Raw genomic sequence first — 72089 nt, forward strand, 5'->3', positions numbered from 1 at the left:
CTCCAATCCCCTCACAAAGCTCAGCCCCACCAGAAGCCAGCAGAGTCTCTCCTCTCCACATGCCATGCTCACAGGGGAAGGAGGGAGCAAAGAGCTTAACAGCTCAGTGCAACACTGCTCCCTCATCCCCCCTCTCCTACTGTGAGAAAAATGGACAGGGCAGCATTTCTGCTCCTCCTTCTCCCCTTGTAGCATCTGGCCCAGGAAGGGACAGACGGGGGTGAAAAGTCCCTGGAGCTTACCCCTCATAGCATGGCAGGAGGAGCGGGGACCTGGCTGCAGTCCACCCAAGCATGGGAGAGAGTGAAGAACCCCAGGAGGAGTAGAGCACACTGGTGGAGGCTGAACGGGAGGGATGAGGCTGAATCGATGGAGGCTTGGACTGATGGGGGGACTGAACTGATAAAGGGACTGGGGACAAGATTAATTGCTAGCCAGGGGGTGGCTAGATGTGGCGGTGAGAGCTCCTGACCAGGAGGTCCACATCACCTTACTTAATACATTTGGGATTGTGGGCAAGACTAATTGTCGCATACAGACTCAGAATGGGCTGGGGCAGTTCAGTAGCCAAAAGGCATACTGAAAAAACAAAACATAATCTTTTTTAAACATCTCATGATTTTTTGGGCCAATCTCAAGATTTTTTTGGAGTCTGAATCATGATTTTGGAGTTTGAATCACTGAGGTCGGCGATGCTGATAACCATACACAGAGTTCATAATATCAAATAGCATTCATAAGCTGTACATAGATTGCCATATCATCACCGGTGCCTACTCAGACAAAACTCCTATTGACTTCAATGGAAGTTATGTTGAAGGACTATAGGATTTGTTTCCAAGTTAAGGTGGCACCAAGGAAATACAAATCTCCTACAGGGCTCTATGAGGCTGCTAATCAATTGTGATGTGGACACCTTTCCATTAGGAACCTTCCATGGAACTACTTTCAGAATAATGTACTAGTCAACGTGAGTAAGGGTGACAGAATCTGACCCTAAATAATTAAATAAACTATGTAATAAATAACCCCTAGGAACAAAAATGCAACATTTCACTGTGCACTGATATATTTCATTCAGGGCAGAACCTGAGGGCTGCAGACTTTCCAGATTTAATTTAAGAACACGAGCCAGTAAATCACCATTGCAAAACACACTGTTTGTTCTACTTTCCCATGTGACAATCTTGAACACATTTGTTATTTTAATCAAATTGGCAGAGATAAAATGGGGTATAAAAGACAGAGTGCAGTAACTAGTGCTGTGGCTCACACTACTTCATCCAGCTGTTATAAAATGCAGGCCAGTCCTATTCTCCTTTTGGTTGGCTTAGCCTGTGTCTGCCCAGTCTTTGGCGAAAGAGAAATCCGTGCTAATGGCACTTTTTCAAACAGAAAGTATTACAGCTCAATAAACGTCACTAATGGAGGACCTTGGGGCGCTTGGACATGGATTGATATGTGCCCAGAACATTTCTATGCTACGGGATATAGTGTAAAGGTAACTGAACCTGATTACTTTATCCATACCCTCGTCAGAGCTATAGGTTCTTATCCTGTTAATGATCTTACTGTATTTCTGTATATTTTAGGTGGAGGAGTATCGAGGAGCTAGTGATGACACTGCACTAAATGGGATCCGTTTATTTTGCATACAAATCAACAGTACGAATAGTGCTGTCTATACTGTTGAATCTGATTCTGGAAAGTAAGTTTAATGTTTTGTTTGATCTATAGTAAACCAGAAGATGAGGAACCTGAGAACTTGTAGCACTGTCAACCACAGTGCAGCCTGTTAGTGCCTCCAGGTTGCTCTTTTTAAGTTTTTGTGCTGGGAATATAATTGTTTACTACTACCGAGGAAGCGGCCGCGTTATGGTCTATGTTACACCAGGGTAGCCCAATGAATTTGGCTCAAGGTATTAATTATGCATGATTTGCAAAATTCAGAGAGAAAAGGCTACAATTTAAATAGCAGACATTGACTGTGTTGTGTCTGAATTTCCTACCTTTTCCCCCAGGCACGCTTTGATGGTCTTTAAAGTTAAAACTGACACCTCATCCTCACTTGAATATTTGGCCTTTACAATTTTCTTAACTTGTGTTATAGGGACACAGTCAATCTGGAATCTAGTTACTTTAAAAATAACAACTTTAAAGTAATTCCCAGGTACTTTACCTGCTCCTGAGGCCAAAATGTTGGCAATCACATTTCCCTGTTTTTATATATATTTTTTCTTTCCCCACCTTGCTGTGTAAAAAGTTCTGCCCAAGCAGCAGAAACTAAGTAACTAAGCCCTGACACTGCAATCAGATCTACTAGCGTAGACCCTTCCACCCCAATGGGGCACTGCATAAGTGGAGGGGTTCAGCTAATAGATCTGATTGCAGGATCAGGACCTGGCTGACTACAGAGGGGAAACAGTGAAAGTGACTATACACCAAGTTCTGCCAAATGCACAACGAAAAGAAACAGAAAAAAAAAAAAAGAGAAATATTTCCCCTTCATTTTTCAGTTATAATAGTCTTTGGCATTACTTGTAATGGTAATAGGGAAATGTTCAGACAGAAATGTGATTATTTTAAAGTTGATGATGTCCCCTTAAGGGCCCAGTTATCAGTTTCAACTTTGAATGCCTCACCCTCTATCAGTTGTATCAATGTATTTATGTAATATAAAGAGTGTTTTTTAAATGTAATTTGTGTATGAAAGGATCTGTGGGTCACTGATATATATGGCTCAGTCATTTAGTTGAGTTTATATTATCTGATTTTAGGAACTGCCATATTAGATCAGACTCAAGTCCACTTAGTGCAGTATCCTCTCCCCTACAGTGGCCAGCCCTAGATGCTTCAGAAGACATGCAATGATCTTCCAGTAGGCAGATGGGAGAATGCACCCTGCATAGGTCTAATCCTGGTTTCTGATAGTTAGAGATTGGCCTGAATCCTGAAGCACAAGGTTTAATATCCCTTCCAAAATGTTTGTTGACATTAATTATGAACACTCTAGATATTCTTAATATTCATGTAAATATCAAAGTTTTAAAGAGTAGACATAACATAAATCCAGATTTTGAAGTATGGGTATAATTTTTTTCCAGGCAGACACTTACAATTATTGCAGGCAACAAAGAGTAAACTGCAAGCTATTTTAAATTGATATTAAGAAACATTCTCCTCTTACTTCCACTGATGTGAATGGATTTACTTTAAGGCTTTTTCTGGTGTGCATATATCTACAGTGAATCTTGTTTTCTCAGGTTTTCTTGAGTTTGACACATATACTGTGAACAGGACATTCACATTTCTTCAGTTTTGTTCCAACTTTTTCCTGCCCTCAGACAGGAAAAGCTTCTTGCTGCTTTGTCATGAGTTCAGCTTGTGATAACCTGCTGTCATTGTGCTGTCACTTTATTTTTGGAATGTAAGGAATGGTATCCGCTGTGTATTCTGCAGAGTCCAAACACAGCTGGTGTTCAACACATAATAAATAATACATTCAAAATAATTCAGAAAATCTGGCATACTTCCCATTTTAAAAATTGATCAAACTTGATTAAAATAACATTTCACTAACTTTTATGCAACAAGTAGAGAAAAATATATTGAAATTCTCTTTCCCCCCCACTAGGTTTGGGCAATGGTCAGGAATCACTTGGTGTCCAACTGGGTTCCTAACATCCTTTCAGCTGAAAGTTGAAGAACCCCAAGGAATTTTAGACGATACAGCCGCTAACAGTATCAAATTCCGCTGTAGCAGTGGTGCTATCATAGAAGGAACAGGCGGTAGTTTTGGTGATTATGGTGGATGGAGTAATTCGTGCACAAGAGGTGGAATTTGTGGCATTGAAACCAAACAGGAACCATACCATAATATTTTTATTGATGACACAGCACTCAATGATGTTCGTTTCTTCTGTTGTGACTGATTTCTATTGTTGAATGTTATTTTCTGGGATTTCCCAAAGGCTGACACCTGGATTGTTCTGAACAGAATATTCTGTTATTTTCAGCCTTGTGCCAAGCCCCACTGCAAAGTCAATTTGCTCTAAATCTTAGTAATAGTAACATTTTCTGTCTCTTTAAAAAAAGTCACAATAAATTAGGTTTCAATAGTGATGTGCTGCCCCCTAATGACTGTCTGAAAGCTGTGATTGATTGATATGGAAATGAATTGTGAGCTGATCTAAAGGAAAGCCAGGTAGTTAAGAACAGGCTCCATCCTGCAATCACCTCTCTGTTTTGCCAAGCTTCTCCCCCTCCTATTTTGGAAGCACCTGAAGGTGTCAGCCCTATTTGATTTCATTCCTAATTTAAGGACTCCAGATAAAGTGTTCATGCAAGTTAGACTTTCTGACACAGAGAGCCTGACACTATGGTCCTCATATTATAATAATTGCTGTTAACTTCAGTGAGAGACTTGAGGTCAGAAGGGATGCATGATCACGCTCCCAGTAAAAGAACCTTGATGAGTTACTTTTGAGGACCATCTATGAGACCCATGGTGAGTAAGGGGCTACAGGAATCCTTTTCTAGAGTCAGCAATGTCAACACTCTTATTCTTTAAAGTAGCTAGCAGCAGATACAGGAAAAGGAAGCTAACACTAATATGTTCTTTTTACGTAGCTATAAAGTCTTGTGCACCTAAAGTTCTTCCATTTTCTGCTTTCAACTGGAAGTTTTACAACTTTGCTTTAGTACATTAGTGATACTTTGCTTTAGTACATTAATTCTTCCCAACGTTTTATGAGTCAAAATGGAATACCTTCAATAAATTTCATGTCAAAATACATGTTGTTTGGGAGGTTTTTTTCTCCTAAATATTTCACACTCTGCTCTTGTTGGGGGTCCTGAAGCCTACTAATGGAAAGTTTGCTGACAAGGAGTTACTAAATCCCAAAGGAAACTAAAGCGTGAACATTGTACATCTATCCATTTCTTTGGAGTCATTGTCCCATCCAATTTAGATTGTGGATTAAGGCGGCAAGAGACAATGGGCCAAAGACAGGGAGCCTGATTGTACTCCCATTGACATCAATGAGAATTTTTAACAAGAACAAGATGTAGCCCAGTTCTGAGCTAATTCACACACACTGTGCAATCTCACTGAGAATGGGGTATTGGCTCAGTGTATTTGGACAGGAATATATTAACTATTTCTTACAAAAGTAATTATGTTCTACTTTGATACATACAAAACCTACTTTGTTTTATATGGGTCAAGTACACTGTACAGCTTGGCTAAACTCTCATCTCAACAAGGCAGACTTCCTTTGAGAGAGTTTCTAAAGTTTCACAAAGATTCATCTTCCTGTTTTCTTAGAAGTTTTAGAAGAGAGACCCTTTGGCAATTTGTCTTCCAAGTTTCCTTAAAAGGGCAAACTTCTTGTCTTCTGCAGGTGTAGAGCTGCAGAGTCATTACCGATACTCACAGTACTTTTATTCTCTGGTTGAAGAGAACAAATAGTAATTTTTCGCTTGAATTGGTTAAACCAGGAGCCTACTGCAATTACTTGAGCAAGACTTTCCAAGCAAGGTCTTTCTAGCATCTCCTGAAGACCATGGCAGACATACATAACTTTCTTTTGCATGCAGGAATCTGTGTGTCTTGAATCCTAAATGAAAGTGACCGTGAGGTTTGGAGACAGTCTTCACATAGACCTGTCAGTCATCTCTCATCTAGCACATGTGAGTGATCAAATCGCCACAGCTGATTCTCATTCTTATTACATACACGTAAGGACAAGTCCTTCTCAGCTTCAATCTTCACCACCTCTAGGCATTTACCAGAAAGGATGTGGACAATCATTCCACTCTACAAAAAGACAGAAAGGGACAGAAGGAATGGAGAAAAAGTAAAGGACTTTCAATAAAGATCAGAATGTGTATTTTAAACTTCTAACAAAGAAATGCAATCAGTAGGGATCGGTGATTATTTCTTTGTTTGGAGTAATACTTTAAATTTAATGATTACTGAAAAAGCCTTAGGGTTGATCCTGAAAGGTGGTGAGTACCCATAGTTCCAATTGAGCCAATGGGAGTTGTGCATACTCAGCACCTATTAAGATCAGACCCCACCCCACTCCCAGTGCCTTCTGCTTTTTAGAGGGTAAATGTTGTCCCCAGCATAAATTGCTGGACTGTGTCTTGCCAAGACTAACCTAGTCCAATGCTGGGGAAAATGAATCCTCACTGGGATTAGGAAGTAGAATGGTAGCAGAAGTGCCCCATAACTGCAACTATAATAGACTCTGAGCTGTAGTACGCATGTGATTGCCATGCACCTGTTCTGTGTGTAGAAAAACTGGAAGTTCATCGAGTCAGAGTTTAAGTCCAGGAGGGACCTAGTCTGACCTTGTGTATATCCCAGGCCACCAACACCACCCAGCATCTGCACACTAAACCCAACAACTGAAATTAGACCAAAGTATTACAGTCCACAGAGGACTAGACAATGATGTGCCACTGGGAGAGAACAGGTGGGAACGACAGACACCAGTGCCCGGGGCTCCTGTAATGGCAGGGAAATGATTAAGTGAGATATACCCAGATAATCCTGGCAAGTGACTCTCACCCACATGCTGCAGAAGAAGGTGAAAAAACCCCCAGGTCACCACCAATCTGACCTGGGGGAAAATTCCTTTCCGACTCCACACATGGTGATCAGTTAGACCTTGAGCATATGAGCAAGAACCAGCCAGCCAAGCACCTGAGACAGAGAATGCTTCATGCCACCTCAGAGCCCTCGCCCACCCTGTCCAGTGTCCTTCCATCCTTTCACAGGAAGGAGACAAAAAAAAACAAAACAGAATACATTGGCAGCGGTGGGGGAATCCCTTCCTGACCCCTGCAGGTAGCTGTCTGAAGCCTAGACACATGAGCTTCTAGGAACATAAGACATAAACTGGTGAGTCCCAGGGCTGCTGAGCTCTGCCCCCTACCATGACAAGCAACCCATCATACAATCCCATTTATAAATCTGTCTAGATCTCTTTTAACACTTTGTTCCATATATTGACCTGGAGCCTTAAAATTTCCCATGCTGCAGATAATTTCCTACCTTGCTGGGTGAATTCCACTGAATAATACTGAATTCTTATAGAAGGAGATACTCCTATACTGCAGTAGAGGGGGAATTTTAAGGCCCCATCCTACTCCCAAAAGGGAGCCAATTCAAGCCAAGCAAGGGGTTCTAGAGCATGCGGTTCTATAGAATGATTGCTTTAACTCTTATTCTTAACTAAATTTGTATGAGGAAGTTGGTGTGAATAGGACAAATAGCTTCACAGTACCTCGGATGCAAACTGTGATGCAGTGAAACCGTAATCTAAAACTTCTGGTAACCCCTTCCCCACAACTTTTGGGCTGTTTTCAGTTAGTCTAGCTTCATCACAAAATCACTACACACCTCTTGGACATCCCATTGTTGCTGGTTATTTTCTGCCTCTTGCGTACAGTTTTGAAGGATAACCTTCTCATGTCTGACATCAAAGCAAAACTGCAGAGCGGAACCAAACCGGATTTCCTTCATACTGTTATATTCAAAATGCTAGAAAAAGAAGGGTTTGTTTGCATTAATAATATTCCAATTCATTTTTAGTTGCTAGTATCCAAAATCATTTCCTGTCTGTTAACATACAATGCCAAGATGAATGAAGGAGACACACTAGGCCTGAACCTGCAAACCTATTTTCTTACAAGTAGTCCTTGCACGACTACTTTCCTGGGACTATTTCCATAAGTAAAGGTTTTTAGGATTGGATAACATGTACAAAGTAGATGCAGAATATAATATTTGTAGGCAATGTTTTTCTGGTTTGTTTGTTTTTTTTAAAAGGTCTGGGAATGTCCGGCTGGTGGGACATTCCCAGACATCAGAATATGGGAAAAATCCATCTCTGTTATTCTAGAGTTGCTATATTTGTTCCCTAAACTTCCTAGTCTTCCATTTCCCCAGATGCTACTGAAAATAATAAATAATCACTTTGTACTCACAGGCCCAATCCACATGTGCTGGACAGTTTCAACTCCCACTGAGTTCATTCTCAGCATTCAAAAAGAGAGATGAATTTAAAAGTTCAGGGGAAAACATCTATCTTTGAGTCAATCAGGAAGCAGAACTTTTACAAACCAATCAAGACACAAATATTGGCATATACAATCTAAAGTCCTGGTCTTGTATTTCTTGAGCTACCAAAACTTCCCCTATCTTTAATGGGAGTTTTGGATGTAAAAGGATCAGAGCATAGAGTTCTAATTGTTTAACGTTATTGCAGAACTCAGTATTGTTGACTGACCTCTATGGAGATAAAAAGTAAAGACCTCATTTTTAGCTTGATGTAAGCCAGGCTTTCATTTTTGCATCCACAAATGGACAGAAACACTTTAGTTAATGTAGATTGAGTGTGCTGCAGATCAAATACTTAAATATCAAAATGACCTAAAATGTTCAAAAAATTTCAGGTGAAAAACAGAAGCCAGCTTTAAATATCTGTCATGGAAAATGAACAGACATATCCTAGGTGTTGGTGGTTAAATTACACTTTGCATATTACCTTAAAAAGGAGAGGCAGAATACAGTAAAGCTGTCACAATGCTGTTTGTATTTTCATTAGACAAAGACTGCTTACTGAGATTTCATTTGAATGAATGAATGTTTTTGCTGTATTGTAAATCTTTGCTTTAAATTATTGTTCTGTCAAGCAGTGTGCTAAGTAATCATTCTGTTATATTAACTAAAATACGATTTTTCCCTTTCTTAACTTTCCAAAAACTGATTGAAAAAATAACAGTCAACTTCATGAAAATCTTGACATTTACCATTTGCGATAATTCAATATACTTCAGTATTTGTTGTGTTTCAGTCCAATCACATACATTTTTCATTTTTAGTATAGAGAATACTGAAAATATCATGGGATAGTGGTGTGGTGAACCTCAATATTTTAAGGTTCAGATGAACTGATTCCCAAATGGAAAAAAACCCATATTTTTTGGATGGGACAAAATCAGCAAGACATATTGTTGCAGTAATTTAGCTGGTCAGCATTTAGGCCCTGATTCAAGAAAGTAAGTAAACATTTGTTTAACTTTAAGCACGAGTACTCTTATTGAAGTCAATGCTTAAAGTTAGTTAGGCACCAGTTTAAATACCTTCCTGAATTGGGGCCTTAAATTTGATGCCAGTACACAAAAGCTTTAAATATACAATACCTGGTTAATATTGTCACTACAAGGAGACAGCTCAATAGGACCTTCTGCAGCACCCCATGCAGATCTGTAATCTGCACAGAAGCCAACACCAGTATTGTACAGCTGCAAATAAATATTTGTACTGAAATAAAGTACAATCAGTTAAAAAGGAAACGTCTTTTAATTAACTTTTAATGATGCTTGGGTTGTATCCTTTTTATTGTACGTGCTTTGGCTAATTATTCAGCCAGTAGAGTTCTTTCACTCATAGGCAAGATCAAATAGTCTCGCATATTGAGCGAAACTGAGCCTTGTCAGTAGAGTGACACAAGAGATTAGCTTGGCCCAATGCTATTTGGCAAAGTTAAAGTTAAACCTCCACTTTATCATTAGTAGATCTGGTCAAACCTTTTCCAACAATTTTTTTATGGAAAACTGGGTTTTTGACAAAATTAAAATTTTTGCAGAAACTGTCTGTATTCCCTGAAAATGTTTGACATTTTTGTCAGAAAAACTGAACACCCAAAACTCTCCAAATTTTTGGGTTTGGGTTTTCAGTTTTCAACAGAGAGTCACTATTTTCCACAAAAAACCCTATTTTCTGATGACCTCTAATAATTGCCCTGTTTGTGTATATGGTACTGAATTTAATACATTAGTCACAAGAGTGTTTTCAGTATCATGACCATATTACATATCCTGGTATGTTATGACAAACGTGGAATTATATATCATTCCATACAATATGAGGATAACTAGTAGTATATTATATTACAGTTTCTGAATCTATCAACCAGAATGCTAGGGCTATGTCTACACTCTGAGCTCAGGATATGATCCCCTGCTCATGTACACATACTCTCACGCTCATTGAGGTGCCACTAAGCCTTTTCACATTGGGTCAGATTTTGAGATCCTAAAACAATGCTTAGTCTTTTCTTGGGCAAACTCTCATTAATGTCAATAGGAACTTTCCTGAGAAAGGACTGACTAGAAACTAAGAGCCTCAGGATTTGGCCCATTAAACAGTTTTATTAAATGTGTGTTTTAATAAGTTATAATTATTAAATGTGAAATCCTATAACTTTTGGGGAGGCAGCATGAGCTAGGGAATAGGGCACTGGACTGGGAGTCAGGAGAAGTGGGTTCACTTCCTGAGTTGGAACTTGTTGTGTGATATTGGGCAAGTCACTTTACTTCTCTGTGCCTTTGTTTTCCCTCCAATTCTTTATCTGCCTTGTCTATTTACATTGTAAACTGTCCAGGCTAGGGACTGTCTCTTACTATATATTTGTACAGCACCTAGCACAATGGGATTCTGATCTCAATTGGGGTCTCTAGGTACTCCAGTAATACAAATAATAATAAATTTCCCTCTTACCTTGCCAGAGAATCTTGGTTTGTACGCTGGTGGGTAGAGTTCGGGGTATACATTTGATATAAACCAATGAAATTTTCTACAGCCCAGTCGCTTTTGGAGTTGAAGGCGCTCGTTGCAGTCTGGCTTCTCAGCCTTATATGAGAAAGCATAGAGCAGTTGAATGGATAGTAAACAAGTACTAATATATTTGGTTTTGAGAAGCTGTAAAAGAAATATACTACCCAGGGAGGGCTCAGTTCTGCCACCCCATATGTACAGCAAGTTACAATTACAGGTTTCAGAGTAACGGCCGTGTTAGTCTGTATTCGCAGAAAGAAAAGGAGTACTTGTGGCACCTTAGAGACTAACCAATTTATTTGAGCATAAGCTTTTGGGAGCTACAGCTCACTTCATTGGATGCATACTGTGGAAAGACCTTTTAAAAATGGGGCGGGAATAAGGATTTTCATCATCCATAACAAGTACAATTATCTTGCAAAATCAGTAATTCTTTGCCCTCTTTTTAACAAAAAACAAATTCTACACTAACTGCACTGAAACCAATGGGGTTGCATAGGCTGTTAGAATTTGGCTTATTAATTGCCATTTAATGCCCTGGCTTTAACAGACCAAAATCTTCTCTTGAATGAGCTTAGAAGTTGGTCTAACATATGCAGTAATACTGATCAAATTGTATATATAAACAATTGATTTGACTATTTTTCCCATTAATTGCTCATTTTATTATGTGAATAATTTATTTCTGCAGACGCTCTACGGGGCAGCAACCATCATTTTGTTCTGTGTTTGTACAGTGCCCAGCACAATGGTGTCCTGGTCCATGATGACGGCTTCTAGGCAGCATGGTAATACTGGTAATAAATAATAACAATAAATGGTTGAATAATATTCATAGGATATGTTATTTTCTTCTGTCACATAAACTATTCCAGCTCTGAGCCTGCGATGAAGAAACCACATCCTAAGAGTTCAGACCCAGAAAAAATAAATTCTGAATGGAAAAAAATGTATAACGCAATCTAAATTGCTTAAAATCTAAATACTTAATAGATGTCAATGTTCAGCTAATATTCCCTGGATTTTTCCAGTGGCCAGTAGATGGCCCTATTTACCCTATTAATTCAACAAATCATGGAGGGACAAGACTATTATGATGATTGCAAGTGAATGCATTGCAAATTATTTCATTCATTACCTGTATGGATTAATACACCATGCTATACTAACACAAAAATACTGTATGTGGAAGAAGGTAATAGATTAATATTACATTAGCTGAACATGAATATCATTTCAGGGTACTTCACATTTGTGAGATAATAACAGTAACCTAAGCAAAATAAACTTTGAGGCCAAAGGCAAAGGTTTTGATAGCACATAAACTGCAACGCTGGAAGCTGAAGGGTTTACTAGCTCAGGATAAAGTTATTACCAGGTTAACAAGAAGCACCTTCAGTTAATTATTAAATGAAATAAGAAACCAGTCATTGATCTCTGCAGACCTGGGCTCACATTCTCCTCTCAGTTACACTGCTGGCTCATTGACTCAAAGAGACAGCAGGGGTATAAATTAGATGGAAATTTGGCCCATGGGGTTCAAGTCCTGCAATATAAGTAGCAAGAGAAAATTCAGTTGGAAAAAAATCAGATGAAAAATATTAGTTTGATATAGTCTCAAACTTATCATAAAATTTAGCATGATTGGGCAACTCAGGACTACAGCAACTGGAGTTTGGCAGATCAGGATTGAAATGCAGTGCCAAAATTGTTTGAGGAAACTCATACAGTGCTAAGTGCCAACCCACACAATGCTAGATGTAGCATCAGTCCTCAGTTTTGTAAGCACAGCATTTTAAAATTAATGACATCTCTCCTTTACTGATTCTACTTTTTCACCTGCTTGCTAAAACTGCTCAAACTTCTGCCCTACCAGTGAGTGGAAAAGGTTCCTGGTATAATGAAATGTACCAGAGCCAAAGAAATAGGGCTAGCAGCAGGATTGTCAACAACTCTGCTGTCTGGATTTTAAGAAACCCATGTTTGGGTATATGACATATTTCAGTCACAGGGTTGAACCCAAACAGCCACCACCTAAACTGTGGTTCTGGAGCAGGCTGAGTCACTCCAGGAGGATTTGTGAGGAGTGATGCTTTGTCATTATGGTACCACACCCTAACTGTAAGACAGAATGGCTGCTAGTATCCAATCCCCTTTTCAATACATCCTTATGACTCCTCAAATGAAAATCTAATTGTTGTATCGTGGTTGGGGTGTCTGTCGCTCTTAAAGCCTTTCTGTTATCTTCCTGTGTGCTTCACTCTAGTTTTGTGAGAATATAGCCAGTTTCTTCTGGACAACCCTGAGCTAAACAGGACGTCACCTTTACTGTGAGTGTTATACCTCAATAAATGCTTTCCTGAGTCTGGTGTACTAGCTGTCTGTTTCTCTTCAGACAAAATTATTTCTCTCTGGAAGTGGCTAAACAATAGGTGGGACATTAACAGGCAGCATTCATCAGCTATGAAAAGAAAAACTCTCTCTCCTCCCCTTCCCCAAATGGTAAGGATTTACTTTACTCCCTCCTGAGATGGACCATCACTTATGTCTTTACTTTACTAATTAGGAATGCCACTGTGTCATGCTTGTAGAAAATCTCTTTAAAAGAATCCAGCCAGGTCTCTGCTATTCGGATTTTGTTCCTCACTGCAGCCTCTTCGTTGGGAAAAGTGTGCAGGATGTGATTTCGAAAGATGTGCCCCACCCGTGAGCATGGAAGGATTTCAACAGAACCACCACAGAGCCAGGCCTGTAACACAGATGAAGACAAAAAGGACTCTAACATGGTGTATCCGCTATGCAGGCAGTACATCGCTATCAGCACCATTTAGCAAATGGTAAGTAATCGAGGTGTGCAAAGCAAGGTGAAATAGACACTGACATGAGTAAAAATCTGTTCTGGCCAGTAGCCTTGTGGATTCATTTTATCTGATAGCAATACTGATGGGGCCAAATTAGGGGTGCCCCAAGGAGGAGGCCCTCAGAAGGAGGAGGAAGTCCATTCTCCCAGTGCACCCATGAAGGAGGCAGCTATAATTTGGTTGCTTGTGTTCTGAGGCCTTATCTAGACTAGGATTTGGGAGGTGTTAGCTAACATGTATTAACAGCCTAGTGTAGAAAAGGCAGTGTGTCTTTAACATGTGTGCAACTTGTTGATTTACTCAAGTCTTTAACATTAATTGTTAAACATGTGTTAAAGGCACACTGCTGTGTCCATTCCAGTTGTTAAGATTCTGCAGCTAACACTTTCCAAATACTACATGCATGAAAGGGTTCATTTGCAAAATGCAGCTTTCAGAAGGTGCTAAAAATATTGTCCTTTCATGAGATGAGGGTCAGCCAATGAGACTTTGTTTTGATGTCATACGGCTTCTAACTTAGTGGTTGTGTGTGTTGTCACTTGACATCTTGCTGGACAACTTTAGGGGTAGATTTCTCTGAGAAAACAGTAATTTCTCTTCACCTGATGCAGTTTTGTATTTGGTTTTTATTTTCTGAGTTGCTTCTGGGCTCTTAAATGCGGTTCTCTTCAACACACAATAGTTACTTGACATTTTTCTTCAGATTCTTACCCTTATAGATAATTCTAGGTTTTCTGCCCCCCAAAGAGTCATGTCGGAATCATAAGCGCCAATATTTTGGAAGTAATGTCGGTCCATTGCCACTACTCCACCAGGCACCACGGGACTTCTAGACAGAGCACAGTTTAAAAGTGAATCTTGCTGCAATTCAGGATGGAGAGTTAAACAGAGAATGAGATTTACTCTGATCATGGAGGTTTCAGAGTAACAGCCGTGTTAGTCTGTATTCGCAAAAAGAAAAGGAGTACTTTTGGCACCTTAGAGACTAACCAATTTATTTGAGCATAAGCATCCGATGAAGTGAGCTGTAGCTCATGAAAGCTTATGCTCAAATAAATTGGTTAGTCTCTAAGGTGCCAAAAGTACTCCTTTTCTTTCTGATCATGGAGAGGTCTCTATAAAACAATGTATGATCCTGTGGTGGGCCTTACAATCACTGAGAGGGCAGCAGGGGAATTTTAAAGTGTCAACTGTGTTTCTAGTTTAAAAGGTGTGTGTGTGTGTGTGTGTGTTGCTTTCCACTTGCTGACTACTGGCAGATTTTGGGACTTTGCAGTGAGCCATTTTGCTGTTGGGAGAGAAATGGGGCTCAGGGTATTTCCCAGTGTAATTTATTTATTTTACAAATGTACACAATTGCTGTTTACTTTAAACGGAGATGGCCAAAACTACACTTGCAGACACCCCAGGCAAGACACTATTGTGTAAAGCTCTGCAGAGAAGAAGCTGCTTCCTTCCCTCTGACCCTCTTGCTCTTAGCACCCTCTCTGTTTTTGAGTCCTGCCCTCAGTCTTCTCACCAAGGTTACTCATTAGCCTAGATTCTAGGGCTTACCTACAATTTTACCATGTTTGAACATGGTTATGAACACCTGAGTTAGCTGACCTGATGTTGGCCATAAGTTTGCGGTCAGCGTGGACCAGCCAAGAGATGTGCCTGGCATTGGGTCAACTAAACTGTGGAATCACTAAAGGCTGCTGCTTCTTTGATCTCTCAGTAGCAGAGTTCTGTCTCTCAGGTTATTGCCTCATCTCTTCCAACATTCCCCAGCCCTCTGTGACCTCCAGTCCATTCAAGTCTATGACTGCTCTTCTATACTCATTCCCCCCCGCCCCTCCCCATTCTCCCTGCTCAATCCTCCTCTTTCTCCACTGACTCTGTTGCTGAATCCCTTCACTTCTCTCCTCCACCATTGACTCTTTTCTCCTTCTTGACCCCCCACTGTAAACTGTCCTACTAACCCGCAACCCTGGCTCACCTCAACCTCCAATTTGTTTGTTCTGTCCCACTGAATGCCTCAGAAATCATTCTCATTGTTGCACAGACTTCTTCCACTACATATTTGTTCTCTTTTCCTTCATGTTACCATTTTTCTTGCCAAACCAGCACTACACTGCCACCTTCATTGAATGCCTCTGACCTCCACTCATTCTCTGTCACTACTGAACACACCACCATTCTCCCTGTCACTCAGTAAACTAGGTCTGAACTTCAGCTCCTCCCTCTTCGGACACTTCTAGGTGATATCCAAATCTTGCAGCCTTTTTTTTTTTTTTTTCCTGCACAATATTTTGAGGCTCTTAGCTGGGTGAACAGAGAAAAAAAGATTAAACCTCCCCCAGATTCTCATTTCAACTACTTCATCACCTCCTCCAGGCCATAAAAATAGAGCAGATAAGATTATCCTCACATGTTGATCTGACCACATCTCCCCACTTGAAACCCTCCTCTGCCCCCCCCCCCCCCGCCCCTTGTCCACCTCCACTAAGCTCAAACTTCTTGTGGCTGCCTTTAAGGCTCTGCATAATTCTGCCACACTTTACTTTACTGCCACACTTTACTTCTCCCTACTTGTCTCTTATTTTGTCATCCCTCTCCCTGCTGCTCCACCTCAGTCATCTGCAATTCCCACACTTTTTTCTACTCCATATAAAATCCTTTTGCTTTCAATTTGGAGTTAGGTGCCTAAGTATCCTTGAGGATCTGAGCCTAATTGAGTACATCAACTATTAATCTATTTCATTTATTGCATGACTGACTTGTTCAACTCTATGGAGGGAAGGAAATATGGAACTGAAGTTGGAAATTGGTACAGGAGAAAGAGGCAAGAGAGGAATGGTTGAGTGAGGGTCAAGGGATGGGGAAATTAGCATATTTTAAACTTATACACACACATACACCCCACATCAACATGTAATTAATAAGCCATGTGACTATCATTATCCTAATAACTTTGTATATGGCATCTTCCCCTCCCCCCATTCCTTGTCTTTTCAGTTTGTGTAGGTGCTGGAACTAGGGGTTCTGGGGGTGCTTCCATAGCCCCTGGCTTAAAGTGGTTTCCGTTATATCCAGGGTTTACAGTTTGGTTCAATGGCTCTCAGCATCCCCACTATACAAATTGTTCCAGCCCCGCTGTCAGATTGTACACTGTTTGGATCAATGTCTGTGTCTGGAAGCACGTGCCATAACATAGACCTTATTGTAGTGTAATAATATTATAAATAAATTAAAACCTACCGGATATGTAAACTTAATGTAAACCAATAACCCTCTCCTCTCAAAAATTACGGGCCAAAAAAACCTGTGAATGTAATCCTCTCTCTTCTCAGTTAGCTGGAGGGTGTGTTAGATTTTGTGATTGTGTTGCTGAGGGGAGAATAAGCATATTGGCTGATGAACTGTTACCTGATGGGGCTGATGGCAGACTGGCGTACCTTCTCTTCATGCTCTGGCAGCGGCTCCCAATGGAAATCTAATTTCCAATCAAAACCACCTCGTTGCAGGTCCACAGACTGATGATACTGAAAAGTCTTCCAGTCAATGACATCTATGACAGGGGAGACGATTCGATTTCTGAAAAGAATTTATTTTCTTTTGAAAGCCAAGTTGGGGAATAAGTTGGCAGTGTGTTAGTAAACCATTTGTTCTAGGATTTGACCCTGCAAGGTGCTGAGCACTCCTGTGAGGTACCGATTGCCCTCAACTCCTCTGCTGATGGGAGTTGAGTGTGCTTTGCCTATTGAAAGATTGAACTTATAGTGAGTAAAGTAGGGGACACTAATTTATTAAGAATGTATAATCACAGTCATTTCACTGTTAATTGGGTCTTACTTTGGTTGCACTATCAAAATGTACAAATACAGAACCAAGAGATGGTCCTTGCCCCCAAAAGCTTACAATCTCTGGATTTGGCACTGAATCTTTTACACAGCTGGACACATTCTGCCCACTGTTCTACCTTCTGAGATCTCAATTGCATAGACAAAGGGTCACAATCTGCCCTTACAACCTCACTGGTTTCAACAGGGTTTCATGGGTATGACTAAGGGCAGAACTATTCTTGAATAGTGGAATTTAGGAGGTGTATTTTGCTTATAATTTTCCATGGACTGGTCATTGGAAGAGACCTATTTTTCATCTGAAGAGACCTATTTTTCATCTGATAAGGTTAAATTGAAAACACAAGTGTTCAATATATAGTATACTTATTCTTTTTCTGTACTATATTATAATGGTTGCTTTGTAACAATCTGTGTAGTTAACATTTCCATTCCCTCTTAGCATATACTTGTAATTTTCTTGCCACTGCACTGTTTCCATTATATTGTCTGTCTGTAATAGCCAGAAAGGAGCCCATACCCCATGGACATATATCCTTTAATTAATTTCTAACTTCAGTTAAATCTGGCTTTATCTGAACAGGACTATTCTGCATTTTTCCATGTCAGACATCTCATGATGCTTAACAATGAGCCTCATGACATCCTGAAATTATCAGGAATTCGGCAAAGAACAAATTCTGTGGTATCAAAACCTGTGTTTCCTAATCAATGGTGCATGACATTTGGAAACCATCTTAATAGTTCAACTGCTACAGCATTACAGATTTGACAGCTGCAGGAAAAAAGCTGTTTGGAAGAGGAAAGTAACCCATTTCTGCTCTATTACACAGGAGCTACTCCCATTGACTTCAGTATAATGGCTAGTCTACACAGGGAAGCTGTTCCAGAATAAGGTAGGGGTGCGTATAAAGTGGGAATAGCTGTTGTGGATTAAAGCAAACCAGAAAAAGACACTGTGATTCTGCAATAAGAGTAGTTTTCAGAGTAGCAGCCGTGTTAGTTTGTATCCGCTAAAAGAAAAGGAGGACTTCTGGCACCTTAGAGATTAACAAATTTGTTTGAGCATAAGCTCATACAGCTCACAATAGCTCACTTTACCTGATCACTCTTGTCACAGTGTGTATGGTAACTCCCATTGTTTCATGTTCTCTGTGCATATAAATCTCCCCACTGTATTTTCCACTTCATGCATCCGATGAAGTGAGCTGTAGCTCACGAAAGCTTATGCTCAAATAAATTTGTTAGTCTCTAAGGTGTCACTAGTACTCCTTTTCTTTTTGAGGATACAGACTAACATGGCTGCTACTCTGAAATCTGTTCACATGTAGACAAGCCCTAAGTGAGAGAAGAATCTGGCCCCCTTTGTGTAGAAAGCAGCATGTTTTGCCAAAGAGACACCAAAGGCCTTCTCTTTAAAAGTTTTAGCCCTGCTGGTCTGAGATCATTCTTAAGAGGAGCTGAGTTTAAATACACTCCAGCCAATAGGGAAAGGTCAACACCATAGTCTTCAGTATCCTGTTATCTGTTCACTGTTTGCCAGGGCAATGAAAGAGAGACTGATGTCAGCTTTGGGAGCTGACAATTCTGCGTGATGTTTGTATGACCTTGGCATATTTTTGCTGCATTTACAATCACTATAGTGATGGTTTTCAGTGAAAGTAGGGAGGGACTCAATCCTTTTTTCTATTACAGTTCTCATTCCACTAGTGAGGATTTTAGAAACGTGTGGAGAAAAACTGTCCATGGGTCTTCAATGGCAAGAGGGGAGTTGTAGTATTATGGAGAGTATAGTTAAAACTGCTCAGTCTCTCCTTTGTCCCATAGTAAGAGAAGAGGGAGTGTCACCTGTTGAGGTAAAAGCAGATAGATTTAAAACAAGTAAGTGAAGATACTTGTTCATAAATGACTATATCAGCCTGTGGAATTCACAATCATAGGGGCTCATAGAGACAAGCACTGGATTTATAAACTAGATTAGATAACTTTATGACCAATTATAACATTTGTAATCATACAGGTTAAGACCAAGTAACTCATTGTCATGCTCCAGGGTATGAGCCAATTGCAGTAGGGTTCAGGAAGGAATCTCCCTATGACAACATTGACAATCGGCCAGGAATATTCTGGGCATCACTTTCTTCTGAAGCATTATTATACTGTATAGGCTATATGTTTGTACAACACCTAATATAATGAAGTCCAATCCTGACTGCAGTTTTATGGTATTACCATAATACAAATAATAAAGATCAAATTCTCATTGCATCCTTTGATGGTATCCTGAGAGATTTCCCTGTATTCAGAATGACAGCATTCCACTCAAACGAAAGCCAACAGAAGTCTTTCCAAAGAAAGCTGGTGTCAATCCTTGTTCTCCAACTGAGAACACTAGGGCAAAGGAAAGAGGCGGAATAAAAGTCACCACCTTCTTCTGGGATGTGCTAAAATTGAACGCAGTTTACTGCTGGGTTTACTTAATTGGTTCAGTCATGCATTTTTTTTGTTTTCTTTTTACTAAGGAATAGCCAGATGAAGCTAAAAAATGTAATACATCTTGCATGACTAAATTTCAAAACTTAAAGAATATCATACAACTCCAATGCAAGTCAAGAAAACTACAATTTAAATGGCAAGCGACAGCAGTGTGCACCATTTAGAGTAAAAATTACGACTGAGCTCCTCCTCCAGCATAAACACCTCAATGCCTCTTACAGCTGCCTGAGTGGAAATGGGATTGATGATTATAATTGGAACTAGAAACTCCTGCTTCACTTTGCTGCTACTAGATGAACACACTCTAGTCTATTGCTTCTAGTCTAAATATTCTTACATAGATAGAACTGATAAACTAATTGTCGTAAGGTAGTTTATTTTAGAACAACATTTCATATTCGAGTGAGAGAGATTAGGAAGAGAAGTATGAATGGGGAATTATTTAGAATAAAAAATTCAAAGATGCTTGAGTAGGATGCCAGATTTTTACCTAATGTATAGTTGTGTAAATCTAGAACAGTGGGTTTTCAACCTTTTTTCATCTTGAATGTCCTTTGGAAATTCAACCTGTGGTCTGCGGACCCCTACCATAGAAGTCTTAGACTGAAAACTGACTGAGCAGAATTCAACTATGAATGTTGCACATGTTCAGCACAGCATTTGACACAGCACGAGACAGGGCCCTAAACAGCCGGCTTCTCTAGTAATGACAATACTTCAAAGTTTTGACCTGTAGGTGGGAGTACTCACATACCCAATGATGGATCAGAAAAACGGAATGCCTTTTTTGGGATCTGAAATTTTATTTTCCTAGTCACCTTTCCCGGACCTCTTCGACATAGTCTGTGGACCACCAGGGGTCTGCATGCCACAGGTTAAAAATCACTGATCTAAAATAATGACAGGTTTCAGAGTAGCAGCCGTGTTAGTCTGTATTCACAAAAAGAAAAGGAGGACTTGTGGCACCTTAGAGACTAACCAATTTATTTGAGCATTAAGCTTATTATTAAGCTTATGCTCAAATAAATTGGTTAGTTTCTAAGGTGCCACAAGTCCTCCTTTTCTTTTTGATCTAGAATGACTGAAGCGAAGTAAATATTGTCACTCTGGATTTACACTAGTATAACTGAGATAAGATTCTGGATCTAAGGGTGTGATATTGGCATAATTCTTCTTATTATATTTTCCATTCATTTACGTCTCATCCTTTCTGGATTTAGTTCTCTAATTTGTTGCCAATATCAGAGCCCAATCCTCCAATAACACTTTTGACTTCAGTGGGATTGTTCATGACAATAAGCACTAAAACCAGAAGTGTTTGCAGGAGAGGGTCCTTTTTTAAAAACTATATGTTGTTGTTGTTTTGTTTTAAATCTTGGATCCAGACAGTCAGTGTTATGAAAACAAAACTTCTGCACTACCTGGAATAGGCTCAGCCAATCAGGAAACCAGAACCAAATCAATCACAACCACCAAACCAGGTAAAAATGTGCTTTCAAAACAACCTACTCTTCTGAACATTTTGCACAATTTTGCCTACTCTCTTAATCTGTCAGAAGCAGAATAAGTGAGGCTGTTTAAAATTTGTTCAGCAATGGAAAGATTGATATAAAACTAAAACAAGCAAGTTTTTTTTTTTAAAAAAGGACTTTTGGATAAGCATTAAATAAAAAGTTTGCACGTGGAAAATTATGAAACTGAAGACAATTGATAACTCATTGGATATGCCATATTGCACCTTACCTCAAATTCTTCAGTAAAAGAACCAGTAATGTATTTTTTCAAGTGAATTATATGCACTACAAACTGATATCTGTGTTTTAAAAATATTACTGTATAAATGATAACACCTTCAGAATTCCGTGCTTCACAGGGTTTTAAGATACCATTTAGAAATTTAAGAGTCAGATCCTTAGATGGTGTCAATAAGCATAGCTCTACTGAAATTAGTGGAGCTGTGCTAATTTACACCAGCTTAAACTTCAAATTGTTACAAGGTCCTTCTGATCATAAATAAGGAATCTAGCAGCTTTAATTTTAATAAAACTAATCAATATCCAATTCTTATTTTAATCAAGTGTTGCCTTATCTTTCTTGTAATATTAAAGTATCCTTTCTAAAACATCTGTTTTCTGCATGTTCAATGGTGGATTTAGTGTTCACATGGCTAGAAATGCACATTTTCAGCCAAAGGTAATTGAAAGTTGGAAGATGTTGCTTGTAATTTGTTTTGTTCTTAATTCAGTAGCTGGCAGACAGTCAGCACCTTCTCGGAACTTTGAAATGAAATGTTCACCCTGGCAGACAGCTGCTAATTTTATTCCATGGAATCTGAAGAAGAAGGGGAGGAAGGAAACTCAAAAAGAACTGGCAGCAATGCTTTGTGCAATGTGAGTGGGGCGTTATTAATTTGTGAATATTTCAAATGCCTGGCGCACATGAGACCTACGAAAAAGCAAACAAACATAATTTTCCTGTTTGGGGATTTCTAAACCAAATACAATTGCAAATGCAATGTTTTCCTGTTACCCTCTACGTAAGCTGTGGGCATTGTGTTCTTTGCTTGTAAAAATACGAATAATGAGAGAAAAAGAAGAATTAATTAACCATTCTGCTTAAAGTTTCATACAGACTGCTTTTAGAAGGGCTTTGTATTGATTTGTACCATGCTTTGCTGGGAAGGGAATAGATGGTTAAAATGAGCACAGGCAATGAAAACAATTGTAAAAATGTTCCTATTGTCCTCAATACACTCTCAGAGTGGATCTTTTCCTACAAAAATGAGATGGCTCAGGAATCCAAGCTACATGTTGACTCTCTTGCTCAGGCCCAAATTTGGGGCAAGCATCTGCCTTTGGGCACTGTCTGGGCACCTGCATTTCCACTGAAATCACCTTGCAGGAAAGCTCCCAAGAAAAATAATACTGCAGAAAGTTTTAAATGAGGTGGAGCTAATAGGATTAAAAGGAAGCTTCTGCAAGCAGAAGGCTAAGGCCATGATTTAGCAAGCACTTCAGCATGGGGTTTAGCTTCAAACATGTGAAAAGTCCCTTTGAAGTTACTGGTTCTTCTCACATACTTAAAATTAAACATGTGCTTAAGTGCTTTGCTAGATCGGGTCTGAAATCAATATTTGTTTTTAAAAATTCCAGAAAATCTACTCCCACTGTGGCCGACAAGTCTCTTAGATCAAAAGTTTCAAATTTGGGTATGAGATATCAAAATCCATATTAATTATCACCTAAATCAGTGGCCTGATTTTCAGAGGTGCTGAGGTCAGTTGGGAGCTGTATGGGTGCTCTGTACTTTTTAGAATCAAACCTCTTTTTCATGAATCATGCCTGACTTTAGCCAGCCATATTTGAAAGTCTTGGCTTTCAACCTTAACTTCTCTTTCCCCACCATTTCTAAAATGGGAGAAATACTTATCCACCTTTATAAAGGGTTGTGAGATCTTCAGATGAACATACTATATAAGTGCAAAACATATTAATGAGTATTGTTCTAGACAAGTGGAGGGCCTGAAAAGAAGAGCAGAAAGAGAGACAAAGTCCCTGAAGTCAGCTACATAGTTGCAGGGGACTAAGTATGTGAAAGGTTTTAAAAGCAAGGTCAGTGTTGAACAGTATACTGAAATGAATGCTGACCTACTGGCATTTTGTGAGAAAGGGAGTGATAAGTTCATGCTTCTTTGTGCATGTGAGAAGGCAGGCAGCAGTTTTTTGTGAATTTTGGAATCTGGAAAGCTGGGATTTGCAGGCCGTACAGAAGGGAGTTGCAGTAGTTGTGCTGAGAAGAGATGAAGACGTTTGATTTTTGTAGAAAACATTTACATTCTTTAGGCTAAATCAGCATAAAACTAACACCTGCACACACATTTTCTAAACAATAGAACTGTTTTTGTCTGATCCTGGACACCTGGCAAAACTCTGATTTCTAACAGCAGCAAACAGACAATGTGGCAATTTTCAGTTGCTGTAGTAATTCTTAATTATATTTAACAACAATTTTATGAATAATTGGTGATCTACATTGTAGAACCAAATGAAGAGATCCAGATTGTTAGAAGATAAATTAACTTCTTTTAACAATTTTGAAGCCTTTGGACCCGGCTCCACAAACTCTCCGTGTTGTAATGCCTAACACCTAGAAAAATCATAGGAACCACACTGTGATTCACAAAGCCTGAGTTAGGTGCCTAGGCTCCCTCTACAATATGTGGGGAGAGATAGGTACCTTAGAATGTGAGCTACAAAATCCAGCATGCCAGGAGGCGTGATGCCTAACCTTGCCAATGAGAGATGTCGACCAGAGGGATGTGTCCTACACCCCGTCTGCCTCATGAAGACAGGTGCCTCCATAATGCCTGGATTTAGTCACCTCTCTCGGCTAGCAATCCATGAACCAGGAGAAGATAGGTGCTCCTCTGCCAAACACGCTTCTGGGGTCCAATCCAGCAGACATGCTCAGAGGCTGCCTAATGCCACACAAAATGAAGAGGCTCACCTTTATAGCTTTTAGCCCAGTACTTAGGGTATGCTTCCAGGATGTAGGAGGCCACAGGTTGAAGTCCCTCCTCCACCTGATGAAGAGAAGGGATTTGAATAGGGTTCTGCCACCTCTCAGAAGAGTGTCTAAGCCACTGGATTATAGATTAGTCTGATGTGGATCTCCCTCAATCTCTTCTATGAAAGTTGTTCCACTTGATTAATTAATTAAATACTAATTGAGCACCAGAAAGATTGATAATGACTCTATAACCTGGTAGCTAGGGCACTCAGCTGAGAGGTAGCACATCCCTGTGTAGATCCTTTCACCTCACCAGGCAGAGGGGGGATTTAAACTGGGAGGTCTCTCACATCCCAGGTGAGTACCCTAACCACCTGGCTAAAGGTTATAAGGGAGGTTCCCCCTCCAGCTCTTTTGTATGGAGTTAGGCAGCCTCTGAGCATGCCTACAGGATTGGGTCCCTGAGGCAAATTAGGAGTTTCCCCACCTATCTTCTCCCAGTCTAGGGATTGCACTGAGGGTTAGACAGGAGATGGGCATCCAGACACCTAGAGGGAGGCAGTAATACACATGTCCAGAGGCAGAAACATAGGCACATAGGGAACTTTTACTGCAAAAGCTTAGGCGCTGAGTGAGTTTGGATGCTTACAGGGTTAAGCAGTAGCTGAGCAGGTGGCTTGTGGATTGCAGCGATGCCTAAAAATTGAATTTAGGTGCCTAAATCTGGGGTTTAGGCACCCAAGAACCTTAGTGGATCTGTGTTTCTGTTCCTAAGTCAGTATTTGAGTATATAGTGTCCAGTAATAGAGGGAAATATCCCATGATGATAGATTTTAATCTAAAATAAGGGTTGAGGGAGAGGTGCATCCAGAAAGAGGTCTAGTGTGAGATATTTTGACTGCTAAGGGATGAGAAAACCCTGCCTTCCTATACTCGAAACATGGAGTCTGTGCCTTTTTACAGTCAAACCTTCCACAAAAGACATAACCAGGCTAATTTTTTCTCCATTTGGTGTTCTCAGGGGCCAAGCATCAAACCTACTTGATATGCTTTTCCCATATGCAAAAAATCAGCTATATCCTCTCAGTCTGAATTAATTGTATTTTAGATTAAGGGCTGTGTGGTGGGCTATCTACCTCATATTGGCACTGAAAGGGTTAACTGGAGCTAGCGAGCTCAATTAAGGCACCTGCTTGCACCTGGAGGGAGGGCTAGGTCTAATTGAAGAGGAGGCCCAGCTGGGGGAGAAGCTGAGTCTTCATAAAGGAAAGGACCACAGAGTAGTGGAAAAAGCCCAGGGAGAATACCTAAGTGAGAGGTAGTTGGGAGTTTTCTCTCTTGGGCTACAGGCAGACAGATGGCTGGGAGGCCTGAAGCTTGCAGCCAGAACTAGAGGGGCCTGAGCCAGGAAGAAATCTGAGAGCCCACACTCTGAAATAAGAGCCAAAAAGAACTTCACAATCATTAGGATGAGTCATTTCAAGAAGTCCTGAGAAAGGAGGGCATGGGACCTGGAAAGTTAGCCCAGGAAGCTGAGGGTGTTAGGCCTGGCCACCTGAGGCTAGGAAAACCTTGTGTGTGGACAGTTAAAAGGCAAAGGCTACAAGAGCTGGTGATTCTCACTGCATTGGGCCCAAACAATGGTTTAATATGGAGCTGTGACTGATGGAGTACCAAGATGTCAGGAGATGTGGGTTCTCCCTTCATGACAGGGTTTAGCAAAGTACTGGCAGCTGAGTTTGACTAGAACTACTTGTGTGGGGATTTCCTTGGATGGTCTATGTTGAAGATCCCAGCTGAGGACCTGTGGGCCTTAGTAATTCCCCAGGAAGAGGGGTGGAAGAGAATGGAACTTTAGGTATCTTTTTATGTAGACTTGGGACAGCAGTCCTTTGGAATAGGAGAGACTTTAAAATGACATGCCTGGAGGGTCAAGTTGCAAGGAGAGGCAGGACTGGAGTGACTGTCAGCAAGGGGTACGAGAGAAGAAAGCAACTGTGCCACCATCAGCTACAAATGGGCACAGTAGCAGTGAGTCCATTCTTCTACAAGAAATAACCAAAGCCAGATCTTCATGATAGAGCACAGTATGTGCATCGTCTGCAACAGGCTGCCACAAAATGGCAGCTCCAGCAGACTCCTGAGATTTAAAGGTGCAATACACAAAACAGTAATAATTACATAGCTATGAAACTATATATTATTCTTGATCTGGAAGCAGACTGAAATATAGGCTGGTGTAGGATGAAACTATCTGAGGGGCATCTGAACTGTTTTCCAAAACACTGTACGGGTTGTTATATTAGTCATCCCTGAACAACTGAAATGTCAAGAAAGTCTTTACAAATCAAAGATACATTCTTCAAGGAAAGACAATATATTGTAACTAACATAAGAATGGCCATACTGGGTCAGACCAATGGTTCATCTAAACCAGTATCCTGTCTTCTGACAGTGGCCAGTGCTAGATGCTTTAGAGGGAATGAACAGAACAGGACAATTATTGAGTGATCCATCCCCTGTCATCCAGTCCCAGTTTCTAGCAGCCAGAGCTTTAGGGACTCCCAGAGCATGAGGTTGCATCCCTGACCATCTTGACTAATAGCCATTGATGGACCTATCCCCCATTAACTTATTTAATCCTTTTTTTAATCCAGTTACACTTTTGGCCTTCACAGTATCCCCTGGTAATGGGTTCCACAGGTTGACTGTCTGTTTGTGAATGAGTACTTATATTTGTTTTAAACCTGCTGTCTATTAATTCCATTGGGTGACCCCTGGTTCTTGTGTTATGTGAAGGGGTAAATAACACATCCTTATTCACTTTCTCCACATCATTCATGATTTTGTAGACTTCTATTGCATCCCTCCTTAGTCATCTCTTTTAAAAGCTGAACAGTCCCAGTCTTATTAATCTCTCCTCACATGGAAGCTGTTCCATAACCCTAATAATTTTTGTTGCCCTTCTCTGTATATTTTCCAAGTTTAATACATCTTTTTTTAGATGTGGTGACCAGAACATCACACAGTGTTCAAGGTGTGGGCGTACCTTGAATTGATATAGTGGCAATATGATATTTGCAGTCTTCTTATCTATCCCTTTCATAATGGTTCTTAACATTCTGTTAGCTTTTTTGACTGCTACTCCACACTGGATGTTTTTAGAGAACAATCCACAATGACTCCAAGGTCTCTTTCTTGAGTGGCAACAGCTAATTTAGACCCCATCATTTTGTATGTATACATAATTTGGGATTATGCTTTTCAATGTGCATTACTTTGCATTTATCAACATTAAATGTCATCTGCCATTTTGTTGCCCAGTCACCCTGTTATGTGAGATCCCTTTGTAACTCTTCACAGTTAGCTTTCGACGTAACTATCTTGAGTAATTTTGTATCATCTGCAAACTTTGCCCTGATCTACACTACAAGTTTAGATCGAATTTAGCAGCATTAGGTTGATTTAACCCTGCACCTGTCCATACGACCAAGCCTGTTTTGTCGACTTAAAGGGCTCTTAAAATCGATTTTTGTACTCCTCCCCAGAGAGGGGAATAGCGCTAAAATCGACCTCGCTGGGTTGAATTTGGGGTAGTATGGATGCAATTTGACGGTATTGGCCTCCAGGATCTATCCAGAATGCTCCATTGTGACTGCTCTGGACAGCACTCTCAACTCAGATACACTGGCCAGGCAGACAGGAAAAGCCCCGGGAACTTTTGAATTTCATTTCCTGTTTGGCCAATGTGGCGAGCTGATCAGCACAGGTGACCATGGAGTCCCAGAATTGCAAAAGAGCTCCAACATGGACTGAATGGGAGGTACTTGATCTGATCACTGCATGGGGAGAAGAATCCGTGCAGGCAGAACTCCGTTCCAAAAGATGAAATGCCAAGGGCATGATGGACAGAGGCTACAACAGGGACACACAGCAGTGCCACGTGAAAGTTAAGGAGCTGAGGCAAGCCTACCAAAAAACAAAGGATGCAAATGGTCACTCCGGGTCAGAGTCCCATACATGCCGCTTCTATGATGAGCTGCATGCAATTCTAGGTGGGGCCCCTACCACTACCCCATCACTGTCCGTGCACCTGCAAGGGGGGAGTCTCATGCTACAGGGATGAGGATTTTGTGGATGAGGAAGAGGAGGAGGTTGAGGATAGTGCACAGCAGGCAAGTGGTGAATCCCTTCTCCCCAGCAGCCAGGAACTGTTCATCACCCTGGACCCAATACACTCCCAAGGCGGGCTCCCGGACCATTAAACCGGAGAAGACACCTCTGGTGAGTGTACCTTTGTAAATATAATACAGGGTTTAAAAGCAAGCATGTTTAATGATTAATTTGCCCTGAAGACTTGGGATGCATTCACAGCCAGTACAGCTATTGGAAAAGTCTGTTCACGTGTCTGGGGATGGAGTGGAAATCCTCCAGAGACATCTCTATGAAGCTCTCCTGGAGGTACTCTAAAAGCCTTTGCAGAAGGTTTCTGGGGAGGTCAGCCTTATTCTGTCCTCCATGGTAGGACACTTTTACCATGCCAAGCCAATAGCAAGTAGTCTGGAATCATTGCAGAACGAAGCATTGCAGCGAATGGGCCCAGGCTTTGTTGGCATTCAAGCAACGTCCATTCTTTATCTCTTTGTGTTAGCCTCAGGAGAGTGATATCATTCACGGTCACCTGGTTCAAATACAGGAAATTTGTTTAAGGGAACAGTCAGAGGTGCCCGTTCCTGCTGGGCTGTTTGCCTTTGGCTGAAAAGAAATCATCCCCGCTGTTGGCCACGCTGTGGGGGGAGGCCCTTTCATGCTGAGCTGTTTGTGTTTGGCTGACAAGGATCTTCCCTGATACTAGCCATGTGGTGGGGGGCGGGGGGTGAAGTGATCATCCTAGAGAATTGGGGGGGGGTTGGGTTGTGCTTTACATTCACCCTAAAACTGCAGTCCCTCCTTTTAAATGGCCAACCCAACAAGCTTTGCTTGGTATGGGAAAGGAGGGCGTTGCTGTTTGAAACCATTCCCACATGTTATGAAGATTGAAGAAGACGAAACCCTTTGCCTTACCATGACTGCCTGCAAGCCGAATACTGTTGCCCAGCTGAGCGTGTGTGATGTCTCACACCAAACCGGCAGGCTCTCAATATAAGAGGCAAAATGCGACCTTGTACCAAAAGCTCATGTGCTATATAATGTGAATCACTTGATTCAGTGTGAAATAGTCTTCCCTTTGTTCTCTAAAAGGTATCTTTTTAAATACTACTCTCCCTTTTTTCCTCCTACAGCTGCAAATGTTTCTACGCTCCCCCTATCATCTCCGTCCCAGAGGCTAGCACAGATTAGAAGGCGAAAAAAACGCACTCGCGATGAAATGTTCTCAGAGCTCATGCAGTCCTCCCGCACTGAAAGAGCTCAGCAGAATGTGTGGAGGCAAACAATGGCAGAGACCAGGAAAGTGTTAAATGAATGCAATGAGAGGAGGGAGGAATGTGGTGAGAGGAGGCAGGAGCACGATGAAAGGAGGCAGGATGCAATGCTGAGTCTAATGGGGGAGTAAACTGACACGCTCAGGTGTCTGGTGTAGCTGCAGGAAAGGCAGCATGAGCACAGACCACCACTGCAGCCCCCGTATAACTGCCTGCCCTCCTCCCCAAGTTCCATATCCTCCTCACCCCGATGCCCAATAATGGATGGGGGGGTTAGGGGGGAGGCTACGGGCACCCAGCCACTCCACCCCGGAGGATTGCCCATGCAATAAAGGCTGGCATTCAAGAAGTTTTGAACTGTAGTATGGCCTTGTCCTTCCCTTCTCCCTCATCCACCACCCCACCCAGTGCTTCCCTCCTCACCCACCCCTCCCAGGCTATCTTGCGAGTTTTCCCCCTATTTGTGTGATGAATTAATAAAGAATGCATGATTTTGAAACAATAATGACTTTATTGCCTCTGAAAGCGGTGACTGAAGGGGGGAGGTTGGTTGGCTTACAGGGAAGTAGAGTCAACCAAGGGGGCAGGTTTTCATCAAGGACAAACAAACAGAACTGTCATACCGTTGCCTGGCCAGTCATGAAACTGGTTTTCAAAGCTTCTCTGATGTTCAGGGTGCCCAGCTGTGCTCTTCTAATTGCCCTCGTGCCTGGCTGTGCGTAATCGGCCACCAGACGATTTGCCTCAACCTCCCACCCCACCATCTCCCCCTATAAACATCTCCCACCCCATAAACATCTCCCCCTTACTCTCACAGATATTGTGGCGCACACAGCAAGCAGCAATAACAATGGGAATATTGGTTTTGCTGAGGTCTAACCTGGTCAGTAAACTGTGCCAGCGAGCTTTTAAACGTTCAAATGCCCATTCTACCACCATTCTGCTCTGGCTCAGCCTATAGTTGAACTGCTCCTTACTACTGTCCAGGGTGCCTGTGTATGGTTTCATGAGCCATGGCATTAAGGGGTAGGCTGGGTCCCCAAGGATAACTACAGGCATTTCAACATCCCCAACGGTAATTTTCTGGTCTGGGAAGTAAGTTCCTTCCTGCAGCTGTTCAAACAGACCAGAGTTCCTGAAGATGCGAGCGTCATGCACCTTTCCTGGCCATCCCATGCTGATGTCTGTGAAACGTCCCTTGTGATCCACCAGTGTTTGCAGCACCATTGAAAAATACCCCTTGCGGTTTACATACTGGCTGCCAAGGTGGTCCGGTCCCAAGATAGGGATATGCATTCCGTCTATTGCCCCAGTTAGGGAACCCCATTGCAGCAAAGCCATCCACTATGACCTGCACATTTCCCAGAGTCGCTACGCTTGATAGCAGCAGCTCTGTGATTGCATTGGCTACTTGGATCACAGCAGCCCCCACAGTAGATTTACCCACTCCAAATTGATTCCCGACTGACTGGTAGCTGTCTGGCATTGCAAGCTTCCAGAGGGCTATCTCCACTTGCTTCTTAACTGTGAGGGCTGCTCTCATCTTGCTATTCTTGCGCTTCAGGGCAGGGGAAAGCAAATCACAAAGTTCCATGAAAGTGCCCTTACGCATGCGAAAGTTTCGCAACCACTGGGAATCATCCCAGACCTGCAACACTATGCGGTCCCACCAGTCTGTGCTTGTTTCACAGGCCCAGAATTGGTATTCCATGGCATGAACCTGCCCCATTACCACCATGATGTCCAAATTGCCAGGGCCCGTGCTTTGAGAGACGTCTGTGTCCATGTCCTCATCACTATCGTGATCGCACTGTCGTAGCCTCCTTGCCTGCTTTTGCAGGTTCTGCACATACTGCAGGATAATGTGCGAGGTGTTTGCAATGCTCACAACAGCAGCAGTGAGCTGAGCAGGCTCCATGCTTGCCTTGGATTGGCGTCTGCAGGAGAGCAGAATTGCAGTGGAAGCGGTGGATGACGACAGATGCCATGAGAATAGATATTTATACAGAACGACGAGAGGACCTAGGAGGTGGATTCATAGCACCGGGAGAGTGGAGTTGCAGCGGAAGCGGTGGAGGACGACGGTTAGCACCGTACACATTTCCCGAGGAAGAACACAAGTACCCGGGAGCACATGACAGACAACATGGAGAAATTCACTATGGAGACAAGAGCAGCAGAGCAGAGTTGCAGCGGAAGCGGTGGATGACGACGACGGTTAGCAGTCCTACTGCACCGTCTGCTGACAGCAGTATGGCCTCTGCATGGAAAAAGGCGCGAAACAATTGTCTGCCGTTGCTTTCACGGAGGGAGGGGCAACTGACGACATGGACCCAAAACCACCCGTGACAATGTTTTTGCCCCATCAGGCATTGGGAGCTCAACCCAGAATTCCAATGTGCAACGGAGACTGCAGGAACTGTGGGATAGCTACCCACAGTGCAACGCTCCGAAAGTCAACGCTAGCCACGGTACTGTGGACGCACTCCGCCAGCTTAATGCGCTTAGTGTGGAAATATGCAATCAACTTCTGTAAGATTGACCTAATTTCATAGTGTAGACATACCCTTTGCCACCTTACTGTTTACCCCTTTTTCCAGATCATTTATGAATATGTTGAATAGCACTTGTCCCAGGACAGATCCTTGGGGGACCCCACTATTTAGCTCTCTCTATGGTGAAAACTGACCCTATTCTCATTATTCTTACCCTTTGTTTCCTATCTTTTTACTGCTGCACTGTTTCATAGTAAATCTATGGTTCAGATTTATGGTTCAAAGAATTCATCCTAAACAAGTCTTACTTGAGGGTGTGTGCACATGGTAATTATTTTAGGAAGATTTTGTAGTTTCTGGGGAAAGAATTTTGATAAGGTTATCAACTAAAGCCCGAAAACCAAAAAATAACACAAACTAGTCAAGTACCCCTGCTAAGTGAATTCAGTAATCCAATAAGGTGTATAGTGATCCTTTTTCAATAAGGATGGAAAGAGCTCTATAATAATGTTTCCTTTCTCTAGAACCTTTTATAACAAGGTATTCCAAAGGGCTACATAACCTTAGGCAGGATGTTTTTCTGGGTGAGCCATAGGGTGGTGACTTGGGAGCCCTGGGTTCCATTCCTAGCTCTGCCATGGGCTTCCTTAGAAAAATTCACTTCACTTCCCTACTTCCTCATCTGCGAAATGGGAATAACATGGTTTATCTGCCTCAAATGGGTATTTGTAAAATGCTTGAAATCCTTGGGGAAAGGAACTATTTAATCAACAAATAATATGTTATATTCATGGATGAAGCTGGCAGTCACACCTATAGTTTAGCTTACCTAACATTTTGCTATTGAAACTTACAAATAAGGAGCACTTTGATGATCCTGACTGAAATGTAGCCCTCTCTGAGATGGAATTCAGTGGCACACAGTAACACAACCCAACATCTGAGGACAGGAAATGGAAAATGACACCTCTAGCTAAATCTTTAGGGAAATGTAGGCAGGCACTAGGCAGCATGACATTGGCATTTGTGTGGGGTAGTAGAGTTACCAGCATGATACCTGAGGGCATTGTACTGTGGAAATTAGTTTATCTTGGATGAAACAAATTATACTTGTCTTAGTTAAAGATCCCATGGCATTTTCCCCAAGAAATAAGGTTACGATTGATATCCTGCATAAATTCCAATTCTATTACTTACACACTGCCTACAAGTCAGTGGAACTGCAGGTGTACAGCAGGTCTGAAAATCAGATGTCCAAGGTGAGCACCTAACAACTGAGGCATCCTAAAGTTAGTGGGCACTTTTGAAAACAATTGGCCTGATTCATTAGATCCACTTCCTGGAGCAACTAAGTATTTCTTAGGGGTCTGCCATCCATCCTCATGGAGTCTTGGAGAATGGGAACCTTTCTATATATAGAACCTATCAATATTCTCTATTTTAATGCTTAAAAAGTCTACAGAAAAGGATATGATTCCATATGGAGGGGTTTTTTTAAATAATTTCTATACAAACCTACTGGTTTCATACCTGTTAAATTGTATAGGTCTTTGCCATAAGAGACTGGGGCCTTGTCTTACTCTGAGGTTTTATCAACTGGTGTAGATACACCAATATAGCTACACTAATTCAAGCCCTCAATGTAGAAGCCTTGCACCAACATAAACTGTGATTTGCTCCCGATTTGAAACTTGTACAGTTGCACCAGAGCAGCTAGAACTGTGTAGTTGTACTGGTGTCTAAAACCCCCAGTGCAGAAAGTGAGCTGGGTTGGGATTACCATGTAATTAGTCAGTATTTTATATGACAAGGAATCTGTGCTTACCTGTATTAGGTTACTATTTTCACCAGCTCCTACTGCGTTAGGATAATAAATGCAACTCGGGAGACCTGCATTCATAGTAACGTTTCGAAGCTGTATTAAGTTAATGTTCAGTTGTAAACTTTTGAAAGAACAACCATAATGTTTTGTTCAGTTATGAACAACCTCCATTCCTGAGGTGTTCATAACTCTGAGGTTTTACTGTAAGTGTAAAGTATTATGAAACCATCTTTCTGCTGCTTATTCTTCAAACTTGCTTTTTGCAACATGATTGATTCACGAATGTGTTTGGAGTCTTGGGACTGCATGATTTTCACAAACATCTGAAATTGTTTGCTTATGACTATTTCCTTGATATCAGAAATCGAAAACCAAAAGTATGATGCTGTTGCCAGAAGCCTGTATTTTGTATTTCAAAAGGAATAACTTAACTCAAGTTGAAGCTGTCTGTGTAGATAAAGTATCTGATTCTGCCTTCATGTTGGATATTATATTAATATCACATTTGTCTCCCTGTAATAAGTTAGTTTGAATATATATATATATATATATATAAATATGAAAATTTGTTTTGTTCTTTCTTTTCCTTTTTAACATTAGATCTAGGAGAGCATTGGATTGTTATTGGTTGGAACTCCTGCAAAGGTTCAGACATCAGAAAGGCAGTATATAACCCAGGCAGTTGCTGAGTCACTTTCTGTAGCTGATGAAGTGCTCTCCTACGCTAAAGCACTTTCTTTTACAGCTAAAGTGAGTGAGTGACAACTTAATTAGTGCACAATGAGGAAAAGAGGTGGGTGTTTCGTGAGTCAGTGAAACTTTGTTTTCTGCTTCACTATTGTATAAGGAGGTGAATATAGATTCAATTTCACAGTCCCTCACCTGCTTAATGAATTCAAGTTTATTATACTAATGCCTTGCACTTCTATAGCACCTTCCATCCAAGCACCTCAAAGACTTTATGAAAAATAATGACATAACTTCCCCCGCACCATCACCTCCATCGGATAGATGGCATTATCATCATTTTACAGATGGGAACAGTGAGACGTGGTGAGGTTAATGATTTGCCAACTCTCTTAGCAAGTCAATGCAGAACCAAGACTAGAACCCAGTTCTCCTGACTGACAACCCTGTGTCTTAACTACTACAAAATTCTCCCTTGCTTGGAGTAGGAACACTTCTGCTATGGTATTTAGAAAGAGATGATTTGGGCCACCACTGTTTTCCAAATCAGGCTACATTTCTACTCATGGGCCGCAAATCCTGCAGCCTTTATTCAGGACTGAAATCCTGGTTCCCTGTGCAAAACCAGAGTAAACAATCAGCACATTGGCTCTGCACAAGGGTTGTTGGTGTGTGCTGTAGGGGTCAGAAGCCTTTCCCATGGGGCACAAGGCACCAGTGAAGCTGCTCCATGATCACTGTGGAAGCCTTGGGGTGACAGTAGCATTGGTGGCTTCCTCACTCTCTTGCCATGGGGAATGTTAGCCAGTGAATCAGTGTGGCATGAATTTGTGCCATTGGATCCATGGGCCATGCTTCTTCTCCTGCTCTTGTAATTTCCCTATGAAGTGGCATGTGAAAATCTTCCATGGAGCAGTGTGTCACTGTGACACTCCTTTAAGGGTTTCTGTAGCTCTTTTAGGGTACATCTACATTGCAATCAGGAGATATGATTGCAGCATGTGCAGACATTGGATACTAGGTCAAAGCCAGCTTGAGTCACAAGAGCAATGAAGCTTCAACAGCGTGGGCCAAAAATAATCCAGAAGACAAAGCAATCTGCTTTTACTGGGAGACCCTTTTAGAAAAGGGCAGACATGGAATCCTAGAACAGTATTCTATTCCACATACTTACAGCGTCTTTCATTTTGCGTTTGAACAATGCAATCATCTCTAAAAGCGAACATGAATGAATTTAAAAGCAGATATTGTTAGCAGTAAAAGCAGCCTGTTTCATTGCCTGGGAACAACCTTGTTTGCATCTTCTTACTATGGTTACTTACTGATCTAGTAAGTGTTTTAAAGGAGGCATTATATTTTTCTTTTCAAAATACACCCACACTGCCTCAGCAATTCATTGTATTACAAACAGTCTTAGTTTACTGTTATGTTACAGAATTTAATGTTCAAACATTTACTTTTCAGTGGCTTCAGAATTCTTTCTTTATTAAGGGGTATGTACTTACTGCATATGATTCTTGAAACACTTCGGTAACCTAACCTCTTTGTGATGCTTGGTGATTGCTGAATGCTGATCACAGCCAGGCTTTATCTCTGTTTGTCTTTGTGAACTTGGTGTTGGTGAAATAGCTAGGATTTAGGCAGCCCGAAAAGTCTTCTGTTTTTCCATGGATCAACCACAGGTACAACGTGGGAGAAAGCTGTGCAGCCCTTCCCACCCTGCCCCGTCAATGTGCATCAGCTGTGATCTGACAGGAGCAGCTCACAGGAGGAGAAGGTAATCCAGCCTCTGGGCCTATTCAATCCTTGGCCTCACTACTAAGACTGCCAACAAGTGTAGCAAATAATGCCAACTCTTGTAGCAGTTTTTCTGATGGATGCTTGTCATCTGTTGCTTGCTGTCTGGGATTGCCAACTCATTTCATGTTGGCCACCATATGCTTCAATACTAATGCATTTCAGACACTACAGACACAGGCTGTATTCCCTCTAGGCAGCCCTAGAGAGAAAGGGTTTGGTAGTGTGTCTTATTAAGTGCCTGATCTGTCTAGTCTCCTAAATTTCAGGTTAATGCACATGGAGTAAAAGTAAAATAACACAGTATGGATAAAGGAATGAAGAGACCATGAAAACCCAAGGTAAAAATGAATTTTAAGAGATCACAAGTGTTGTCCTATTATCAGGAATTAGTATAAACTTGTGCATTATGAACAATATAAATAGTTCAAGGATCACAGTTCTTCATGGTGACACACTCCCTTCTAACAAGCATCTAAACATTTTGTACACTAAGCCCAAAGGGATATTTACCTGTCAGTGGCTAGTCTGCCCAACAGGGGTTCTAACCAGCCTGTGTGACACTCACAGTGGGAGTCCATGAAGACCAGCACATCCCCAGTTGCCCGTGCAGCTCCCAACATACGACCCTGGATGACCCCGAGCCTCTTGTTGCTCCTGATCAATTTCACACCATCCAGCTTGGAGATGTATTCACTTAGGGCTGACTTCAGATGCCCTGCAATAAATATAATAATCATTCAGATTTTAGTGCTGATTCAATCGATCACCAAAAAAAACAAAACAAAAACCAAAAATAGTTTGTGGCAAAAATGGTACTCCCCAGTTAGTAAAATGATTTTTGGGTTAGCTTTGTTTTCATCCTTCTCATTCATGCAGGGAGTAAAGGGGAGCAAAGCCTCATCTCCAACTCCTATTTAGCTAAGTCAGACCTTTCTAGCTTGCAGTTCTGGGCATGGGGGCTGTGCTGAGCCACCCCTTTCTTCCCCCTTCCTTCTCACCCCCCCCCCACTGTGAGGAAATTGGGTAGGTAATGATGGAACCATGGTTTTGCCTCCCCACAAGTCAGCCAGGAGAATTGGCTGGGCATACTGGAAGGCATGTGCAGGCCCCTGGAAAGGAGTGCAGTACACTACTCTCCCCACGTGACATCATTGTGAAAGGGGAGAGTTGGGAAGGAATGATGACTTTCTCAGTCACAGTTCCTCTTGAGGCTACTCCTTGGGCAGTGAATCTTAACCACCAATTTATATGCCAAGGTCACAATCTAGCATTTTATTTTTAATGTGGTGTTGGTTTAAAAACAGACGCAAGGTGAAGTGAATTTAGAACTTGTAATAGATGTTGGACTAACACAGTTGTGGAGACTGAAGTCCTCTGTTTCCAATAGGGACAAGCCAGGAGTAATGTGACCTTCCCTTACATTTCCCTTATGTGTCCTTCCATTATAGACTGGAAGAACAAACTCTGAGGTGAGAGTATAATTTACTAGCAGTGAAGAATCCATGTTGTCCCAGAAGCAATCTATGGAAGAAGATCTCCCGGCAAGCAGTGTTATCAGAAACGATGCGTGGGGAGGGGGAGAAACATGGGTCACATGCCCCCCAGATTTGCTACTTGGCTTGTACTGAACATGTTCACATGGACTGAGCATGCTCAGTAACATTTGCTAAAGCCACTGCTCTCCCTCTGCCCTCCCCACTGTCAGCAAGTATGGGTCATCTCTGAGTGTTACCACCAGCTTTCCCCAAATTATCACAAGTCTCATGACATCTGTTCTTTTTCTTAAAGTTGCAGCTCCTGGAATTCTGTAAGAATCTCAGCTTTCATTGGGAAAAAGTTGTTCTGCATTTGGAAAGAAGCAGGATGATGCACTTTGTGTCACATGAGGATGAGGAGATACTTTCCAGTCCATTAGTAACTAAGGTGTCTTTAAGCAGCATCTACTAGGGATAAACATCTTTAAATCAGCAGGCCCGGATTACTTGCCCCCCATGGATTTTAAAAAAGGCTGGCCATTTTCATTTAAAAAATTAGCACTATCCAATATTTTAAAAGCACACATTAAATGGATTGAGAACTGGCTAACTGAGGCATTTCAAAAAGTAGTTGTAAATGGGGAGTCATCATCAAATGGGGGTGTTTCCCAGTTTGAGGTCCACCATTATTCAGCCCCTTTATCACTGATCTGAAAGTAAAATATAAAATCACTGGTGATTAAAATTTGTGGTTGACACAGACTGGTGGAGTGGGACGTAATGACTAGGACAGGGCAGTCATGCAGAGCAATCTGTTTGGTGAACTGTGTTTAAAAATAAAGGCTTTAAAACTATTGGAAATGACAGGAAAACAAACACTTTCAAACGTAGGATGAAGCTGAATTGTAGGGGAGGAAAAGTAAAATTTGGCAACCAGTTTTCTCTATATTTAGCTTGCTTTTGGAGGATCCTTCTAGTTCCATTCTCCCTGACCCTGCCATGCAGTATTATAATTTCCTTCCAAGAGCTTGAAAATAGAATTTAGGGAGAGCAAAAGGGAGCTACCTTGTTGACTGAGGTCATCGACAAGGATAATTTCCTTCAGAGAGGCCCTTGGGGCTGTATCCATAACACTGTGCACAGTTCTCAAGAGAGTAGACCAGGCTTCATCATGGAAACAGATGATGACACTAGCAGTAGGAAGGTTGGGGTCATAGTCCTGTTGCAGACAGCTGTATGTGATAGAATGAGAGCGGCACAATATGGAAGGTTGCAACACTTCTTTTTTGTTTACTTATTATTATGAACACATCCATTTCTCTGAGGCTGAAAGTCACAATCTACCCTTACTTCATTGCAGACAGCTCAAAATCTTTGCTCAGGGTGAAGTGATGGTTAAAAAAGCAAACAAAATGTTAGGATATCTAATGAATGGGATAGAGAATAACAGTGAAAATATTGTAATGGCGTTATAGAGAACAATAGTTTGCCCTCACCTGGAACATAGTGCTTGGTTCTGGTCATCCTACTTTGAAAACGACAGAGCTGAAATAGAAAGGGTCCAGACAGACAACAAAAAGGATTGGAAGCATGGAAAGACTTTAAAGATTTAAAGATGTGGCAAATAAGGAATAAGATAGAAATTAATTAATTAATGACAGGTTTCAGAGTAGCAGCTGTGTTAGTCTGTATCCGCAAAAAGAACAGGAGTACTTGTGGCACCTTAGAGACTAACAAATTTATTAGCACATAAGCTTTTGTGGGAAGTGGTCTGTAACCCACGAAAGTTTATGCGCTAATAAATTTGTTAGTCTCTAAGGTGCCACAAGTACTCCTGTTCTTTTTTAAATTAATTAATGTTATAGAGGAGGTCAGTCTGATGCGCCTATTTTCCTATTCTCACAAAACAAGAACAATTTATTTGTCTGTTCCTTGAAAATCAACAACTTTTAAATGGATACTACTAATTTACACAATGCATAATAAGCCCGTGTAACTCATTGCCACATGATATTATTGAAACTTAGTATGATCAAAGGAAGATCAGATGTTTATATGGATAATGAAAACATTTATAGTTACATTACATAGGTTAAATATATTTTTTTTCTAAAAAGGGTATACATTCAAAAAGGGTTATGGTTCAGGGCATAAGCCATCCATTGATGGATGGAGGTTAAGCAGAAACTCTCTGAGTGGGCAGATTATTCCATAATTGTCTACTTCAAGATTTCTTGCTCCTTCCTTTCAGGTTTTTGGTACTGGCCAGTTTCAGAGACAGGATTTCTGACCAGAAGGCTCACTGTTCTGATCTGGTGTGGCATTCCCACATCGGGTATATTCCTGATCCTGTTGACGTTAATGGGAGTTTTGCCATTGAATTCAATGAGGCTAGAATTTCACTCATGAAAGTCACACATTGGGCCAAATTAGTTAACAAATTAACAATAGTTGGGCCAAATTAATCTATGGTGTAACTTTATTAAAGGCAATGGGATCAATATGGCTCAGGTTTGTTTGTTTGTTTTTTTTTGTTTAATATCTTTGCGTTGTCACTTAAGACAGGAGAAAAGGGATAAACCCAGTGTCTTGAAGGGGGCAATTTGTGTTTCCAAGCAGAAGAATCTGATTTAACAATTGTATTCAGAGACAGGGAAAGGAAAGCAAGAAACTGATGCCGCCTCTGAACGAGGAGCAACAAATACTGCCATAACCAACTGTGGATTTTTGCCACAATCCCATAATGCTTTCTATCTTCTAGTGTTGTCATGACAAGAAAGTTGATGCTATTTTGGGGGGTGTTGATCGAAAAAGGACTGAAAATGACTGCTCTGGACTATGAAGCCTAGCTGGTGTGGCATTCAGTTGCCATGGTGATTGGCAAGGAATTAAAAATACAAATAACTAGTCTTCAGTTAAATGAGAGGGGCTGTTGGCGCATGAAACTCCTTTTCTATACTTCGGGGCAGCTGCACAGGCTGTCAAGAAGGGGCCCATAACTGGCTGATCATTTCAAACAAGTAAAGGTCATGACTGATAAGGGACAGAGCAGAGGGGTCTAATCTGACCCATGAACAATACTGAATTGTGGTCAACACTACATGAATTCAGACAAGGCAAGGGCACTGTCAAAGGAGACTCCTGCTCGGCTTCAGAAAAATGTCTTATTGAGATTCAATTCCCAGCAGCATTTCAGTGGGAGCTGTAGTTTTGTGAGGTAATTTAAAACCTTTTAGACATTTTGTATGTTTGCATTTGCCTGGGTACATAATATTTGACATTTAAAATCCCAAGAGAGAACCACCGTGGTTTGTGGACAAGGCCCTGTCATAAAGTCAAGATGACAGGATTGACTCACCCCCACTGTCCAGGGGGATGCTAACTGCACCTTGGCAAGAAGAAAGCAGGTGTTCTCAAAGGTGGCAAATGCACCCCCAGGGGATGATACTGGAAGGGTGTTGAGCATTTGTACCTTCAGGGTCCTGGTAAACGAGAGTAGCATTAAAGTACAATTGGCCCCATTAGTGGAGGATTCCCAGCGGCTAGGCGTGGTCACCTGGCCACGCCCTCTCCCCAGCCAGAAAAGTAAATGGGATTACATGAGGTATGATTTTGTCTTATTAATAAGCTTTAGTGAGAGGGTGGAGTGCATGTTGGCAGAGATCCAGGACTTCTATTCATACATGTTTTGAAAAGTACCACCGACATGCACCAGGGATAGGCAGGAAAGACTGTGGTTGTACGGAGCAATGCTTGATGTGTAAGGTTGTGGGGTGTAGCTGCAGAGATCAAAGGGGCCACCCTCCACATTGGATGGTCGGGTCCAAGACTTTATGGACAGCACATGAGTGGCAGGCTGCAGTGAACAGCAGGCAATTTAGTTGTTCCAGTGCACTGCTTTAATGCAAAAGACAATGCAACGGTATGGTGTCAGCTCTAAGGGACAGCACTTCTAAGAGTATGTTCTATGACAAACTCCATACATCTTAAAGCTGATTTATTAGTAGATGAAATATATAGAAGTGGGGGTTTATCATTATTATTTTGCAGCATGCAAGTAAGTTAGGTGCCTCAAAATAAGTAGGTATGGTCCCTGCCACAACAGTTTACCACCTAACTTCAGACAGGCTGCAACAAAGGTAGAATTGTATAGAAATAACTCTCTGGAACATTTCTAGCTGGTTTTGGTTGGGTAATTATAGAGGGCCTGATTCACCCCTGCATTGCTCTAGTTTTCCATCCGTGTAACTCAGCTGAAATAAAAACAAATTAAAGATAATGTATATCAAACACTGTTAGCAAATATGGAAAACATCCTCTAAGTCTTGAAGTTTGTCTCCTCAAACATGGACTGCCATTTGTCTCTAGCCATGAGAAAATGACCACTGCAAAAGATATGTGAAACCTCTTGCTTGCGTAGGGCCAGATCACGTCTTTTTGGTATGCTGCACTACTCAAAGGGGATGCATCAGAGACAGTCTGCCTCAGAAAGGCAGGATGCCTCTCAGAGCTCTCCCAGTGCTCTGGGGAGCATGGAAGCTGCTATATCTCTCTAAGACTTGCTACATAACCCATCTCACATGGCTAGCCAGATCAGAGGGAGGCAGAGCCATGGCTCTACTTGCTTATTCCGGAGTCACCCCCCCCCCCGATGATAATTGGAGTAGCAGTGAGTTCCGGAGCTGCTATTCTGCCTTAAGGAATCCATTCAGGAAGGGGGATTGATGCTCTCTCTGTCCTCCACTACCTACTTGGCTAGGTACCAGGTAGAACCTCACCCATCAAGACCAACTGATGCACAGACTAACTACCAGTGAACTTTTCACTAGATCTTCTTAGCAGGCTATAGCCCTGTAATCTACCTGTGCCTCAGTTCCCCCATGTGCAAAATAGGAATAGTCCTTCCCTACCTCTCAGGGGTGTTGTGAGATAAAATTAATTAGTGACTGGAAGGTATTCAGATACTATGTTGATGAGGGTTATATGACTACCACGACATAAAGAGGAGAGCTTACAATCTAACCAAACAAGACGAAGTGTAGGAGGCCCAGAGATTTTCGGTTATTCTCTGCCCTTTCCCCAGTGTTAGTGGTATCATCAGCTCCTGCAGGGAATACATGAAACTGTCCACTTGAGAATACAGAATATAATAGAAAATAATGTTATCGCTTTACTAACTGAGTGGCAATGGACACCCAACAGATCAATACTTTTATAGCCCTTTGGACATGCATCAAATGCCCTGGCATTCTGTTCACATCAGGTGCACTGCAAAATATTCAGCAGTCAGGGAGCAAAGTCATTTTTAGACCAAGATTCTGCCCACAGTGACACCCAAGCAATCCTACAATAACTATACGCAGGGGTAACTCAGTGCTGAATTTGGCCCAAGTTGTTTTGCTTATTTCAGTCCCCAAACAGTCAGTGGTCCCGCACGAGTGAAATTCAGAGCAGAATCTGGGCCACTACCTACATATGAAGCACTCTGAGAACAAAGGATGGCATCAGCTGAATAGAATACAGTAAATAAATAAGTTTAAGTATATGTGCTTATTTAACAAAAGACACCTAAACAAGCATAAATAAGTCCCTTATATTGGCATCTTATGGCTAGCACAATTCATCTGCATAGCTTGCCTTTCCAACAGACCAACCAGCTCCATAGTTCTCACACACCAACAGATGGCTAAATAGCACTGACTGGCCCTGGCACCTGTTAAATAAAGCAGCCAACTGCAACATTTTCCCATTCTGATATGTGCCAGCAGAGGCCGCCATACTCCTCATTAAATGAGCAGGCTAATAAATAAGTGCACTCACAGGTTGAAAAGTCAGAACTTGTTGGCTACCTGGGTGAAGTAGGACGATTGCCTCTGCCAGTGAAAGTGAAAGGGCAAGAGAGGTACATAAACAAGGAGCAAAAGAGTTTTACAAATAACATAGCCTTGTACACTAATTCATTGTATACTTGTTCTTCCCTCTCTGCTGGGACTGGAACCCCCAGAGTGACTGGTACGTTGGTCCAATAAAAGATACTACCTCACCCACCTTGTCTCTCTGGTACATTGCAGTTATTCTTCCTTCCACACCGCCTTATTGTTTTAAGAAAACCGAAATCCCCACAACAACTATAGTATTTAAGAAAGGGAGAAAATGAGACAAGTGTCTCTCATGGCTCTTGTTATAGCATTTGCTGTGCTCTCAGTATCCCCAGGGGATGATATAATGGAATGAAATGAAAGCTGTTGTACTCTAAGTTATTTTAGGAGACAGGAAGAGGAGTGTGCTTTGTCTAACTAGGATGTGTCTTGCTAGTTTGAGCTCCAATTTCTGATCTGTGTTTCAGGGTCCCAGTTTGTAGCATGGAGTTTGGGAAAGGGACATGGATTTGGGGGAATGGATATATTTCCTTATGGGGAGGACGGCTGGTTGCTCCAATGAGGAAGATGATATGAAAGAAAGGGGACAGGTTTCTCAGGGGTCAAGGGAAAGGTTTTTTAGGGGGACAATTGGGAGGGGTCAGGTTTCTCATAGGAAATAATTAGGATGTTTTACTTACAAAGGATGCCGCACCTCAGGCAGCTCCCTGCGCAGAGAAATCCGCTCACTGAGCGCTTCATTAAAGCCATGAGTTTCCAGGCCAAGGATTGCCAATTGCTCACCCCCAGCAGCCTCTTCTGAATCCTGTAGAGGAAAGGACATGAGCTGGGACTCTTGGTTTCCCCTGGGCTTGACATTAGTCTTTTCCTCCTGCCTTTTGCTCTGCTGCTTCACCATTCGGTATCCTTTTCTAGCCTTGCTGTCGTTTCTCCTGGCTATGGGTGACACAATGGCCACTAGCAGCTCGTCCTCCCGGAGGGAAATGAAAGGGGCTAACCCCACCATGGGGTAGTACTGCTGGCTCTCTTCCTGAGTCTCCAACATTTCCTGGGTTTCCGGAAAGTCCAGCTGATACCCTTCTCTGGCACTGAACTTTAATGGCTGGGATGTCCCCGCTTTGTTCAGGTCCCGGAATGGTGGATTCAGGATTGTAACCATCAGTAATAAAAAACCCAGCATCAGCAACAACAAGAGAAACTGAAGCTTACGTGATCCATATCTGCACCTCTTCTTCAAGAGCATACTGTTGGTGACAAAACAATACAGATGGTCATGCTAAATATCACTTGGATATTTTTTACAGCACAGCTCTCTGGTTTCTTTGCAGCAATAAACTGGTCATTACTGTCTGCTGTGAGGTTCCCCCTCCCCCTCGCATTTCATTGATGTTGTTTCATGCTTTCCCGTATATTTGTAGACAAAATCAAAAATACCTACTTATGAGAGATAACATAGATCCAATTAGATAAAGGAGATCCTTTATTATACAGAATCCCAGATTGTCTAAGAAAGAATGTATTTAGCTGACCAAAAAGCTCATTAAAAGGTGGTTTAAGTTTGATTTTCGTTTTTAATTCTGAGAAAAAGTAAAAATAAATTCCATTTTTTATAGTTTCCTTCCAGAATATTTCCTGCCACTGCAAAGTTTCCAATCGCTGCCTGGGCTGGAGTGATATTATCTTTGCAAGCAGATCTGACAGCTTCCCCTGTTTTGACGCGTCAAGTTAACTGTGATCAACAGATGAGAACTAGTCAGTCCCTGACTTTCTTTCACACATAACTACAGCACTCAGTCAAGGAACCCTTTGCCAGACATAATACAAAGCAATGTGTGTGTCTTTCTCTTGGTCCTAATGCCCTCACTGTTCTTGTCCTATCAAATCAAAACTTTGCATAGAACTGTTAGAGGTGCACTAAAAGGAGGCAAATGCTGTTTCGGGAAACAAATCAAGAAGCACACATGATTCTAGTTTAGAATATCCTTATTAAGCAGGGAATATATATAACAAACTGAATTGAACAAAGGGTTGAATGAACATGATATATTGAATGCTAAAATGTGTTTGATTCATAACATCTTGACTCTGGAATATATAGGTATTTTTATGTGTAATAAATATTTATATCTTTAGTCATTTTAGCGCTGGCAAAATGTACTGAATTATCAACCCTGGAGACTGGCGTCCCTAAATCAGATATTGCATCGGCAGTAACAGTGCAAGCTTTTCCACCAGTGGGTACTAATGTGTTGCAACCCTGATCTGGAAGGACCACCTATGGGACTGAAAGGGTAGTTGAGTCTCTGTGGCATCTTTGCTGATACTACTAACAAGGTTGGTGCTAGTTGGTGCTGACTGGGGCATTTGTTTTGTGAGACGAGAATAGGAATTGGCTGAGACTATCAACTGCACATCCCATGGAATCATGTGCCTCTCAACCTGGCAAGGCCCAAATATGGGACATCACCACAATTTTATAATGAGACTTGTGATATTTGGTAATTTTCTTAAAGCCTCAGCTCCTGGAGGCAAGTGATTATATGAGAATCTCTGCTCAGTTTTTAAAAATGTATATTTCTAGCCCTTTTAGTTGTAGAAAAAAGCCTGAAAACATAAACTGAGTGTACCTTAAAGCTTCAGGAACCAGACAGCAAATAAAAAGAATCCAAAATTTATTATTTTAACAAACAGTCTCATGACTTTTAAGCCAATCTTACGATTTTTGGGGCCTGACATATGATGTGTTAACACTTGGGGTTCACAATATAAACTGATCCTAAATGAGGGACACAAAGACGTATTCCTGCAGGACATTTAAAATGCTACCGGATTCTTCCTTTAGTCTAAATAACCCCTTTGTTATAAACTACAACTGTTTCATGAGTCTTTGTTGCTGATGTAAATAATTTTCAACAATAAAAATGAAGGCACTAAAATGAGTGATGTCCCATTAAACAAGAAGATATGATGTAGCATCCTCTAGTGACTGGAGGCTGGCTCTTTTTAAAAGGGTGTACTATCTGCCACTTCAGAGTGCACTCCCACAGCACCCTTACACACTAGTATGCTGTATCTTGGCTCCTTCCCTATCTTAGTTGTGCTTTAAAAGGTATGCTATAGCCCAAAGCATATCTTGGGGAGAATTGGTATGTAGCTAATGTTTTGGAAGCATCACCATTGTGTGTGCCTTTTCCACTTTTACCCACATAACCAGTAACATCCCAAGCCACCATTAGTTCAGAGTTTGTCTAATGAGAAAATATTGCTCTTTTTACTGGATTTCATAGAAAACATTGTGATGTCTTCAATTCAGCTGGGAAGCATTACCAATTTGCATGAAAAAAATCTGAGTTCAAAGCCTTCATTGAAATAACAATGCATGTCAGCTACAGAAAGGCAAAATGAACCGTCAATGAAGAGACCTGTCCTAGGCAATTTGCAAAGAGCTGGCACCAGCAACTTGCAGACTATTCAATTCCATAGGAAGGGAGAAGCAAGGATTAAGGAAGAGGGGAGTGGGTGAAGTATTGTTGATTTTTCCCCCAGTTGACCTAACAAAATGCATTTATTTGATTTGTAATATATTTTTTAGCAGGTAAACCGTTATAAGATGCTGCTATAATAGCTCTGGTCAATATAATTCTGGGCTGGTGGTGGAAATCGGAGTTATAACATGACTCTGTTCTTCACTGAAATGTTGTGTAGTGCTGAACAGCTGCTGCTCATCTTTCTCTCTAGGGATAGCTGCATTTCAGTGGCAGGTAAAGTAGTCCAGTTTGCAAACACACAGATATCTTTTCTACTTTTAAATTAAAGGTTGCCAGTTAAAATTAAAGTGGAAACACATAGAGTCTAACAGATAAGTAAACCCTAGCCATTTAGAACCATGGAACTGAACAATTGAGGAAGTTATTTGTACATAGATATTTCAATATGCTCATACAGTTCACACAGTCGAGTAAATAAAATGTACATGGGTAAAATTGCACAGTCCAAAACAACCTTAATTCCTTGTCTAGCTTCAGTCTCTAAACTCAGAACTTTCTTACACACCACCACACCATAGGTTTCAGAGTAACAGCCGTGTTAGTCTGTATTCGCAAAAAGGTGGAGGAGGTATTTTTTCATGCTTTGTGTGTATATAAAAAGATTTTCTACACTTTCCATCGTATGCATCCGATGAAGTGAGCTGTAGCTCATGAAAGCTTATGCTCAAATAAATTGGTTAGTCTCTAAGGTGCCACAAGTACTCCTTTTCTTTTCACCACACCATAGTATACATTTCTAATATAATCAACAAACGCTCATAAACTGTTTACCATCCACAGAACATTTCTTAGGTCACCTCCCCAGTTTGGGTCAGAAAAATGAGCATTGTGCTTCCTGCCTTCTCTATACAACCACTGCCATGTCATTCCCACGTGTCAATTTTACTCTGGTAAGGAAGCTACTTCTATCCCATCTTACTTTCCATATGCAGTCAAGATACAGCACCATTCTCTCACCTGCTATTCCACTCAGAGGCAGAAAGGCCAGTCTTCCCAATCCCCCTGTCCTGTCCAGATGGAAAATTCAATGTATACCTTCTCTGTGTACCCTGCCAATGTGAGACAGAGGCTCCTCCTTGACATACAGACCATAAAGAATCTAGAGATGAGGTCAGCTAAAAATCATGTTCAAACAACAGGAGAGATGTTTCAGGTCTGGGAGAGAAAGAACCCAGGAGCTGTGAAATATGAGGAATGTCACTTTCTGAAAGTTAGCGGTGTTCCCAGAACAGTGTGGAGGGATTAGTAAATGATCTGCAAGATGGCAGCTGCCAGGAAAAAGAGAAGAACTTTCTTCTGATGTTAGTTTAAAAAAAAGAAAATCAATGCCATTACATAATACATTATTTTAGATTGTAAATTCTTTGGGGCAGGGAGTGTCCCAGTGCCTAGCACAATAGGTTGTGGCCTTTAGGCACTATCACCATATAAATATTAAAGAATGATTATGTTGCTACAAGGTGAGATGAAAAAAGAGCTTTCCTTTAAACTTCTCAAACTCATTTACAGTATTACAATATTGGTGCTAGTGGCACCTTAGAGACTAACCAATTTATTTGAGCATGAGCTTTCGTGAGCTACAGCTCACTTCATCGGATGCATGCCGTGGAAACTGTAGCAGACTTTATATATACACAGAGAATATGAAACAATACCTCCTCCCACCCCACTGTCCAGCTGGTAATAGCTTATCTAAAGTGATCATCAGGTGGGCCATTTCCAGCACAAATCCAGGTTTTCTCACCCTCCACCCGCCCACACACAGATTCACTCTCCTGCTGGTGATAGCCCATCCAAAGTGACAACTCTCTACACAATGTGCACTCCGATGAAGTGAGCTGTAGCTCACGAAAGCTCATGCTCAAATAAATTGGTTAGTTTCTAAGGTGCCACAAGTACTCCTTTTCTTTTTGCGAATACAGACTAACACGGCTGTTACTCTGAAACCTGTCAATATTGGTGCTGAAGCCCTGACTCCTGGAAGCACGTAAATACAGGAGAATCTCAACTTTCATTTATTTAAAAAGGTAAGTTTCTAGCCCTTGTGGTTGCAGAGAAAAAATTGCTAAAAATGACCCAAGTGTACCCTTATAGTTAAAAAAACAGAAGGCAAATTAAAAAAATCTCAGATTTATAATTTAAAGACGAAATCGTGATTTTTAAACAAGTTTCATTACTTTTTGAATGGTTGTGATGGGCAATATTACATTTAAACATTTTAGAAAGAACCACAGAGTTCATCTTGGGGCTTTAAGAAGCTTGCAGCCAGTTGCTGTGGACAGCTGAAACAAATTTCATTGTGCTCTTAACAAACAAATAATAAAATAATAGGTTGTTCATAGTTGAATGGCAAGGGCATTCTCATTTACAATGTCTGCGGGTACTGGAATCCTACAAGTTTCAAATGGCTGTAAAATTCCCAAGTCTCATGTGACTGAATTATATTGGTAACGCAGGCTGAGCACTGGACAAGTCTTCCATGTGTTTATATGAATGTAAAAGATGAGATGTTTGTGTTGCTTCCTCAAAGTGGGAAGGGGAAATAGAGGATAGTCTCTTCTTGTGTAGCTGGTACATAAATAGTGGGTTAGTGATGCGTATATTAGTACCTGAAATACTGGACAGTATGGTATTCACTATTCAGTACTGATATGATATGAGCCATACTCAATCCCATGCTAGTGTGTGGGTATAAATTTTGTTTTATGTTTGCGCATAAGTAAGGGCAGAGTTACGGTTATTTTGGGGGCTTGCCTCAGTTCTGCACTTTCAAACATTTGGGTTTTTCAGAGTTTAACCATAACTTAGAATTTCCAGGCTTTTAACAATTTTACTGTTCATAAAATTGCAACATTTCATAAGGTTTTCTTTCTTTAAGTTAGGGTACATATTTACGAAGTAAATACAGCTTAATGATGTTTTCTGTCCAGGATTTATTCTTCTAGTGTGAAAACAAGTTATGTGCTTCCTATGCTCTTGCAGCTTCCCATGTAAATTTGAGTTGATCATTAATCTACTCTGATTCTTAGGGCCTCTAGTGTCCAGATAGCCATCAGCACCTAGCCCCTTCAGCTTTCTCCACCTGATGGCAAAAATAGAAGGCATTCGCTGTCACCCATTGCTGAGCAATCTGCTTGCTAGTCATTAAGAGGTAGAACATATCAAACATAGGATTTAGTATTCATTTGAAATACAGGGGATTTATCCAGAGCAATAAACCCTTCAATCACCATGTTACATCACTCATGCTTATTCTCCCCATCTCTCTCATTTTTGGCATGTATTTTAGTCCCAAACATTCCCTTTCAGTTCAATGTTAAATATTAAGTGGCATGTTATGTTATCCACACACAAAGAGCCAACATATCCTTTCAACCTGCATAGTTTTTATTTCATATTCAGGAAAATCACTAAAAAAGAAAGAATGAACACAAGTCTGCCCGGGAGAGAGACTGTATATGCATAGGTTGCTACTCTATAATTGCCATCTCGACTTGATTTATACCCCTGCACCAGGAGCAGATGATCAGGAAGACTCCTTATATTTAAAGCCCTGCATATATCTTAACACCTCCCCTCCATTTGCATAGCTACATACACCCCATAGTACAATTCTTTTCTGTATCCTAACATCAACCTTATTTGCATGGATGTGAAGAAAATAAGTATATAAAACATGGAAGTAATGACATGTTATGTGTAAGCAGAGTCAGGTTGTGCTCCACCCTGACATCTGGTGGTGAGTTGTGGCAAGTTGTGGAAAAGAACTTCAGGGGCTGATCTCATTTGCATAGGCACACCCACCCCGCCTAGCATGAGTCCACAGCTGCCCAAATGGTCACTTTGGCTGCTGTGGGATCCCCAGTTTCAGCTTTTAGTAATTTTAGCTATGTCATGATTTCAGCTTGTAGTAGGGGAGCCTCAGTGCTGATGCACCATTGGCCCAAAGTGAATTCAGCTCAGCAGCCTGTAACTAGACTCTTAACGGAATCAAAATTAGCTCTGATATTCCACAGTGGAGAGAGAGAGAGAGAGAGAGGTGGGGGTGGGGGGGAGTTTGAATTAAATATTAGAGGAATTTCATTTTCATAGAATCATAGGACTGGAAGGGACCTTGAGAGGAAAGATAAGAATTATGGCAAGAGACCACCCTGGTTTAACCAGGAGAGCTTCAATTATTGGAAACTCAAAAAAGAGTCCTACAAAAAGTGGAAACTAGGTCAAATTTCAAAGGATGAATGTAAACAAATAACACAAGTATGGGGAGAAAATTAGAAAGGCCAAGGCACAAAACAAGATCAAACTAGCTAGAGACATAAAGAGTACCAAGAAAACATTCTATAAATACATTAGAAGCAAGAGGAAGACCAATGACCGGGTAGGCCCATTACTCAATGGGTGGGAGGGACAATAACAGAAAATGTGGAAATGGCAGAAGTGTTAAATGACTTTTTTGTTTCAGTTTTCACCAGAAAGGTTGGTGGCGATTGGACATCTAACATAGGGAATGCCAATGAAAATGAGATAGGATCAGAGGCTAAAATAGGGAAAGAACAAGTCAAAAATCACGTAGACAAGTTAGATGTCTTCAAGTCACCAGGGCCTGATGAAATACATCGTAGAATACTCAGGGTGCTGACTGAGGAGGGCAACTTGCCATTAGCAAATATCTTTGAACAGTCATGGAAGATGGAAGAGATTCCAGAGGACTGGAAAAGGGCAAATATGGTGCCCATCTATAAAAAGGGAAATAAGGACAATCAGGGGATTTACAGTCAGCTTAACTTTAATACCCGGAAAGATAATGGAGCAAATAATTAAGCAATCAATTTGGAAACATTTAGAAAATAATAAGGTGATAAGTAACAGTCAGCATGGATTTGTCAAGAACAAATCGTGTCAAACCAACCTGATAGCTTTCTTTGACAGGGTCATTCTTTTAACACGGTTTCTGCTAATAAATCATATGGGTGTAACCCTTCTGCCCGTCAGAGTTGGCAGCAACAAGGGCCGGGTTCAATATCTAGGGGTTCCATTCCAATAACACAATGCAAACCGGCTCGAGCCCCCACCCAGTGACCTGGGACAAATATATACCACCCCCGCTGGGCGCCTCCAAGAGGCAATACTTCCCGTCTCGCAAGCACATAGTCTGAGTGTAGCAAAAGCCTTTTAATAACAGAGAGAAACAATGTGGCATTATGTTGGGGAAACACCACCAACAGGATTCATAACACAACCCATGAGCAAAAAAAACCCACCCCAGGCAATTTGCGGCATGCCCTTTTCCCTTTGGTTCTTGAGTCCAGCAACCCCAAATCACCCAAAGTCCCAAAAGTCTCTGTCCCTGGTCAGGGCAGCCCCAGAGTTCGAAAGTTTATCTGCGGAGCTTTACCTCCCAACCTGGGTGGAAATGGGACGGGGGTAAGAGGCACCTTACGTGATCTGAAGCTGACCGCTCCATAGCGGCACTCCGCTCCGCCAGCCGCCCCACAAACTCCTTCGCTCAGCTCCACGGCCCACAAGCAGCTCCTGCCATCCACAAACTGCTCCGCGTCGAACTGCTCCACAATATAGCTTCAGGCTCCCCCACTACTTAACACAACACTCAGTGATTTCAGCTCTTAAGTGAATTCAGCTTGTAGTAGGGGAGCCCCAGTGCTGGTGCACTGTCAGCCCAAAGTGAGCTCAGCAGCCTATAACTAGATTTCTAGTGAAATCAAAATTAGCTCTGATATTCCACAGTGGAGAGAGGAGGAAGTGCAATTAGCATGTAAGGCCCTCACCAGGGGGCCCATACCACCAAGTATTAATACTTGTCCACAGCCTCTCTCTATTCACACAGTTTTGGAACCCATGACCCTTGCCTAGCGAGTGCTACTTAGTTGATGGTGAATCCCTCCATCATAACAAAAGGCCACGTACAGTTCCAAGCACAGTTCCCATAATCAGGGTAATAACAATTTATTCTTCCTGCCCCAATAACAGAGACACTGGGGATCCCACAGCAGCCAAAGTGACCATTTGGGCAGCTATGGTCTCATTCTAGGCGTGGTGGGTGTGCCTATGCAAATGAGATTGGCCCCTGAAGTTCTTTTCCACAACTTGCCACACCTCACCACCAGATGTCAGGATGGAGCTCATCCTGACACTGCTTACATGGGCAATGTAAAATGACGTCTGAAAACAGTGCAATAGTCCTGGGCAAACTAATTCCTATAGCTGAGCTCTCAACTGCATTGTGCAAGCAATACTGTGGACATGAAAGCCATTAGGGTCTTGTGGGAGGTGGGCAGAGTGTAGCACCTGAGTGGCTGCTGCCAGACGCACAGTACCCCAACCCCTAGATAGCAGCAGCTGCTCCCTTATAATTTTTAGCCTTGAGGAGAGGGTACACACCTTGGTAGTAGGAGACGCGCTGCCTGGGGGGAGAAGGAATGTGAACAGGACTCTGTCACCTCTCAGGTGAGTGCCCTAACTCCTAGGCTGTGGAGTATTCTGATGTGGAGCTCCCTCAGTCTCTCTCGTTGTTCCACTTTAATTAAATACTTGAATAATTAAATATTAGGCCAGTGAAAGAATGAGACAGACTTTAAAGCCTTGTGGTTAGGGCACTCATCTGCCCTAACCAGAGCAGAGTCCTGTTCAAATCCTTTCTCCCTCTCCGAAGAAGGGGAGACTTGAACTGGGGCTCTCTCAGGGTCTGGGTGAGTACCCCATCCACTAGGCTAAAGGTTTTAAGGGAGGTGCCCCTCCCCTTCTCACTGTTTTGTGTGAACACAGCTCAGGGGCCCAATCTGGTAGGCAGCCTCTGAGCATACCAGACCAGGCCCCACACACAATTTAGGTGGTCAAATGTCTATCTTCCCCAGTTTGTGCATCACTTTCGGGATTAAGCAGGACAAAGGACATGTACAGTGAGGCAGCTGTGCACATGCTCAGAGGCCAAAGAGTAGGCACCTAGAAAATGTTTATTGCAAAAATGTAGGCGAAAGTGAATTTAAGCATGTACAGGCAGCAGCAGAGTGGGAGTTTTGTGGATAACTTAGGTGCCTAAAAATGGGACTTAGATGCCTAATACGTTTGTAGACCACACCACTAACCTTTCCCTTGCATTGTATAGGGAGCCTTGGCTCTTAACTTGGGACTCTCAATTCCACTGTGTGACAGGAAGCCTAAAAGTTCCATGGTGGATCTAGGCCTGTGTCACTACTGGTATGGATCACATGGATAATCAAACACTGTTTGGAATATGGTGTTTAAGAAAAATAGAAAGTTCTTTCAATTGATATTTCCCATCCTTCTGATACACAAAAATAACACATACTATATGCAAAAAAGTACAACAAAAGCATAATCTGTCCTCAGGCTCTGGAACAAACTACTTGGCTATGTATTCCTGTCACCTGAACTGGGATTATCATTGACTGTGTCTTTGTCTGTGTTCAGTATATTCAGTATTTGATAACCAGGAACCTGCTGAGGTATCAGACTTTTGAGGTTTGTCAGAGAATTTTGGCAGTAAGGATAAGTTTAGGAAAACTCCCGATGACAAGACAGTTGTTAATGAGAGTGTGACAAGCAAACAACTGATGTGTTATAGGGGGGATAAAAGCCATAGGGTCTGAGTTTAAAGTTGCTGCAGGTGTGAAGCTTAATGAGGTGCAACTGGGTAGCAGGTGGGCATCAACAGGACCAAAGAGGGCATATAATGGAGTTTTGTGGTGGAAGAGCCAGTATACGTACCCAGAACTGAGTTCTGTAAAAGCATAAACTGCATATTATTTTTCAGTGCTACTGTCTTTGTTATGAAGAAGATATAATGGAAATGAGAGTGTCTGGTCCTGACGATATGATAGGCTTGTGTTTTGACCCTATGTATTACTGTGAATTGTGACTTCCCTTAATGTTGTCCAGCCAAAAACTACATTATTTAACTGAACATTTGGTAACAGGTACATGGAAAAATACCAATTGCTCCTGGTTGTCATTATTTGTCCTTGTGATGGAGTGACTATCCCACACTTGCCCTGCTGTCATAACCATACAGCTAAAGGTAGCCTAGAATTCCTCCTTACCTGTAAGGGGTTAAGAAGGAAAATAACCTGGTTGGCACCTGACCAAAAGGACCAATGGGGAAAGAAGATAACTTTCAAATCTGGTGGGGGAGGGGGAGGCTTTGTTTGTGCTCTTTGTTTTGTGTGTTCTCTGGTGAATCAGAGAAGCATCAGGTCAGAAAACTCCTTCTCCTAAAATGAGTCTCAATATTGCAAAAAGAGTAAGTAAATAAGGCAGGGTGCATTAGATTATCTTTTGTTTTTAGCTTGTGAATTTTTCCTATGCTTTGAGGGAGGTTTATCCCTGTTTTTTGTAACTTTAAAGTTTTGCCTAGAGGGGAATCCTCTATGTTTTGAATCTGATTACCCTGTAAAGTTACCTTCCATCCTGATTTTACAAAGGTGCTTCTTTTACTTTTTTTTCTTTATAATAAAGTTCTGTTTTTTAAGAATCTGGTTTACCTATTTGGTTGGCATATTATTCTCAAGCCTCCCCAGGAAACGGGGTGAAGGGGCTTAGGGGGATATTTTAGGGAACAGAAATTCCAAGTGGTCCTTTTCCTGAATCTTTGTCTAATTCACTTTGTGGTGGCAGCAGTACCCATCCAAGGACAAGGAAGGATTTGTGCCTTGGGGAAGTTTTTAACCTAAGCTGGTAGAAATAAGCTTAGGGGGTCTTTCATGTGGGTCCCCACATCTGTACCCTAGAGTTCAGAGTGGGGAGGGAATCTTGACACCTGCAAAGTTCAATACAGGCCAGATGGGCCAATTAACCCATTAGGCAGCTGATTAAGGAGGCTCAGCTGGGCAGGAGTAGATGGGGCCTATAAAGCCCAGGAGTTGAAAGGAGAAGGAACTGCTAGGAAAAGTCAGACGCTCACAGGAGAAAGGGAGGAGTGAATGGAGACTACAGTCACTTCCTGGGAAGAGGGAGGAACCTTTAGGAATTGGTAGGCCCAGGAAGAAAAAGGGAACCAGTGGTAGGAAGAAGCCTAGGGATAGAGCGCTGAGGCCAGAGAGAGAAGGCCAAGACTGCTGAGCTGAGGGTTCTGGGTTGGAACCCAGAGAAGAGGGCAGGCCTGGGTTCCCTACCAGCCATGGGGCCAGGGCCGCCCAGAGGGCCCCCATGAGAGTTTTCAGCAGGGCTGCGGCGGCGGGGGGGTCCTTCAGTGCTGCTGAACATACCCGGAGTAAAGGACCCACCGCCGCTTCTTCCACTCCGGGTCTTCGGCAGCGGGGGTAAGTGCCCCGAAGACCCGGAGCGTAAGGACCCCCGCTGCCAAAGAGCCCAGGCCACCTGAATCCTCCGGGTGGCCCTGCATGGGGCAAGTGGTAGAAAACTATCACACTTTTGAGAAGTTCAACTCCCCCGGAAGGGGGGGAACACAGACAGTAACACAGCTGGAGGGCTAAGCCACCGAGAGGATGCTGTTGTTCCTGAGGATGTGGGAGGAGCTGCAGGCAGATGAAGTGACAGTGTGCAAGCTGCAGACATGGAGAGTGTTGGCCTCCAGCTAATCCCCAGAGTCTCAGGGGAGATGCTAGTCTGGTGGTGAGTGGTGTGTCCTGTGATAGTTCTTTATGCTGAATATGCTTTTTAGAGATAAAATAATATATTACATTTATTTAGCACCTCTCCTTGTGATGCATTCCAAAGAACTTTACAGCTGTGCATATAGAGCCAAATTATGAGGTCCTCAGTTAAATTCCTTTGACAACAGTGAGGGTTTGTCAGAATAAAGACCTATATTTTTGTCCCATATACTAGCATCAAAATGTAGCCACACTTAGGTGTGAATGGTGGCAACTAATTGGTACAAAATACATTTTACAATAGTGGATGGTTTGGAAAAGCTTGGTTAAGAACACCAGGGCAAAACCTCCATCCTTCTGAAAAGTGCCTTGAAATCTCCAATGTCCACACAGAGCAGAAATGACTTAACCGCTAGTCTTATCCAAAAGTGCAGTATGAAAATAATTTGGGGCCAATCTAAAACACACACATTAATATCCACAAACATAAAGGGCTAACTTCTGCCTAAAGATCTAGGCATGCGATCCTTACCGACGACAATGGGAGTTGTGCACGCCCCGCATATTTAAGAGAAGAATTTGGGTTGAAAGAGAATAACAGAAACCCTTGGCCGCATTTGGTGGTGAGTTAAATGGGTTTACACAGGGAATTAATCAGCACAGGAGATAACAAAAGTATAGCACTGAAAACAGGGTTGGTGAAAAACTCATAATTTCTATACATTAGTTTTCTATGCTGCCATCCTATTTTTGTCTTTAATAGGGGACACATTTCTATATAACTGCATAAAACTGTCTGATTTTATGAGTTAGTATCAGTCTTAATTTTTTAAAATGCTTTTTATATTTGAAGTTTGTTTACTTTTTGGTAGAAGAATGGCATTTATATTTTGGGATGTGTCCCAGTTGCTCAGTAACAAGATTCAATTTAAAACCATGTTTCCTGGAAAACTAGCCTTAGTGCTTTTTTATGAATTTGTTTGCTTTTTGAAATTGTTTGAAATTTTTATGTGGAAATACTTTTACCCAATAGTTACTTGCAGTCTTAGCTCTGAGTATTGCATACTTGTGAATTAATGTACAAGCTGTCTGACTGGTCACATGGTATAATTCATGTTATAAATCCATGGTACGCCCACACCTTGAATACTGTGTGCAGATGTGGTCATCCCATCTCAAAAAAGATATATTGGAATTGAAAAAGTTTCAGAAAAGGGCAACAAAAATGATTAGGGGTATAGAACAGCTTCTGTATGAGGGGCGATTAATAAGACTGGGACTTTTCAGCTTGGAAAAGAGGCAATTAAGGGGAGATATGATAGAGGTCTATAAAATCATGAGTGGTATAGAGAAAGTAAATAGGGAAGTGTTATTTACGCCTTCTCATAATACAAGAACAAGGGGCCACCAAATGAAATTAATAGGTAGCAGGTTTAAAACAAACACAAAGTATTTATTTTTTTCACGCAACTCATGGTCAACCTCTGGAACTCCTTGCCAGAGGGTGTTGTGAAGGCCAATATTAGAACAGGGTTCAAAAGGGAGCTAGATAGATTCATGGAAGATAGGTCCATCAGTGACTATTAGCCAGGATGGGCAGGTATGGTGTCCCTAGCCTCTGTTTGCCAGAAGCTGGGATTGGGTGACAGGGCATGGATCACTTGATGATAACCTGTGTGTTCATTCTCTTTGGGGCACCTGCCATTGGCCACTGTCAGAGGATACGATACTGGGCTTGATGGACCTTTGGTCTTATCCAGTGTGGCTGTTCTTATGTTCCATGACTGGAGAGCCTATCCTTTATAAATTGCTACGTCCCAAAACGACTTCAGTTAGTCACCAAGGCCCAGCTTCTGCAAACACGTATAAGTAGCTTCATGTTCATGAATAGTTCCAGAAAAATCAATGAGTACTCGCAGGTGTAAAATTATTCACGTGTGCCAGGCTTTGTACAATTAGGGTTTAAACTGAGGTAATGTACTGATTAAAAAAGCTTGTTTAAAGACTTGAAATTTTGCTTTTCCAGGGACATTCATAAACAAAACTTCACTAGGAAAGTTCTATCAAAGTTCTTACTGAGAATGTTGACAACATGGGAGCTCCCCTAAACTCTTCTGAAAAGAAGTTCTAACTGTATAAATAAACAAAAATGAAAATGTTTGCTAGCAATGGAGAACTGAGAAATTAGGAAAGTGGTTGAGGTCCATAAGGTCATGACAGACCATAACAAAGAGGAATTTGGAGCAATTGGAAGCATCACAGCACAAGGAAGGCAAATGATGACTGCAAAATCAGGCTTAGGCAGACATTTGGATTAATAAATATGCTTCAGAATTTTGACAGATTAAGTAAAATTCTGTTGTCTGTTACACCCCATGCAACCCCAGTGAAATCACTTGCTTTATCCCATTAACTTCAATGGGTGTCACACAGAGTGGAATTTAGTCCAAAAATCATATTCCAAACCACAGTCTAACATGACATTGCTCATAAAAGCTGGATTAAGTGCTGATGTGTTTTTTCTGCCGCCTGACATCACAGAAAGCAAGGGCAACTAGCTAACAGCTGTGAAGAGAGAGCAGTTTATATCCACCAAATTGTGCTGCTGTTCATTATTCACAATTTATCTCTTGGGGATGTTTAGAATGATGGCAACAAAGAAGGAGGCTTCAGACACTCACAACATTGTTTTTTGTCTGGTAGTTTTTCTTTGATCTTCACATCAGTGAGCTTAATCTCTGGAATATCCTATCTTGCAAGACTCAAAGCTATTTAATTGGCACCAGTGGGTCTCGAAGGTATTAGACTCCACAGGTTAAGTTACCGGTCCAAGTGTATTAGTCTGTGGTAAAAGTCGTATTAATTACGAAAGGGGAAGCTTGCTGTCTTTGCTCCAACATGTGCCAAAGAGTCTAAAGGATTTTTACTTGAATTTCTTCCTGTCATTACACTTGTTCTTTGGCAGACTATATCTTTTATCGTATTTAACTTCATGGAGGTAGGTTGACCCCTGGTTTCTCTTGTCATAAACTGGGATGTAGGATCCTGGTTGCATCAAGGCTGGCAGGGACCTGAGGCCACAACCTCTTTTTTTACCAGGGCAACTACATACCAGCATAACTAAAAAGAAGGGGCTGTTGTGGATGAGGAGCCCAATGCCTGGGATATGTGGTGATTCAGCATATCCCTATAACAGTCTCTATCACCTGGAGTCCTTAAGCAAACTACAGCTGTCCTTTCCAAACACAGTCCCTTGAGAGGAGCGTGGTGGAAATGGCCCCTGCTTTTCTCTGAGTAAATACTTTTCTGGGGTACTGTGGGCATTGATTTAAGCCAAAATGTCAAACTAAACAAAACATCCTGTAATACAAAAAAAGTTTGAAGCTTGGGATGCTTCCAGGCCCACCCGGGGATTTTACAATGGGAAGGGTGTAGTCTAACTAGGTATGCGCCTCAAAGACCGTTATAAGAGGTCACTTCAGTCTTTGGCCTTTGTGTACTTTATAGTTTAAAGGAGTTCCTGCATCCTATCCTTAACTGAAAGTCTTAGGCAGTAATGGGGATTTCAGAAACTAACTTATAGTGTAATTGTTGTTCATATTTCTAAAACTTGTGACTTCTTGGCACTGTAATCAAGCAGGAGCAGTGGTAGATAGGGATCATTACTGAGTGCCAGACACGCAGGGCTAAGCTTAAAGAAACTAAAAGACAAGTGATCAGTTCAGTCTTTTGTGTGCAAACTAGATCATTAATAGCTGTAACTAAGCTTTTAAAAAACATTTCTATAAATGCCCTTTGGATTATAAACTCTTTAAGGCAGGGATCTTGTCTGTCAAGCAACAGGCCATGTAATACAAATCATCAAACTATGTGCCTTTGAGCTATGCAAGAATGAGACTTCTGACTAGGGTTCTACTCCATTCTCTTAAAACACTGATTGTAATAAGCTGAGCTCTTCTTCCCATATTAATCAAGGGCAACGTGTAAAGCATTCCATAATAAATATGTGCAATATGATCCAGATATCTTTCACTGACCAGCCCACTCCTGGCATTACCTCTTGATGCTTTGTATAGAAGGAGCATGAATAGGAAGTAACATGGATTATAATTAATAAAGTCCCTTCAGCATGGGAAGCCAATGGTAGGATGCTTGCTTGTGAAGGTTGGCGGTTACTCACTAGTAGTGCATTAGTCCCAGCAGCCTTTCAGCCATGTGTTTCTGACAATGTTCAGAGATGATGAAGTAAACTTTCTAGTTGCTGAATGTGGTGAGGAAGGGTGGAGGAAAGGGCTCCCACGGCAAGCTTTGTACTTTTTGGATCATTCTACCAAGTCCTACTGAAAAGTCCAACTGCTGGTGCTGGCACACTGGGCTGGAAAATACCAAGCGAATAAATTGTTAGCAAAAGAATACTGTATTTCTAAAGGTGCACCTTGGAGAATGACAACATCACTGTTTTGAGCACCAATGGACTACAGAGGTACATTGTGGTACCCACATACATACATTAATAAGTATTAATTAATTGGCTACTCTCCAGCCATAGGCATGGGAATTAGGGGTTCAGGGGGTGCTGCAGCACCCCCAGGATTTATGCCAGCCTCTGCTCCGGGGGCTCCGCTTCTAGCCCCGCACATGGGGTCCCAGCCCAGCGCCCAGGGATCTCGGCTTCCGGCCCCAGCCTCTGCCTTCTTACCCCTGTCCAGGTCCCCCATCCCAGAGACATGGCCCTGTTCCTGACCCCAGCTCGGGGGGAGGACAGGAGCAAGGGGATTGGCTTTCAGCACCCCCACCATTAAAAATGTTCCAGTGCCACTTCTCCAGCTGCTAGCAGTAGTTGTTTTGCCAATTATAGCAAGTATCAATTAATCTTAATGCCACAATTTTAAAAAGTCTTGAATGGAACCTCAAATGTGAGCCCAATCCTAAATTTTGGGGACATCAGCTTCTAATCAGTGACTCTGCATCAAAATGAGAGAGGGCACATTTTCAGGATCCAGTTTATGTTAATGTTAATGGCCAGTTAATGTTACAAGATTTCTGCCACTTCCTGAAATGATCTATCAAGGGTAGGTCACCCTGTTAGACTTTCTGCTTGGGGCCAAAATCTCATCAGACTAGGTGGTAAGATTTCAGTACTGTCACTTCAACCCCAAATCCTAGCCCTGGTTCAGCTTTGAAACTGACCTCTAGCCTCAGCATAGACAAGATCAGCATCTGGATCTGAACACTATCTCCTTGGACCTTCTCCAATTATTAAAAAGCCTGTTTCATTCCTGTGTTTACTCTGTAGTCTGCAACAGCCTATTTTACAGTAGAGCATGTGGTAAATCTGGATTAGAAATATGGATGATGTTGTGGTTTTGCAGGATCTCAGTATATCAGCAGTTGGGAGAGGAAGTGGTTTAGAATTTTGAGGACCTTCTTTATGCCAAAAAGTAAACTCTGTTTATATTCAGGATACTGTCTGGAAAGTATCACTTTGCAGGTACATAAGAACAAAATAGTGAGACTTTATAGTGAATTTATTGAAGTGCACATTATACCACTTCTCACCTTCAAAGAAGGAAACCAATTTAGCTACAGGGTAATTTATTTGAAACCAATGAAGTTACACTGGGGGTGCACTTTCCCTTTTTACTAATTCAGGTCATGAGTTTATAGGGCTATTATTTTGTATCTAAGTTGTCACAATTGGGACAGATTTCAGCCTCAACTCTAAATTACTGTACTTGGGATTTTTGAGGCTTTCTGATGCTAAATGTACAAAAACCTGTATCCAAGATATGTATGCAAGTTATCCAACTGGTGTCCGTATGGACAGTTACCTGTTTGGGTCCCTATGCACATATTTTGTATATACTTTTTAATATCCAGTACCACTCCAGTGGAGAGAATTAGGGTAGAAGCTGTTGTGTTTAGCTTTGAGAATCTGACCTATAATGCAAGCAATTTTGTCTTGGGATGACCTGTAGTTGCTGCCTGAGCTCTGTTATCTCTGTTTTCATTCAAATGATCATCCATTCTCGGCATTCATGAGAATAAGGAGTTGCCAGGAAATGCACTTGAGTATTATGTGATAACGGTGCTGTAAGTATATAACAATTCTTATTGGAAGTTGCACAGTAACTGCATCGTGACCGGTGGTAATGGTAAATAACTCTAGAGCATAAGCCCTGCGAGTACTGAAGGAACTAACAAACTGGTAGACCAGAACCCAAGAGAGATGCAGTTAGTGGCTGTAGTGCATTTTGCACTTTCATGAAGGTGGGTACAAAGAGCTTGATTCAGGTTTGCACTAGAGTAACTTCAGCGACTTGAGAGGCAGCATGTTCCTGGGAGTAGGGTAGTGGCTGGGATTCAGTGGACCTGAGTTCTAGTCCTGGCTCTAGTACTGACCTACGGGTCACTTTGCCTCCTATCCTTTGTCTACTTAGAGTATTATAAACTGAGGGGTAGGGGCTGTCTCTTACTTTGTGTTTGTATAGCATCTACCACAACCAGGCCCTGATCTCAAGCACTCCTGTAAGATACATAATGATAAAATTACTATTGATTGTACTTGTCTGAGTGGAATATCAACCCCACAGTATTTAATCAACAAGTGAGATGTGGTAAGGTACGATGTGGAAGAAAATATATTCTTCAGACTGGGGAAGTAAGAGGGTTTTGTTTTTTAGGAAGTGTTAAAGTTTTAAATTGCAACATCCACCACCCTAGATTAGAGGTTCTCACGTTGGGGGTGGGCGACAGGCCCCCCCACAGTGGGTGCAGAAGGTATTCGGGGGGGCATGAGAAGCTTTAGGGGGGAAAATTTACTGCGCACATTTTTACCCACAGCAATGACTGACTAGCAAAGCTAATTCCTCCAGGCATATCAGGTCCTCAGATGGCGCTGTGCATTTTGACGGATTTCCGTGAAGCTTGCATAGCATTATACAAAGTTGTTGCCATCTGTACATTAATCCATTTGCTATGATGCGGTGTGCTCATTTAATTTTAAGCATTGATCACAAGTACGGTTTTGCTTTTGCTCTTCTTGCAATGGATTGTTGGCTCTGTTTGAATGAATGCCTTACTGTTTTTAATATTTAGTGAGTTTTTCTTATCCGTATATGTACGGGGGGGGTGGGGGAATGGACTTCAGATACAAAGCAGGGTGGCGCAAACAAATAAGTTTGAGAACTACTGCCCTAAAGCAATAGTGCAAAACTCAGTACTACGGAACTGCACTGTGGTGTCTTCTGCCTAGGCTTGGGAGCAGAGGTGCCAAACTTGTCATTTATTTATTGAAAGGTAAAGCCACCCAGCTCATAACTTTTTTTTTAATTGCCCTATAAGGAGTAACTTGTTACGTGTAAACTTTGTCTGGTCCAATACACTATGGTCTTGGAAGTTTACTTCAATATAGCTGTGACTAGCAAAAGAGTGAAATTCCCAATAGTGTTAAAAAATTTACCTTGTTGGGGTCTAACAATTCTCTATTGACTGACAGAAATGGGCTCGGAGGGGCTGTGTCTACATTAGAAAACTTCGTAGCTCTTTCTATTTGGGCAGGCTTAGCTGAAATGGTGGTTTACAAAAAATGGTATTCTGACTACACTACAGCTTCCACCATTGCTCTTCCAGGTTGTGCACTGGTTGTGAAATCAGGCCACAATTTTCTGGACTAGACCAGACTTAGGCATTTCATTAAAAGTTTCATATAAATTCTATGCTTCCATCATACTCTGTATCTTGAAAGACAGGATCTTTGGTATTTTTTCTGGCCTTTACTAGAGAGATGATATGGATGTTCTATTGCTCAATCAATTATTTAGAGCCAAGGGAGGATTAAGGCAGGAGCCTTGGGCTTGGGGCCCTGAAGTCAGAGGAAGATGGATACAAGAGTGAGTCAGAAGCAGAGATGTAAGCAGCAATAAGTTTATTTGGGTAGACTTGGACTTACCTCACTTGGCAGAAAAAGTCTGTCTAGTGACAGGAGGAGGCAGCTAAGGTTTAAAAGTAGGAGAAACAGTCTGTCGGAGGCCCCAGACGGATCCAGGAGAGGAAGTGTGGTCAATTTGTGAGAGAAAGGGACTCTAGTCAAATAATTATTCAATGTCTTGTTTCAGTGAATGGAAGTGGATAAGGTATTTGGAATTTAAATGCTACAGTTTCTGGGCGGGTCCACCCTTAAATGTGTTACTTCTCTGCCTTGCAGACAGTTCCATTGGAACAGGTGAGAGAATCTCGATTATCCAATCTCCCCTTCCCTCACCATATGCCTTAGACCCTAACTTGCTATATCTAGGCAGCTACATTCTGAGAAACGCTTTATTCCTCTTGCTAAACTCTTTGGGAAGGATTCTCCCCTCTGCGGCAGCCTTTGTATACTACTGTGGCAGTTGTACAGAGGCCAGGAACACTCAATAGTCCGCTCAGGGAGAATTTCCCCTGGGGCAGATGCTGCACTGATAAAGCAGGTTTATAGCTTGGAGTGCTATCAAGATTCTGAGGCAAGAGCAGCCCATTGGCAGCTTGGGCAGAGCAGCTCTGTGGACTGCCTAGGGTGTATCAGAGATCACTGTAGGCTCCAGAGCAGTCCAGAGAAGGTTTAAAGCCACTTTTGCCTTCCATCCCTTTGGGCGCGCTTGTGTGTGCTGCACTTCCAGAAGGCACAGCACAGAATCTTGCCCTGTGTGTCAGAGAGATTTGGAGAGGGCAATTGTTTAACAGTGTGAGGATATAAACCTCCCTGACAGATGGAGAAAATACAAGAATGTAGCCCTTTAACTTCACAGCTTCAGAAGCAACAGCAATGCTCTGCCAAGACTTTGGTGGGTTTCAGCTACAATATAGACGTTCTTTCTGAATTGCATTTGTAAGTTATTTTCTAAGAAATTAGAGCCATTGCACATTTTCTTGGTTTAGTTTTAAAAGCACCAGAGCAAATACATCCCTTTCTGGGAGCTACCATTAGTACTTCTAAAAGGACAGCAATGCCTTTCTTCCACACACAGCCCACAATAAGCTGCATCCAACCTACAAACCTGCTTTATCTGTTGGAAGCACAGAGACATGCAGACAAACTCTGTTTGACATATTGGTTCTCATGGAATTATTCAAACAATGTCACTTTGTATGGAAGTTAATTAAAAAACCTCCTCGTACACACGGTCAAATGACTAGCCTGCTCAGCACTCTAGACTTCTAGGTGCATGTTCTACTCATCTAGGGAAGTATTGAAGTGCCTTCATTAAAGAGCTTGTGTCAGCATCCAGATGCAAAGAAAAATGTTGAACCACTCCAAATTAAGGCAGTGTAGAATGGTGGTGGTAAATGCAGGGGGAGGGGGAAATCTTAGCATGGCAATTGCTCTACCCTTTCAGGGGGCTCTTCAATAGAACTGTTCATTTTGTAAAAATATGAAAATCCCTGAAAAGAGTCACTCCATCACTGTTTGTTTCAGGCTGGGTTCTGATTATAGGCCCACTCCAACACCCACTGAAACTTAAATCAATAACTGGAAGTCTGTCCATTGATTTCAATGGAAGTTGGGCGAAGGCCCCGAACAGGCAACTGTAAAATAGGGAGGAAGCTGGCAAATCTAATTTTATCCAACAAATTATAAATAGTGTCTGTGCCACTGCTGACTAATCTGCGAGGTATGCCAAGAAAATACTCCCCCACCTTCCTTCCACGTACATCAAGTCTACCACAGTATTGTACTGTGTGGGTGGGGAGGAGTTGTTAGGTTTTTTTTCTTTTTAATGGAACATAAAATTGCCCCAACACAGTTGCTGGACTGGAAGACCAACAGCATATAAAATATTAAAGCATCTGTCTGACATTTTTGGAATGCTGAGGCTGAATTTTTAAGATATGGGAACTGAAGCCTGCTAAGGGATTAATTCATATCCTGCTCTTGTTGTCACCATTCTATCATGCACCATTGTCAGAAGTTAATGCCTGAGTGCTACTCCCTGGATTGTACACGGCAACAATGGTCTGGCTTCTTCGGTCTTCATTCTAATGTAACTAACTGATCACCTATTGGAGCAAGCAGAGTGAATCTGCTAGTGACTGGGTATAGAGCCTCTATATCTGAATATCAGCAGGCAAGGAATTAACTTTCTGGTTACCTCTCCCACAGGCGTCCCAGGTGGAGTAATGGAGCAGATCTGAGAACTGAAAGCCCAAGCAGACGTGAGGAAAGACCGTGTGCTCTAAGTGTGGTGATACCATAACTATGGGTGAGGCGAAAGGACTTTCTTTGTTAAAGTCCACAGACCTGTTACAATGGGTCTCTAGATAGCTACTTGGACTTAGGGGGCAGAAACAGTCATTAGTCACTGGCAGCAAAGAAATGCCCCTGCCTCTGGAAATGCCCTCCATTTTTTTGTTCTGTATCCACAGCGGCTGCTGGCTTAGCCCAACCTGCCTGCTGCAGAGCTTCTCTGAGGGAAATTCAAAGCTTTTAGTTCAGATTTTAGAACAAGAGTTCAGCTCAATGTGTCCTTAGGGCATCAACCTTATTCCAGTCACAAGGTCATAAATTATGACCTTGGAGCCTCATTCTGTTCCCTACAGCACTACCCAGATTGAACCCTTGCAAGACGTATCATTACTCTTCTTATCCATTAGAGTAGACCCTGCCCCCAATAGTTATCTCTGATCAGATGGGGGGGCGGGTTAATTTGAATTTAGGTGCTTTCTCTAACAAGACCCAAAGTATTGTACTTTTATCCAGACAAGTAGTCCTCCCACCTGTAATAGTATTCATTATCTAAGTCAATTCAAGATATATTTCACCCTTTGGCTAAGCATCAAAGTCCAGTCCGTAGGAGCACTGACAATCTCAGAGCAGAGTAATCGTAGTCCTTGTAGCGAGATCTATTAGATGGTCATTTCTCCAATGTCTTCATATTGGTCACTCCCTGATAGTCAATGCCATTTCCTATCTTTTGAGAGAATTCTCCTCCATGGCTTAGTACCCAAAGGAAAACAGAGGAGATATTTATATATAATCTACCTTGTTTTGGATGTGCATATTTAAAGGATGATCCTGCTTCCCACCTGGGGAAGACACTGTTATGAAAATCCCATTCTTAATTTATCTGTGGATCTTGGCATAGAGAGCAGGAAAATGCATCCACACTTACCAGAAAATCTCCTTTCTTTGAATTATAAGGTCCACAGATCCAGATCACCCTGGTGATAAATGATCATCCACTACAGAGATGGAAATAACATCGAAGGATTTGGGTTTGTGTCATTAGGTAGAATTCACCATGCTCTGCAGTAAGATAAATTGTTGCATTTTTTTCTTCAAAGTATTTTTAATGCAGTCTTTAATTTAGGAAAGTAGATTTGAATTATCCTGGCTGTGGAAGTTCTCAAATGGCAGGAACTCTAGAAGATGGAGCATTCTCCTGCTGCCAGTGACTAACAGGTCTGGTTCTGCCCCCATGCTGCGTGCAGGCTGAGACACCATTGTAATGGAACTGTAGACCTTATTACTTGAAAGGAAATTTTCAGATATTTCTGGTTGAGGGAGCAAAGCTTCATAATTAGCTGTTGATCAGCTGGGATGTAGCCTGATCATATTATTTTCTGTTTATACAAAAGACCTATGGTTAAGCCATGTCCAATCTTTTGGTTGTTGCTGGACTGAGTGGCCCAGTCAACCAGCTTACATCACCCCAAAGACCTGATATTTTTGAAACATAATGGGTCAAATCCTGTAGTGTTTACCCAGGCAAAATTTCCCTTGAAAGAAGGAATGCCAGGCTTTGGCCCACTCACTATAAACCAGCTTCAGTTATATTCCTATGTTTAGCAAGGCCTAAAATCCTGACAGCACCACTAAAAGGTTTAGGACTCTGTTATCTGAGATGCATGTTCCATCCCCTTATACGTACACTAAATTGTTCTAGCTTAAAAGGCTGGATAGAATTCCTTCTGTAGCAATCAATGTCACTCTTCATAGAGTAGAATCACACTTTAAAGTGACTGTATAAAAAATGGCATTGTCTTGCTCAATAGATCTGCTCCCTGTGCATCATAAGTTTTTACTGAAGTCACCAGTTATTTTAGTCATTGGGTTTTTTTCACTGCTAGCCCTGCAAAAGTCAGCCCAGTTCAGAGAAAGTGAGCTGGATTCTACTTCTCATATGCCTCATCCACCAAGTTATTTATTTATTTATTATTATTATTATTTATCCACTGAATTATTTATTTACACCTGTGCAAATGCGCTCACTTCAGAGGGTTTTCAAGATGCCCCTGAAGGCCTAATATGAAAATTGTGCGGTTGCACGGTTTTCATGAGTAGGGTAATGTTGGGGACACTGGGGCATGGCCACTACGTAACTTGAGGGGATGGAAGACCACGAGTGTCGATGAAGCCCCCCTCGCACTAGGCCCAGGTGTCCTTGGCCCACCCTCCCGCCTGGAGGCACTCGCAGCAGCTCTGCGTACTAGGCCCAAGTGTCCTTGGCCCCCCCGCCTGGAGGCACACACAGCAGTTATGCTGAGGATCTGCAACAATATGCTGCAGAGTCAGACTGCCTGAAACTAAGCAAGGCCACACAGGGCAGATATGGAAGAACAATGCTGAATAAAGCAGCTTTATGTATAGTTTAACAAATGATACAGAGAACCAGGGAACTAGCTGGGAACTGGATTGGCTGGCTATATGGATACTTGGGGCAGCTTGCTATTGGATAAGTATGCTGGGAAAAAGGATGTATAAAGCCTGTGTAACTTCCTGCTCTGGGTACAGGATTTGAGATTCAAATCTCCCTGTACCTATTTGAAGCTTCAAATAAACTTTTCTGCTTCTCCACCCCGTTGTGATAATTGGGTGTAGCACACCGGGTAATGAACCAACTCAAGCTGTTGTTCAGCCTCTCGGCACTGGGTGCTGGTAACAGTAATGTAATTTGGTGTACAGAACCTGATCATACATGAAAAGAGCCCTTCCTTTCACACCTGAAGTAGTTAGGAAAAAAAAGATTCTTACCTATAGATGAAGCACACTTGATATGGTAATGACACAAAATGTGCCTTAAAGAGTTGTATGTACAGAGTTACTTCACAAAGTGCAGCCACGCTTTGACCTGGAAAGACACACTGTGGGTATAATGGGTGTGGTGTGGGGTATACAGAATCCACACTGGGGCGGTAAGGAGCAGCTCTGGGCCCAGAAAGCCCTGCCCAGCTACCCCTGCTAGGCATGCTCACAGTGGAATTCCCCTACCCTGGCCACCAACTCTCGCCTCTGGGCAATATGGCCCTTGACTCCTGCTACTAGTCAATGCAGCCCAGAGTGTAGCCACTAGGTGGTACTGCTGGGCTTGAACACCAGACCCCCTCCCGCCCTCAACATGGCGCTACGGACTGAGTATGCTGCATCCAGATAAACTGGGGAATAGCAAATGATCCGGGTCTGCCAGACGGCAGTGCAGGATGAAGTCACTAAGTGAACCAGCTAGCCCAATACAATAGTTTGACTGCTGTTAGTCAGTCTTCTACTGAACTGTCCATGCTTCCTGTTGAAATTCTGAACAGTCATTTACTGTATTTTTAAAGGCCTTTAAGTGTCTTTACACATGGCAATAAAGAGGTACTTAAGTCATTTCTGCAGATACTGATTTATTAACCACACCTTTTTAAATGTCCATTTTCATCTCGTTTTTTCTGTTTAGCAGTATTAAAATCATTTCAAACTGGATTGCATAAATAAAAGACTAATTGTTCAATTGTTAAATAGCTTGCTTTAGTCCCATCAACTTGTTAATTATTTTAACAGCTGAAGTTGTTTGAGGGGTTGTATTTTTTTAATAATAGATCTGTGGTTTTTTACAGGATATTTTTATGCACAAAAATGAAACCACATCATAGCAGCTGTAGTTCTTCTTAGTAACATGTCCATGTTTAATTACCCTTGCTGCCATGTTAACATTTCTTTAATAATTTGCATAGGAAGTGTTTGAAGAATTCTGTCTAAATCCAAGTGCAGTAAAGCTAATGTAAGCATATAATGAATTTATATGCATACATTTGCATAAATGATCAAAATTAAGAGTGGGGAAAATGTAGGCTGAACATCTTCCTGACAGAGAACTTTATTAGACAGTGGAATTGTCTCCCAAGGCAGATGGTGGAAGCATCATCACATGGGGTTGTTAAAACTAGAAGATGCAGTATAGAGAACAATCCTGAATTAGCAGGGAGCTGGACTCGATGGTCTAATATAAATTGATTTACCAGCTCCAATGGCTTCTCTGAAGATAGTGTTTAGCCATGAGAGTCTCAAGATTGCTCTTGAACCACACTTTCTTTGGGGCAGAAGGGCCAAGGAGTACTTGGACTTAACAACGGTGGTCTCCAAAAGTCAGAGGAGTGTCTCATAAGGAGCAACTTCTAACAGCTACAGGAGTGGAGGAGAGTGACAGAATAAGCCCAGGTAGTGTCTGGTTGCTATGAAAGTGAGCAAAGGTGGGAAGGGAGGGTGTAAGAAGACTCCCATCTACCCTAGGTCTCCTGCCTAGCACAAGGATAATCTCACTCCTAGTGCCCCCAGGGATAAAAGATACAAACTATTATCTGTGCATAGGGAAGAGGGAGTATGCCGTGTCTGCTACAGCCGAGCCCATAGTTTGCACTGGAAGTGACAACTTCGAATCAGAGGTGGGGGGTAGCCCTAGTGCCATACAGCACCCGTACTATTCATTAGTTGAAGTTTGCTAGTTGTCATCTGCCATCATTATCTTCCTATGGGCAATATTGGTCTAACCACTCTTCAGAGATCCCACCTACCAGGGCCTCTTCTGGGCTTCATCATGCTCCATCACTCACTGCATTTGCGGTTTGTGTATGGTCTATAGACCCTCTGTATATGGGGGGCTCTTTGACCCTCTCAAAAGGCTTTATGAGCTTCACAGTACATTTCCATCGCTCATTTAGAGTATCCAGACATATCATCCTCTTAAGTAATTTCTGCTTTGCAAAACTTGCATTCAGCTTTAGCTAAGTTCCTG

At 41.8% G+C, this 72089-nt stretch overlaps 2 protein-coding genes across 8 annotated transcripts; one reads left to right on the forward strand and one right to left on the reverse strand.

Annotated features, from left to right (window-relative positions):
* Positions 1 to 519: 519 nt before the first annotated feature.
* On the forward strand, positions 520 to 4772 carry LOC140907483 (vitelline membrane outer layer protein 1 homolog). The gene is made up of 3 exons (XM_073333563.1): positions 520 to 1501; positions 1593 to 1708; positions 3635 to 4772. The coding sequence occupies exons 1-3, from the start codon at positions 1229 to 1231 to the stop codon at positions 3930 to 3932; spliced, it is 687 nt and encodes a 228-aa protein (XP_073189664.1). The 5' UTR covers positions 520 to 1228; the 3' UTR covers positions 3933 to 4772.
* On the reverse strand, positions 3865 to 48597 carry GALNT15 (polypeptide N-acetylgalactosaminyltransferase 15). Of its 7 annotated transcripts, none has more exons than XM_073333555.1 (11): positions 48428 to 48597; positions 44603 to 45166; positions 39109 to 39275; positions 37079 to 37283; positions 16903 to 17070; positions 14206 to 14323; positions 13188 to 13382; positions 10577 to 10708; positions 9217 to 9318; positions 7412 to 7552; positions 3865 to 5818 (listed from the first exon to the last, which is right to left on the reverse strand). In XM_073333555.1, the coding sequence occupies exons 2-11, from the start codon at positions 45163 to 45165 to the stop codon at positions 5672 to 5674; spliced, it is 1938 nt and encodes a 645-aa protein (XP_073189656.1). In that variant the 5' UTR covers position 45166; positions 48428 to 48597; the 3' UTR covers positions 3865 to 5671. The 7 variants fall into 7 exon arrangements, with proteins under 7 accessions (XP_073189656.1, XP_073189658.1, XP_073189660.1 ...); XM_073333557.1 differs by lacking the exon at positions 48428 to 48597 and adding an exon at positions 45361 to 45646; XM_073333559.1 differs by lacking the exon at positions 14206 to 14323 and having other exon boundaries at positions 16932 to 17070.
* Positions 48598 to 72089: the final 23492 nt, after the last annotated feature.

Source organism: Lepidochelys kempii, chromosome 2, assembly GCF_965140265.1.
Source record: "Lepidochelys kempii isolate rLepKem1 chromosome 2, rLepKem1.hap2, whole genome shotgun sequence".
NCBI lineage: Eukaryota > Metazoa > Chordata > Testudines > Cheloniidae > Lepidochelys > Lepidochelys kempii.

Bases quoted from the DNA above. Each gene is read 5' to 3' on its own strand.
- GALNT15 (XM_073333555.1), bottom strand. From the start codon at position 45,165: ATGCTCTTGAAGAAGAGGTGCAGATATGGATCACGTAAGCTTCAGTTT. The intron at 17,071-37,078 runs GTAAATATCCCT...AATTCTTTTCAG, and splicing joins GGCAGACTAGCCACTGACAG to AAATCGAATCGTCTCCCCTG. The intron at 13,383-14,205 runs GTAAGAATCTGA...TCTGTGTTACAG, and splicing joins ACCTAGAATTATCTATAAGG to GCCTGGCTCTGTGGTGGTTC.
- LOC140907483 (XM_073333563.1), top strand. From the start codon at position 1,229: ATGGGGTATAAAAGACAGAGTGCAGTAACTAGTGCTGTGGCTCACACT. The intron at 1,502-1,592 runs GTAACTGAACCT...TGTATATTTTAG, and splicing joins CTACGGGATATAGTGTAAAG to GTGGAGGAGTATCGAGGAGC. The intron at 1,709-3,634 runs GTAAGTTTAATG...CCCCCCCACTAG, and splicing joins GTTGAATCTGATTCTGGAAA to GTTTGGGCAATGGTCAGGAA.